Source organism: Takifugu flavidus, chromosome 9, assembly GCF_003711565.1.
Source record: "Takifugu flavidus isolate HTHZ2018 chromosome 9, ASM371156v2, whole genome shotgun sequence".
Lineage (NCBI taxonomy): Eukaryota > Metazoa > Chordata > Actinopteri > Tetraodontiformes > Tetraodontidae > Takifugu > Takifugu flavidus.
The window spans coordinates 11,371,350-11,433,228 of NC_079528.1; the positions used below are offsets into that span (position 1 = coordinate 11,371,350).

The following is a 61,879-nucleotide window of genomic DNA, read 5'->3' on the forward strand; positions in this document are numbered from 1 at the left end:
CATAAGTGACAGTGACTTGAGCAGCAGAGGCAGCGGTAAAGACGTGTCAGTGACAGCTCAGGTGACCTCCCAGTTCTCAAAAAGAGGCAAAGTTGAGGGATCTGATCAAACGTGCTCACAGAGTGAATATAAAATAGCCCAATATGGCGTCATCAATGTCAGGATTTGCTCATTTGCACCTTCCTGATGTGTGCCTGCGCAGGTTGAACAGAGCCGGCTGGTTCTTGGTGGGTCAGGTGTAACACAGTCATGCTGGTTTTAGTCAGGGACTAAAACTGGGAGATTGAACTGGTTTATCAGAAGCTCTGCGGCTCTGATCCGTCCTTGACCAGGACACACAAAGCGTCCTTCTACCTTCTTTCAGACGGACAACAGGACGTACTCGCTGCTGAGTTTCCTTTCTATGACAGCTCATTTATTGTGTTTCCTTTTTCTCAAAGCGCCGGCTCTTTCTAATCGAATCTCCGGTTAGGAGGACGCCTCTGTCCTCCAGCCATGACAGCACCACGCCGACGGAACACAACAGGAGAAGAGTGTTCTTCTCTGCAACTCTTCAGCAGCTGTCAGCACGCCCAGCTGCCAGCCTGCCGGCCGCGTTTACGCACCCTGGTCACTGTAAAAGTGCATTATTGTGCACACCCCAGCCCATGCTAGTGCAACAACCAGCTCTTCCTCTTGGGCCGCGGCAGCTGCTGTCACCGTGTTCCCTCCACGCTCTGCTCGGTTACATAAAGGGCGGATCGAGGTGCAACTGTTTCCTACTTCCTCTTGGCAGTGCTTCCAGCCCGTGGGATTGAGAGCAGGGGTGATTAATTATCATCCACTGTATCCTTAAAGCCACATTATCGCAGTTTCCTGCTTGCATGTTTGTTTACGAGGGTTGAGGACAGGTCCCAGAGTGGTGCGAAGGCCCCCGCTAGGAGGAGCATCGCCGCGGTGTGTGCAAAGGGAGGTTGGCACTGAAAGCGTCCTGTTGTCGGTGCAAAGACACCTGTGTGCATTTGCCCTGCATTTGCCCCTCTTGTGTCTGACTGCAGGGTCAGGGTGAGATGGTGTATCAGCCCCCACCGCCACACAGGCGCAGCTCGTTCCGAAGCATAACGCTTAAACTTTGAGGGATTTAAGGAACATGACCTCGGATTCAGCGGGAACGCCGGTGACCCGACTTGCCTCCATCAGTAGACTGCTGAGTGAATTAGGGAAATCCCATTATTAGATGAACTGGTCCTTTAAAAACCTCTTCAGGACACAGTTCTAATAAATTCCCTGATCAGCAGATCAGCCGCACAAACAGCACTTGGTTTTAGTTTATTCATGTGATTGTGGTTGTCCTCTCTGGTTTTGCGATTAAAGTTTTATTATCTGTTTCCAAAGCACGGGACGTGCACGTGGAGAGCATCTGCGCTGACCCACAAGGGCGGTTGCAGAGAAGACAAAGAACGTGGGAGGACGTGTCCCGAGTTGACTTGATTAACACAGGCCAGTGAGCGAAAGCACGAGCTGGCGCGACCGAAGCAGACGGCCCGTGTGCGCCCCCCGACATGTGCAAAGCGTGCACGTGCACACCGCCCATACCACGAAGTGGTACAGGGTAGCTGCACCCATACTTGGATAGTCAACAATGGTCACACAACTCCTTCAAATTCCCAGTTTAGTCGGACCTCTGTAGCATCACTGGTGAACACACACACACACACACACACACACACACACACACTAAACTGTCCCCAGGGTGAAAGTGGGACAGTAGACAGAGCGGCTCTGCTGGACTCCATCACCCTGAGGTTGCTCCTTGTGTCCTAAGGTCCCTGCTGTGAGATGCACGTGATCAGAAGAAGCTCCGTCTATGATCTTTCATGCAGACACACTGTTCCAGGGGCTCGAATCGATTTATTTTCGCCTTCCTCTTGCGAGCGCCGCAGTCATGCACAGGTGGGTCAGTGGCAGGAAGAGGTGTGTGGGCTGTTCTCCAGTTCTGTTCTGTCCCTCAAACATCCTGGAGACTAAGAACAAAAACGTGACTTTTTGATTAAATACTCGGGGTTTCATGCCTGAACGTTATTAACTTGTGTTACACGAGGATAAAAAAAATAAAATAAAATCTAATTACAAATGATCTGGCGGATTATTGTACCATGGGATGAAATACGAGCGCATCAACCTTTTTCATTTTCTCACGTGCACTGAGTGTTTTGGCCGGCTCAGATTCTCACGAGTCACCTCGCATTGTGGCAGGAGGGATCTTGGCTGTGTTCAGGCCCACAACTCAAAGGAGTAGTTGAATTTTAGCACATGAATACACTGTAGAGTGAAAGACGCGTGTGATTATCTAAGATTTCACACCAGAAATGAGGAATAGACATTATTTCCTTTTGTCTGAGCTCTTTTCTTAAACTTTCTGCACTTTGTGGCCATTTTAGCACCCTGATGCGGACAGAGCAATGCAGAAGTGTTTCCACTGAGAAGTGAGAGTATGACAGAGTAAATAGTCACACAAAGAAAATAGGATTAGAGCACATAAACACACAGGCGCACACACACACACATTTCTATCTGACTTTCACAGATGTAGTTGCCCTAACTCTACCCATCCCAACTATCTAAACCAAATTCTAACCCCAATCTTAAAAGTCACGTCTAAACCGTCAAACAACCCTTTAAAGTTGTGGGGGCCAGCAAAATGGCCCCACTTGCAAATGCGGCTCCACTTAGCCAGTGGAATGAGCTTTTTGGTACTCGGTATGTGGTAAATGTAAGAACGAACACACACACAAACACACACACACACACACACACACACACACACACACACACACACTAATGATTGCTCGTCTCTCTTGAGCTCAGATGCTAATCATCCACCCAAACAGTGGTGGCACGCAAGCATCTGTCTGGGCATTTAGCCAGTCCACAAAAGGCAGACACAGTGTACCAGACACAGAAAAGTTTGGCTTTTTTTCCTACTCAGCATGTCTACTGGGCATGAGTTTACAGACCAAGTGCATGTGATCTGCCAAAATGGGAAACGACATCAGGCAGTGTCTGTTTGGAGTCTGAAGCTGTGCAATACTGCGAGAGGAACAAAACAACGTTAGCACATTGCTCATCTCTGCGCTTCAGCTTAATTGAAGACACACCTAAAGCAACACAAAAGAGAAGCAGAATAGCCTGGAGAGCACAGTTTACAAGAAGAATGCCTTTAAGCCGTCTAGACTCCAGTTTACGGGTCCCATTTGAGAGCTCAGGTGTGTTTTGTCTGTCAGGCTTGTTAGCACACCCTTTGGAATGGAGCCAGACTGTAATTCTAACGGCTACCTGCAGGGGGCTCACCAGGACAATATTCCTCACTCACTGACAAGCAGGAGAGGATCCCCCAAGCATCCATAAATACACTCTCAGGATTATTTCACAGATAGACTTAAACACCCAGCCATTAAACCGTAGTTAAAACCACTGTTCCAAAAGGAAGCATTTCGCTAATGACGCCTCAAGGTTACAAGGGCCTTCAGGCTGTTTCACTGCTGAGGGTGGAACCATTAACCCGCTGTTGCGAGCAGCAGCCTCTAGAGGGCTCACCAGTACTACCTGTGGTGCGCACGCTGCAACGTTGCATCAACCAGGGTTTACAGCTTTCCCAACATCTGGGGCATTAAAGAAATTAAATCAATCCCAAGCGTTCACATGTGTTTGGTGCCAAATGCGGGAAGTGACTATGAATGGTGCAGGTGTGGAACTGAAAGGCGAAGTGCCGCTGGCACCGAGGCACTTCCTGCGTTCTGTTTTTTACCCTCATGTACAAAGGACTGTTTTTGATGACATCAGCGTTTCAGTTGGACATTTTAATCATGTGTTTCTCTCTGAGGAACTCTTGTGGTTTAGCTGACCTTGAGATATTATTTTAGTGGCATAAACATTAATGAACATAAGTGGGACATTAGAGAATATGATGGAAACAAGTCACATCCTTTAGAATAACTTGTTTTGCACCAATCACATGACTCTCTCTGTATTTACACACGCACTACAATCATTTTACAGCTTTTACATTATATTTCTGGACGTAAACTCACCCAGTATTGCTTCATTTGACTCTATTGTTCCTCATTCCCATTTCTCATAATTGGGGAAGTTCAGCGAAGCTCTCAGAGGTGTGGTGGAAATGTTGGGAATTCCCAAGGTCTTGTTTTCTGCGTTGTAGCCTTCTTGGAACGGGCTCATATGAAAAAGACACTTTATTTTCCAGGTGAGCGATATTTTGGCTTATATAAGGAGTCATTATGAAAATGTCTCCCAAACAGAGGTGTTTGCTATGCTGTCACCACAGGAAGCAGTGCCACCCAGAGGCTGGGCCCTCAGGGCGGGGGTCATTTCCACACTGTTCTTGATTGTGAACCAGAGATAGAGGAAGTTTGTGGTCACACAGAAGTTACCTCTGCATCTTTGCGCTGTACATCACACCAGCGGGGTGTGATGGGAAAATGGCCTCACCGCAGTATCACGTGGTGCACTTCTCTATTTTGTCAGAGGTATATAAAGCGGAGGGGCTATTCTTGTATTCACAGCGGGCCTACGCTGCATCAGAGCAAGAGCACGTTAGCACCCGTGTGTCAGGGCTTGTGAAACGGGCAGGAATAGTGCGCATGAGGCCGGGTCGAACCAAATTTGTTAACAGGGATTAGAGAACTGCAGTGGCTGAGAAGTAGAATACAAGATAGCATCCCTGAAACACTTTCACAAAGCTTGAAACAAATTTACAATTTAAAAACACTTTTATTTACTAAATTTTTACTTTTTTTTTTTTTTACTAAACAAAACAAATTTACATTTCAAAGCAAATTGACAAAAAGGGGTACACTGTTACCAACTATCGAACAGACGGGACATATTCAATAGTATTGGATGGCCAAGGTACCCTTGAGCAAGTCACTGAACCCCATAATGCTCACATAGGGTCCTGCATTGAACTAGCCACCCCTACCTTCACCCATATGGGTACCCTCCCCATGACCCTGAACGTGATAGTGGTCAAGGAGACGAGGAAACCTTTTCTTCTTTTGTGGTCGCCACATTTGCCCAGCGTGTCAGGGTGTGTGTTCCAATTCAAGTTTAGCTCTGTTTTGTTCGTTGCCAACGAGATTATCTGGAACAGAAAGTTCTGAAAAGTCTGACCCCTGAACAGGCAACAGAGGCCAGAAAAAAACTACCTTTCAACAGGATGAAAACTCGAGCAGGACCAGGCTCATGTGGGGGGGCCCTCCGACACCCGCGGCTGGGCAAAGGAGGAAGAGAAGGAGAGATAGGTCGGGGGAGGGTTAAACGTGGGAAAGGAGAGATGCTAACATCCTAAAGTATGTGAACACAACATTAAAATCTGATGTGGAACAAGACAAAGTCATCTTTGAGGTCTGTCGAGGGGCCAGAGTTGCCTGTCTGACATTATCTGGAAATGTGAAGGTTCAACCTCCTGGGGTGCACACAACCCCTCTCCTCTGGAGCAAGTGTCATCATGACAACCTGCACCCACCTATGAGAAACAGAGTCATCCAGGTCTTTAAGAAGGAGAAATGGAGCCTCGTGTTGCTTGTAGGAGTAAACAGAATCCCCCTGCTGTTTAATATCAGAGATCAGCTCGCAGGCATACAGCTGATGATCTTTTGTTATGCCGGAAAACCCAGACTGAACTGTCATCAGCTCAGGATTACCGCGGCCTGTGCCGGGGTGTTGGGCCATTCTGCTGTGATCATGTGTACCTTACATCAGTTTGTAGCTCTGTTGTTAGGGAAAGAGCGTAAAAGACGTGGGAACGGTTTCAAACACCGCAGCAGTCAGCAGAAACACTGATAAAGTTACATAAATAAAGAGGAATCTGCAATTCCTGATTCACCAGATTGTTTAAAACATATCCACTGGTCATGCCCAGTTAAGTGCACACAGTTTAAAAGTCAATGACCGTGTTGTCTTTATCCTGAATGCATCATTTGGCGAGGTTTTATCCTTCGTGGGCCACTCCGAGGACGTGTGTACAAGCAAACTGGGAACGCTGACGGGAACGTCCGTAAACAACCTGTGCCGTCACCTACAGCTGCAGCTCACCCCCCCACCGCTGGGTCCCTCGAAGCAGCAGTCACTTGTTATTTCACCTGTCGGAGGGTATTATGTAACATCGAGGTTACACCATCTCACACTGGGGCAAATAGTGGACGGTCTGTGCGTCTGCAGAGTTATACAACAATTCGTTGTTCATTATTGAAGGTGTTATAAACACAATTATCATTTAAAACACTCCCAATAGGTGATTAATTACTGCAACACAGATACGCCTGAGAACTGGTATGTTATAAAGAGTCGTTAGTAGCGTCGTAAATACGAGCAGCATAGGCACACCTGCGTAATGTGGATCAGCTTCTATCGAACTGGGTGACTTATTTGATGCTGTTGTGAGCGGAGCCTGATAGCGAACGACACCGGAGCGTGGTCGTTTGTCCTAATGACGCAGAGCCACAGAACCGGTTAGGCATTAACTCATTTCTCACATTTGATTTCCTTGAAAGGACCTTCTTAAATGTTGCTCTCCTGGTTTTAATGGGTGGTTCTGGGTCTGTGCTGCTGCTGGCATCCACTAAATGAATTTGCTTCAGGTATTTATGAGTATTTTTTGGAAGTGCTAACCGGGTTTCCCATTTATAAGTGAAACCCTCCAAAGCTCTGAGAGGGAGCAAGAAAAGAAGTCCTATTTTTTCTTAGTTGCTCATATTCCAGGATATAAAGCTAAACACAAATAACCAGCAGTGTAGTATTATTAGTATTGGATAGGGAAATAAACGATTAAACCCACAGCTACTGTACCATCCTTGCCACGTCTTAATTAGCCTGTTTACTGCAGGCTTTATTATTTGTTTTCTGAGCATAATTTATCAGTATCTGTGCTCACGTGCTGGAGCAGAGTGACATGTTGCGTAATCAAGTACTCAAGGGTACTTTGATCATTGGTGTAACTGTAAAGCAAAAAAACCCACCCCAGCTGGCACACCGGCCCTACAGGAGGGTCTGTTACTGGCAGATCGCTCCATGCATCAGTGCGCGTGAACCTCTCGGCACGTTGCGCCTCAGTGCCTCCCTGTTCTGTCCCCGAGTATCCAGGAAATATCAGTTCAAATGTGTGCAACAATGTGTTTCTTTAAAGAGCCCCACCTCATCATACAAATTGAATAGTTGGACCCATATGTTACATAATCCAGCATGTCGGAGACCCCTCCTCGTCTTCCATTAATCTTTGAACTGCACCCCTGGTTGCCCTCTCGTCTTTCATCCCCTTCAGCTAAGCCCTTGTTTTGCAATTGTCCCTCTACAGGGGGTGTTGGAAGGAGGCCCTGAGCTGTAGCCTGCCATAAAGTGTGAATGAGTGAGCAGCTTGTACCAGACACATGCAGGGTTGTTAGCTGTCTGGATCCCAGGACTTAATCCACGAGCTGGTAGGAGTTAATAAGGCTTTGGAGGTGGGAGGCTGTCTATTTAGGCTGAACTTCAGTGTCCCTGTAACATTCCTGTGCAGTTCAACACGTGTGGGTATACAGACGTACCACGTGATGCCAACAACTTCTCAAATGTTCCTTCCACGGCCTCATTATCGAGCAGCATTTATTAGTCGCGCAAATCCGTGGTGAGTCTTACATTAGCTTCACGAGTTAGCACAATTACACCTGTATAGCTAGAGACCGTGGGTCAGCATCGACACAACAAACGGGGATTATTGCTGACTTTCAGAGGCTGATGATGCCTTCAGGAATGTACTTAGTGAAACTAGACAAACGATTTGCCGACAGGCATGACGCCATCCCATTCTATAAACCACATACAGATAGCACCTACACATGGAGAGGACCGTAAATGTCAGCCACAGTCATCGACTCTTTTGTGATTTGGATGATTGGAGAGGTAAAAATGGAAGTCAATGGGCAGACCAAGCTTTGTGAGTTATTAGCTGTCTTTTAATCACACACAAAACAAAACAAGAATAAGACAAATGCCTCGGACAGATGTGAAGCTGCAATAAATCACCTGAAATAGTGGTTGGGCTGCAGTAGTGCAGCTCTTTAGTGTTTGGACCAATCGTTTCATCTGGATCACTGCATCAGATCAGAGCAGAGCCAGTGACTCTCTCGCTCTCCCGTCCAGTCACGTCCCCGGAAAACGAAGCAGACAATGAATCGGGGACGACAGTCGAGTCAAGCTCTAACAATAAATTTTAGCACGCTGGCACACTCGGGCACATTCACGCTCCAGCCAGCCCTTACTAGGACATCTTCCAGCCCGTGTGTGTTTGCAATGTTGAGTTTACTATGTGACCTGTCCAGATTAATGTTCCGAATTGTGATCCTGAACGTCCCCTGCGATGCCAGTGCAGGGACACGTGGATGGCGGGACACATGGGAGCCTAATGCTGGCACTGATGCGCTCAGCCTGATTCATGGAGACGAATAAAGTGGATTTACTTAAACGAGGTCGTTACATAGCAGAAGCACTCCCGCTTACCATACTTTTTGGACTATAAGTCGCACTTTTTTTCATAGTTTGTCAGGGGGTGCAACTTGTACTCCGGAGCGACTTAAATAAATACATTATTAAAGAAATGTTCGTTATTTTCACACTGACAACCACAAGAGGGCGCTCTAGGCAGGTGTACTTAGGAACGAGTTCCTTTAGCGACGCAGAAGAAGAAGCGGTGCTTCGTCTATGGAGTTAGACTTGATTGTTTGGTAAACTTGCTCGGATGTTCTTTATGCTATAGTTATCTGAATAACTGTTAATATGTTACGTTAACAAAGCAGACACGTACTCAGTTCGTTGTGGGTCATGTAGCTGAATTGGTTACATTAGCATACCGTAACCCTATTGCTAATCCATGCTAATTGCCTTTCAAGATGAAATGTATGTTCTTGGTCTCGGATTTTATCAAATAAATTTTCCCCCAAAGTGCGACTTATAGTCCAGTGTGACTTATATGTCTATTTTTCTTCTTTATTATGCATTTTTTGGCTAGTGCGACTTAAACTCCAGAGCGACATATAGTCCAGAAAATAGATATTAATTAATTTTATCGAAAGTCACAGTCCTCCCTCACTCGTTATCCTGCCCAGTTTAATTTACTAGTGGAGAAGACTTTTTTTTGCTCTAATGTTTCAACAGCTCTGTCCTACAGTTATCATGTATTTCAACTTGCTGGATGTTTTTCCCCATAAATTTGCTTTATGACAGACCACACAATCGGTAATTAGGTTAGCTCGCAGCAACACACCATGTAAGTTCTTTAGTGCTGGTTTCTTTTCCACATTTGCACTTATGAACTTTGATTTCCAGCTCCAAAATGTGGGGAAAGAACGTTATGTATTCTGTGTAATTTGACTCCCAACTACATAATACAAGTGTTTGTTTGGCCTTTAATACGATTTTAGTCAAGCGAATAATCTAGTTTTCATCAGAAAAATGTAATTAGTTGACTTTTTTCTTAAATTTTAAGCTACTGGGCGGTCGTACCTGTGTCGGCCGTAGCTTCATTGTCTCTTTGTATCGTTGTATTTGTTCGTATTTGACACAGTACCGCCAACACTCGCTGGTGCATAATTTATCTGGCCTGTTAAACATTTATTTTACTCAACCCCCACCACCACCTTCACCTCCACCCTCGTCCCGCCCGTCTATGGACGCACGAAGGGGTTTATACCCAGCACGGGTTAGGGGATCTCGGGTCAACCGCAGCAGTCCTGCGTCTCTGGCTTCAGGCGTGAGATGGAGCTCCTTGCAGAGACGTTCCGTTCCTCCTCTGCCGTGCGTGTGAAGTGGCTGTGTGGGTGTTTTTGCAGTCCTGCGCCTGGTTCGCTGCCAGTGACCGTACTTTGAACCAGCAGCAGCTGGGGCCTGAGTACAGCCAAAGATAGATGGCAAGCCAGGGCAGAGAAGCCCCCTCCCCCTCCACTCAGCAACCCGCCTCCTGCTCTATTTGTTTTTCTCTTCCTCTCTGCCTTCCTCTCTTCCATTTCCTACGTCACTGGGCAGAATCTGTCAGAAGAAAGGACCACGCCTTCCTCCTTCCTGCAGAGTTTCGCTTCATCCTCCTCACAGACTTGTGATGGTGCCAAACTATGTTCCCTGAAGTTATTTTCAGATGACATGCTGGAATCTTAAGTATAACTCTCCCCTTTACTGCGTTGCCCATTTTCTTCTCTTCTTTTGTAAAGACTGCAGTTTTTTGTTCCTTTGCTTTAAATTTAGCTTTGCCTTCCAGCCCTAAATACGAGCTGACCCCTGAGGACAGATTTCCTCTTTCCCTGCTTCCTGAAATGTGCAGGACTAGACAGCAGTTCAAGCCTTGCTGAGTCAGGCTCAGGGAAGGTTGGCATCACCGTTCTCCTGCATATATTTACTGAAGGCTGCGCAAATCTCATGATGCCTAAAGAAGGGAGGTGAATGATGGGCTTGCACAAGGGCTGTCACATGATTAATCACAGGGTCACTGGGGATTAATCCATATTCACTGGAGGGATGGTGATATATACACTTATGCATGTACACAAACTTCCCACCGACAGGTTCATATTTTGCTTGTTGTGGTCCATCTTGTTCCAGCTGGTTCTGTAGGACTTTGAAGCCTTAGTTGCAACGGATTTTATTGGATTTAAATGTTCAATCAGGCTGAATCTGTTCATATTGAGGCCCTAGTATGCTCACGTATGTGTTGACCTCGGCCTTTATTTCATATTATTAATTTCTCCCAGGTCGGTCCGTTGTACCAGCTGGGATGACTTCATCGGGGGATTCTGTGTGAACAGCATCAACAAAAGCAGCACTTTGAACTGAGCTCTTGAATATGTGTGAGGAACAAGTGGCAGATTTACAAGGCTTCCTTGTACAAACGCTTGGTGGGGGGGGGCAATAATTGAGCCCATGTGTGTAATATTCTTCTAACCCAACACTGCACGCTCATGAAAAAGCTGTTAGAGTTGAGGAAAGAAAAGAGCACTATTTTAGGCCTCCATTGACGACTTTGCTAACCGGATTGGATTCGCTCCAGCTCTCGGTGTGGTGAGCGAGCTCCTGTCACGGTACCTGCCAAGATGCATAGCAGGAAGTGAGGCCTTAGACTGGGTCCATCCATTATCTTGTTAAACGCAGATAAAAGAATGTGTCATCCAGAGTTGAAACACTGAGGTGACGGTGCAGAAGGGAAGCACGAACTGGACCTTAGTCTGACTGAAACAGCACCGTGACAGCTAGATTCCACAGCCAGGTGCGACCAGCGTGTGCATGGAGCTGTGAATGGTGCCATTTCTCCCATTTTCAGACATGAATTTAAAGCCTGTTAGCATTGACCCACATTTTCAGTAACGGTTTGTCTCTGAACATCCTTAGCGACCTGTGTCCGAGCCGCTGACCTGGTGTCACTTCCACCGTCTCGTCACCATTAATCCTTCCTAACTGCCCTTTTGTCCAACTAGGAGTCCAAAAGCTTTTCCGTACAGAGAATCAGCAGAGCTACAAGCGTCTCTCCCTCAGTGGGACGATGGAAAACAGAGACTGAAAATAGAAGCGATGTGAGATGTTGCTGACTCAGGGAATGAGGAAAAGTTGAGGCCAGGAAAAGGCCAATTAATGGAAAATAGAAATGATGGGGCCCCTCACCCATTTGGTAAAGTTATGACCACACCTTCTCCTCCCTAAAGGAAAACAAACATTGCCAGGAATATAGATGAGGATCTTTGTTACGAAGGGGCAGAAACCCTCATGACTGCATGCCGCGCTGGTAAAGATGACAAAAGTTGCAACCGAACAAGAGCCTTTTTGAGTCAACTTCAGGAATAATTTATTCGGAGTCCGACCCCAAAGATGAATTCCTTCAAAGGGCAGAGCGGTAAAAGTGAACCGCACGGTTGGCCGTGTGTTTTGATTGTCTGATGTGCCTCGAACCCCTCGACCCCTGGGGGAGATGAAATGGGTCATTCTGGTTGTGCAGGGCGGAGCGGGAGAGGCGATGAATGGAACTCTTGTAGGCATCACTAGCTTCATTGAAAACTCAGCAACGTTGATGTTAACACCAAATATAGAAGCAGGCTCAGACGTAATGCACCGGCTTTAGAAGGTGACGTGACAGCGGGGTGGAGTGACACCTTCAACAGCCAGTCACATTCTCGCCATTAGATCAGTGTGTGCTCTTACACAACATGCCGAGTGTGAAGAAATGCACATGTAAAAATTATGATCTCATCACAATGATGTACGATCAGCAGTTTTTACAGTCAGTTCTTAAAAGGGAATTTTTGAACCAAAAACAAAGAATCACAAAAATGACAAACTGATAAACAACCAGGAAAGTCTCACTTCCGCCTCTCACATCATTGTTTATAGCAGTGAACCATCTCCAACGGCCAGTTAACCTACATGGTGGTTAACTGTTGCCATGGCACCAATTGTGATGGCAAAAACAAATGGCACAAGTCTGTATTCTGACGAGTGTTTATATTTTAAGACCTCCAAATATTTCTGGACGAATGCCCTGGATATTTCAAGAAAAGTTCTTCATTCCCAGGTTCCCCTTTGAGCATTTTACAGGCCAATCAGCAGCTTTAACGGTGCGGGGGGAGGGGGGCCGCACAGCACTTTAGGTGGAGAGTCTGTCTGGGTCTGGCTCTCTTCCTGATGATGACTCAGTCCAAAGTGTGTGTTTGGGGGGCTTCCCCAGCTTACCGCCATAATACTGCCCCCCCCCCCCCCCCCCTTTACAATCATGTGACTTGCGATTCTTCAAACATTCCACCATCAGCTTTTATGCTCTTATTTTTCCCCTGACTTTCCCTCCGCCTCCTTCCCTCAGAGCGGGCAGGCAGAGGGGGTCCGTCCTTATATGGCCTGGTTGCATGTCTGGTGACAATGGGCCCGCCGCCAATACGCACCGCCCGCGCTCCTTCTCTCCCAGGGAGCCGCGGCGGCGTTTTGCAACGATCCTGCTGATAGGGAAGGGTAAACAGGAAGCAGATTAAAAAAGCTGCCGAGCCCCCCCGAGGCTGCCTTCCCTGTCTGTTTTCACAATCGTTTTGAAGTTTTGGAGATGTTTGGTCTAGAAAAGAAATCCATGGGAGAGGGTCTGTTGAACTAAACGCAGCCTGTGAGATTCAATAGCACAGCAGTATCACTAGTATCCAAGGTTGATAGTTTTATCATCCTGTCGGTTGTAGAAACGCCCCAGATTGCTGGAATGTTGACTTTCTGTGATTAAAGGAACTGTAATGGCATAAAAGCCACCTCAGCCGAGTGTCTTCAGAGTGGTGGCTGTATCCTGAAGAACGCCGACTGGTGCTGGAACACCTTTGCAGCGCTTCCATTTCTACAAGCAGCACTTTCATTTGTATGTTAGTCAACGGGGGCCCAGGCCCTTAAAGAAGATAAAGGGCCGCAACGGTTGCAGTGTTGGCTACAGATTTGACGAGATGTTTTTGGAACTTGGAGGTGCACATTAACTCAGATTACTCAAGTAACCAGTGATTTTTATGTTGGTGGAAAAACAGCTCCTGTACCTACATTAAGTAGCTGCTCAATGATTAACAAATGGACTTGGACTTTGTATGGTTAATATCTGACATAACCATTAGGTTTTATTTTGGGAGTGGGGGGAAGGAAACTGTGTTAGTGGCATTCTTCTGAAATCACAGTTGAACTCAGCTGAACTCACTACATAGATGTGGGCAGAGTGCCAGGTTCTAAAAACTGCATTCTCTGTAAGAGCAGTCGCTCTAACGGCACAAACAATGGCAATTGACAGACCTCACAGAGGGGCTCAGACTTTTCCCGTTTTTCTTGCTAGCCAATCATTGACTCGGGGTGTCCCAGACTCCCAGTTCTGGCTGGAACAGACTGACACGGTGACTCAGAAACTGAGTTGGCTGATAAGCTGTTTTTTTCACACTCACTGTCTCTCTCAAGCAGCTTTGCAAAGATGGAGAATATGGTAGAATAACAGCTTTAATTTCACACTCTGTGTCTCCGACCCACAGCAGGACATGATGGAACACATGATGATGAGACCGAGGATGACGGTGGGCAGCTGAGAGATCTGTGACAGCGGCTGGCTAACCTCGATAATACACAAGATGTGCTTGTGTTTGCAGGAATATTGCTGCGTATCCGTCCTCCTCTGTCCGACAAAACACACACTTCTTTAGTGTGCAGAACATCACGGCTCCAACGGGTAGCCGAAAACGAATCCACGCACGATTGTGAGATATTATCACCTTATAGCGAATGGAACCATCCACAAAAGAAGACATTGTTTGTTACCAGAGGAGCATTTCGTGACTCTACTACTCTACTGTGAATATTAGGGTTATGTGGGTCCTACCTGTCCCGTGCTGCACGGTGCTAGATTGCATGCTGTGGCAGACTCCGAGCCGAACTGAGCCACAGCTGGGGCTACACAGGCATCGATTTGAAAGGAAAGGTTTCAGCTCCGGCGTCGTTTCGGAGCACAGGCCCGACGCCAACGCATCCCGTGCATTATCGGGGTCAGGCTGAGAGCTGCTGGAGCAGTGTGAGCTAATGGATGAGGCTCACATTGATTACTGACATGGGAGAACAAGCTGGAGAGGAATGGAGCATGAGCCAGGCTTTCCCATAGCCGATGAACTGATTGAACAGAGACGTGCGGAGCATTCCAAAGTCAGTGAGTCGGGGAGCAACACAGCCAAGCCTCAACACCTCTACGCTATAATGCAGTTTCAATTTGATTGAGCGGGAGCTTTAGAGAGAGGTAAGGAAGGACCGGGAGGTTAAGCAGCTTAGAGAACTGGTGCATTCAGGAACATAATAGAAAGGAAGTAAAACTGCAAATCAAAGAGGGTGGGTCAGTGAGCTGAAGAGGGAGCTGTTGGAGGGAGATATGTGTGCTGAGAATGTTCTTTCTACGGAACAGATATGATAACAACATGCTCCACTACACCAAAGCTACTCTACTCCCTTTTAAGGTTGTGATTCTCTTTTTTGTCACATAGTAACAACGCTGCCACCATACATCTGCATGTAAACAGACACCACCGTGGGCACTGTTGCCATGGTACATAGAGGCGGACAGCAGCCTGTGACTCAGACAGAAAGTGACTTCCTTGACAACGGACTGTATTCTGACAGCACGGATGCCAAGAGGTGTGATTCTTTTTATTAGTCTCTGTATCAAAGCCTGAATGCGCAGGCGAACCCAGCTAGAAGTGACTCTGTTGCTAACAGAAGCACAACATTTTCACAGGTCTGAGCTACAGACAGTAGTTCACAATCAAGCAGGAGTAGATGTAAGAACATCAGTGAAGTCTGCCAAATATCAGCCGTCAGCGTACACAGGAAACAGTGCCAGATGGTGCTGACAACATGTGACCAGCTGGAGTCGTGACCAGACCAGCATTCAGAACACTTAAAATAAAATGAGAGGTGGCCAGGAAACAGGCTTTTAAGCACACAGGCCGGCCTGTCAGGATGGGTTACAGCCACTATAACGCGGCATCCACCCATCTCCAACAAATCCTGCTCAGCATCACCTCTCTGTGTCCAACTCTCTGTCAGGAGTGTGTTGTATTAATCATGAAGCAATCTACTATGTTCTGTTGCTCTGTATTACTAATGCCTATTTCCGTATTTATATATATATGTATATACTGTATAGTTACAATACGTGGGGAAATGACCTGCTTGGAGGAGGTCTGTGCTCTTTGAGCGCTGTTTTCTAGTTCTCGTTAATGTAGGGCAAAGGACTGCTTGCTTACGTAACCTGGGGGAAACATCACTTCTTTAAAGAAAAACCACAATAGTAACAAACATTTACTGTGTGTTCGGGCTGTTGCGCAGCACTGAAACGGATGATTACTCGACTACATTTGCATAGCTTTGAGAGTAACTGATGGAAAAAGGAGTCAATAGGAACTAATGAGGAGATTAAAAGGCTTCCACTCTCGATTGTTATGCAGGCCTGCTGGTTCTTGGCACCCCGCTGTGCTCCAAATAACCACTGTATCTCCAGTAATTTCGAGGCTGAACCCTCAAGCCCTGCGCTGCTACTCTGTGTGTTTACATTCCCATCCGCTTGCAGCCAGACAGTGCGCACGCAGACAAAGACGAGCTCAAGGCCGAGCGTTCCGAAAGTGTGCCTCTTGCATAACAAAGGCCTTGCCAAGCCGAGCAGTCACGCACGCACGTTCCCATCTTCACAGAGTTGTTCTGTTTTGACCAGAGCGGAATCGGTTTCATCGTTCATGCCGCACATATGCAGGCTTTCTGCTGATGCGTTGACCCACCGAACGCAGCGTGGTCGTCCATAAGGGGCGAGAAGTGAAAACAGGTGAGGTGATTGTATGTTTGCTGGATAATCCTTATCTGGGTAAACTCGAAACCAGTACACGATAGCAAAAAGGTCACATTATCAACGGATGGATGGACCTTTGGTCTGCCAAGGATATAAAATGTAGATTTGGAAAGAAAGGCATGCGGAATACAACCTCTTCAGTCCATCACATACCGGCAACTAAGGGCAACTCTGAGTCTCCAGTCAATGGAATTGACCCCCTGTGTGTACCTATAAATCAACTCTTAGATGCCCACACAGATGCTCTGAAGCCTTATGAAGGAACAAAATGGAGGCGCTGTTGTGAACAGACTCATTCAGACACCACTGCCGTGGCAAGTCGGTCACAGCATTCTTTCTTTGACTAGCTAGGTTGTATAATAGTGCGAGTCAGTGCTTGGACCTACTTGCTCAAATGTATGCCACTACCACTTTACCAATCAGACCCACACCCTGGCTCTCCCTGTGCATGAATGTGCACTCTTCCTCGCTTCTATTCAGCGGCACATCCCAGGAAAGCTCTTGAAGTGGCTGAGTGGTTCGCTCCTTTCTGTACTGGCAGGGCGAGGACCAGTGAGACGTAGCCTGCTTGTTTATACGATGTGGTGAGGGGAAAAAAGCCATCAGCCGGGGATGGAGACATCTGCTGCGCCGGTGTTTGGATTCCCCTGTCCACATTGTCTCTTGCCTGGCGTGGACTGGTGACGCTTCTTTTCCTTTCATTTCATAATACCACTCATCAAGCGTGTTTGTGTGGTGAGGGGAAAAAAGCCATCAGCCGGGGATGATAACTCGGCTCGTGTTAATCGCCATGGTAACTGAGAGGAATACCCAAAACTCTGACTAAGATATTCCTCTCTGGAGACTGCATATCTCTTTTTTCACTTATGTATGATATAACAAGAGCAGCAGGAAATGGGTCACACCCTGTTCGGCTGTGGAAATGAGACGGTCCTGATGTATGTCACCGGGAGCAGCTCACACAGCGTCTTTTAATAGAAAAAAAGCCACCCTGAGTGGATTCGCAGTCGGTGCCTGGTGGGTATTATCCAGAGTGTGTCGGTAAAGCCGGTTCCACAGTAATTCCACTTAGGCTCATTAAAACGAGCAGGTAGTTCTTGTCCATTACTGTAATGAACATATGATGAATAAAAGCCGATGGACTCGGCGCCCAGGACCGACAGATCGTTATGCAACGAGATATGTAAAAGCACCGGAGGTATTTAATCCGTTGTTACCTCCCCTGAGCCAGCGGAGACCAACAAAAGCGATGCAGCAGTGCAGAATTCAAGCAGGCAGTGGAGCTCGTAGGGCCTCGGAGGTTTGGGAGGCTGTTAAAGAACCTCTTCCCTGTCAAGACTGACGGAACCTCCGTGTAGCTCCAGGTCACCAGATGTTCCATCAGCCTGGTGTGCACGTGTCACACGAACTCCTTGCAGCCAGCGCTATCGAGCAACGCTGTTTTGGGAAGGCTTTGTTTTGAGGAACACGACACCAGAGATAACACGCTGCCCTGCTGCTGCGTCCATATGAAAAGATCAGCCGAGCGGCAGAGACGGGGGGGGGGGGGGGGGGGGGGGGGGCTTTCCAGATGATAAAAGTGCTTATTTGGGTTTAAGGGGGGAAAGGTAACGGGAAAACCTCTTACTCACACTGTCAAAATGAGTGTTTCAGTACGAGGAACTCCACACACTACTGAAGTCAGGAATTACAGTGAGTCATGGATTACACAGTCACCCTCTTCCAATTAAACATTAACGAGGGAGCTGTTTAATCTGTACAGTATGATACTTCACAGACACGCCCCATTCACAAGCTAGTGGGTGGATTCTGTATGCTATTCATCAGTTATAAAATACTGTGTAACAGTTAGCTGTTAGTAGGCAAATACAAATGACAAATACAAGATGTGTAGATGGTGGTTTCACTGAAACGCTGTAATCAGGCCTGTCCAGCAGATCTGTAGAGGACTACTGGAAAACTGTTTCATCCAAGTTATAGTGATTTGATATATTTGTGTATGACAGGTTACTGCTGGAGTTCAAGTTTGACCATTTGTTGACACTGGACTTGACCAAGGAGTTCAGAGAAAACTCATCAATGCTGCCTAAAAATGAGTCTTGTTTCCTACTGCTTCTCTAATCTCCTCCTCTCTCCTCTGTCCTCCCTTCTGTCCCACCTCTCTCGTCTGTCTCTCCCCATGGCTGAACCCAAGTAGATGATTGAGCCAAAAGATCTGGGTTCTGCTCAGTGTTTCTCTCCGTTAAACGTAAGTTTGTCTTTGCTCTGTGAAGCGAATCAGAAATGTTCAGGTTCACTCTTTCCTGCCAGTCTCATGGTTCCGGTTAAAGCACCGAATGTCCTGCAGCGTAGGTGCACTCCATAAAGTTTGATGGCATGCCGTTACTTTTACTGTTCATGGAAAGGACTTTTGGTGCAAGCGCACACCTAAATACGCAGAAACGGTGGTGATCATTGTTCTCAGAATCCCATGGGACGTCTCTTTATCATCACCAAAGTGGAAGCTTTAAGAAGCTGGAGATAAAATTCCACCTGACCAAAAGGAGTAATCAACTCTTTGTTATAAAGTACAAAGTTTTCATAACTTGCATTAAAACCTGCTCTGCCTCTAGTTTTACCATCTGACACTGGGGTAATTGAGCCATAATAATATGTGTTTATTGGCTAAACACAATCTTTATACCCCAGATAAGACTGTTGTCTAAGAGCCAAGCAGGTCTGAGCAGCTGCTGGTGATGCAAGCTGCTCCATCAAGAGCAAGAGACTCAAGAGTGAGGGCTAAAGCCCCGCCGCCACCAGCCTCTGACAGGCACCCAGCTATGGGAAACTAATCGAAAGACCCGGCTAATCCTCAGAGCTGGAACACAAGCGTATATATAACGGAATCAGGTTGTTACCAAGAATTCTGCACATTTTTAGCCCGTATTGAATCTTAAATAAGCACAATAAGTGATTAAAACCAATTATCTGCAGTGGATTTCAGCTATTTTCAATCCCTGGCCTGATGTTTTCTCCTCTCTGTTGCATTCAGCTTTACTGTGGGAACATCGTATTGTCAATAATGAGACCGAAACACAAGCAACGAATTGTGTCCCCGGCATTCTTATTTAATCAACTGAATGTTTTGGAGGGGGGGGGGGGTCGTTTTGTGTTGTTTTGTTTTAAATCATCAGTTTCTTTATTTTGACAAAGCTGTATTTCACGCATCATCAGTCGCTGACTCATCCTCCTGCGTACGCGACGGGACGCGTTGGCGGGCGCTTGAAGCGGTGGTGATGCGGCCACTCCGGCTGAACAAGGGCCTCCACTGTTGTCATGTGAAGGCCAGCTACCCACGGCGTGCCATTCTCCACAAGGAACGCATTCTCCACGATTATGCTCCACAAACACGCTCGGATCCCGTTGTCCCGTCACTCAAGCAAACGCTGGATTCAGATAATCATTTCTTTTACTGAAACATTACCGTGCCGATTTCTCACATGCGCATTTTCATTTCTGGCTTTATAGCATCCTGGGAAAGTCCCACGGTCATTTACAAGAACTCAAATGGCCGATAAGCACGTTGGGGAGGTTTACACAGAGTCTCCCTAAGAGGTAAATGCTGCTCGGATCAGCTTTCAGGATTTGGTTCAGATTATGTTAAGAAGCCCAGAATATTGGGAATGAACTATGTGGCAGCATGTAATTGCTGGACAGAGTTGAAGTTCGGAGTGTGTCTGGATCAGTGAAAGTCATCCAGAACTGTAATAACACATTATTATGTATAAAGTGCTGATACACTTTCCTGCAGACACGTGTGACGCTGCTCTCCTGCATCAGTGAAGACACCCACAGATTTACTGCTGTAAACTTTATGAACTCCTGCAAGAATGTTCATTCATTCTTGACACCTGACCTAAAAAAAACAAACTAGGTGAGCTGGAGATTAACGTGTGTGGATGAATGCAGGTCAGGTGATCAGACAAGAATGTCACGTGTCACGCTCTTATCTCAGAGGCTGGACGTCTGAGTGTAAACTTTGGATCCCGTCTCGATTTTAAAAGTTCTCTGAAGTTAATCCCAGCCCAGTGTCCTCTCAGGCTTCCAGAAAACAGCTGTAAAACATTAGCGCTCCTGCTGGGTTGCCAAATAGAAATCAACAGGAAATGTACTGTCAAGAGTGAAGAAAGGGAAATAACTCATGCTAGTAGAATGCTACTAGCATGCTAGCAGGTGGGGGGATGAGAGTTAACCCATCAACATCCCAGCCAACCCAATCTATTCCAAACCCAAATGGGGTTCTATATTGCAGCTAATCTGTCCCACAGCCATTGATGTACAGTGTGAAACGTGCTGGTGATCCTTCCTGCACACCGTCCAGGACCATGAGCCCATTGTGTGGGGGAGAGAGTGTTGGCTTGTCAGCGAGCCAGACGAGCTTTCCCTCAGGAAACTCCTTGAAAATAGATGTGGATGTGAGCAAACCCACACGTTCGGCCGAGGTGGCACCATTAGAAACCAGAAGGATTTCTGTTTTTGCTCATCTGCGAGAAAGCTGTTATTTATAGACAGCTCAGGCAGGAAATAACAAGTCAGGAACGTGAAACGCCGTAATCGTGCCGCTTCATGTTCGCTTTGACACAAGCTGTTCTAGTTAAAAATAATAAGCCCGGCGCTGATTTTCCGCCAAGCACGTGTTTTAAAACTCAATCAGTTAGACACACACAAACACAAAGAAAAAAAAAAGTTCCTGTTTGTTGGAGCGTCTACATTTCGCTGGCCTCGTCTGGATCTGGCACGAGCTTTGGTCTCCGGGGACAGTCACCAGCTATTGTCCCCTCGCTGAGTTATTTTTGCAGCACAGGCGACCATTTTCCTGCTTTTAGTGTGAAAAAAATAGCATTCCCGCGTCATCCCCACAGAGCAGGATGGAACCTGTTTTGTCTGGACTCCAGCTGGCGCTCAGCCAGAGTTTCTCTCCGTGTCGCTGATACTTGGAGTAAGGAAAGATTCACGGGCTGACTGAGGCGAGTGACCTGGAAGGATCTGTGTTCGCGGCCCTTTTTGAGAACTTCTGCAGACGAACAGGGCCGTGACACCCAACACCCCAAACATACCTCTATATTTTAAGGGTTAGACTTTATCTGATTCGTTCTTCAGAGATCCACTTTCCATCAATGTTGTGGACTTACACATCAAGATCTGATCACTGGGAGTATTTAGATCGGATAATCAGATCTGATGCGGCAGAGAAGCGATAGTCCAGAAAGCTGGTTTATCTATCTCTTTATAGAGTGCAGAGTGACGTAAGACTCAAACTTCCTGTTATTCCCACAGCAGAAACCTGCAGAATGTGCTGCTCTACCGCTGTCCTTCGGTTCTACTCCAGGTTTGTAGTCCTTTGTCTTCCAGGGAGACGCTGGTGACGAGAGACAAGGCGCTGAATCAAATTAATCAGATTGTAGAAGGATAAATGTAAAAAGGCACCAGTGCCTTGGGGAGGAATCTAGTGATGGATCTCATTACAGTCTGTTTACAAGGTGTTTATTGGACTTTTTCTGGTTGTGTAAGTGGGCCAGCTTGTCTCAGCTCGCCCAACACGGGTCAGCTGTGTTCGCTTCTGTGCAACTGGCAGATCTGTTGCTTTGATGCACTCGGATCACGATTTAAACGTAAAAAACGAAGTGACTATAATGAGAGAAGCTGTACGAACTGGAATAACGTGTCCCCTCGGTGTTGGAACACTGTGTTGTGCAGTTCAGAGAATCCAATCAAACAAAGCAAAGTTCTGAACAGTAAAGCAAACATGCTGCTCTGCGCTGTAGGCCGCGCAGGCACAGCGGCTCAGACCCAACACATCCCAGCTGCTGACCGGTTCATGGAAACGACCGATTTGATTGACCGCCCCCTCAAACAGCTTCTGTTTGCTGACCATGACTCGAGTGTACGTGTGTTCTGCATTATTGACTTGACTGTAGAACATCCCTGGGACTGGAGGGGAAAAAATAGGCCCGGCTTCTTCTTTGTCTGCCTGACAGTGGGACACAAAAGGAGGTCTTAAGTAGTTCTATGATGGGAGGGAACGAACCAAGTGAACTGAAAGAAGAAGTAAAGAGAGGAAAAAGTGTTGGGTTAAATCAGCAAACAGGATACTGGGGTGTGTCTGCAGTTTTGTATCGAATATGGGAGCTCACGCAGCTCCTGTGGAACAATTCCTCACGATAGAAAAATTAAAAGAGGATGAACGTTTCATGGTGCTGGTGTTCTTTTGGGATGAATATTGGACCCTAAGAAGGAGACAGAATTATAAATGCTGGTTCAGGAGTGAATCCGACTCTTGAAGAGTGTCATAGTAAATTCAATTATAATGCTGTGATTCTGCACCTGTGAGTACGAAGGCATGGTTGTGCACGTGCCCAATATATGATGATGCAATAATTATGAGGGGCATAAATAGTCACACCTTGTCTCCGGGGCCGTGTTTATCGAATATGTTCGATCATCGCCACCTTTTGCCACACTCCTCAATCAGAACCAGTCCCTGAATTCTGCTGAAAAGCACTCAGGCAGATTCTTCTTGTTATTGTTGAAAAGCTGCGTGCACATGCAGTGGCATGTGCGCTTTCTTCGCCCATTTGTTTCTGTCGCATTCTCCAAACCGCAGCTATTTCTTAATCAGATGAACCAGGCTCCACTCCATGCTGCACATTCATTATTTGATCTCAGTGCTGTAGCACCGCAGAGAAACCCGGTGAACCTTGACCTGTGTCACTGAGGGTGTTACCTGCTAATCTGCTATTTACTCTGTATAAAAGTGTTTATGGAATTGTAGCGCTGCTAGCTACCTGGATGTTGTTTATGCTATCTGGTTGCTAAACTGCTGATGTGTTCCTTCTCACCCCGTCCTCCCCCCCGGCTGACGGTCGAATGGGCCAGTGGAACGGCCGCACCCACAAACTGGACTACGGGAGCATGATCGAGGCTACGTTCTCACATTCTTCACTGTGTCATTTTTCTTTGGGAACAGTTTGTCGCACACCTGAGGATCAAGCTGTCGTAGGGGCAGCTCTAGAAACATGAGCCGCGGGTTGAACGGTTGTTCTGCTGACGACCAAACGCTCCCGAGAGCACAAACGCTCGTACGTTCTTACGTAACAGGTGTCACATCTGCACCTCGGGCTGCGAGGGACCCGATACCACACCCCAGGGGACGCATATAGAATGAATTAGGAGGTAATGACAAACGTGCTCACTCGGCACATCACTGTCACTCAGAGGATGCCATCGATGGGTCAAAGAGTGTGTGTGCATGTGTGTGAGTTCTCATCTACAGGACACACACTGACCCGCTCTACGTGCTGTGTGTTTGCCCTCAACTGCTCCTCTGTCCTCCACCGAGCACACAACCTAAACATAGCACGCATGACCGACGTCTCCTACAGTTACGCCACATCAGCCAGAACCTCAGCGCACGTCTGCGACGCGCTCGTGTTGACGGATAAAGCAGCGTCCCCTGAATGCATCACCTAATGTTTGCAAGGATACTGTCAGCACGATTTTAGAATCTTTTCTTTTCTTTTATCTCTTATCTTTTTTTTTGCTTTTAATCGACACACAAGTGAATTGGCATCGATTTGCTGGCAATACTGAAAGCAAGTCAAACCTTGAGGAAAAGGTCACATGACCACTGAGCAGCGAAGCTTTATACCTTCAAATTCTCTCCTAACAACGCTGAAAACAATCCCAGCACATCAGTGTCTCCAGCAATCAGGGAAAGTAGTCGTGCTCATGATAGAGTTAATCTCGTGTTTGTAGATGACAGCGGGTGATTATTTTGTCAGCATATAGCTCAGACCGAGGCCTGACCTTTCCACTTATGTAACGCGCTATAAGCATCGAAGGATCTGTGGCGGCGCTCTCTGGAGGGCTCAGCCCGTGTCAGCGTATGGAGCCGTTGGAGGAGTGCATTTTTCACAATCCACACTAAAAGTCAGGGGTGAAGGGTCACCCCTTCGTTGCCATAGGAACGGAGCCACATGCGGCGCATTCACGCATGACGCTCTGACAAAAACGACATTATATAAGCTGTGAGCACGGGAGGCGATGCGCACCCAGCTGAGGCGTCGTCGTGTTTCTGTCTGCTGGAATTGAACCTGTTTTCCCTCTTCCCACGGATGCCACCAGCGTTGCTGCTGGATTTATGCTGAATCCAAGCCGTCCCTGATGGACAGGTGGCCCGAGCTGTTTCTGGACGGAACAGTCTGTGCTGAAAGTGACACGCTGCAGTGCGGCGCCCAGCGAGCAGGTGTGCTGAGAGGATCTTATCCTGGTCATCTCTGGCAGGTCTTGGCTCCATCATGCTGCAGCACTTATGCAGATCGCCGTCTAGCTGTGGGATTAAGACCTGTCCGTCCCTCTTTCTGTCAGTCCGTCACGGCATTCCATCATGTGTGAAGAGTATCTGATGATGAACATGTTCCTGTAATCAGACACCTGTGAGCCTCACAGATCACCAAAGCTACGCCACAACGTTCTTGATATGGCTTTTTCCCTTCATCGTGTAAACCAATGAACGTTTTTTAAAAGAAAAGGGTCCCATTATCTAAGTTTTATTTCACAATGTCCATGTTATTAGATGTAATTAAGGTTCTATTACTGATATATTCGGCTTTGAGACAAGTTCTCCTGCTTATTCTAGGAAAATGATGCGTTCTGCACCTTTCCCGACACAACAACCTGGATTCACCACATCTTTCAGCTCTGAATTGTCACTTCTACCTGGTTTCTTTCCATACTTACACATGATGGACAGTGTGCAACCATCTAGAACGTCCAAAGAGCATGTTGCATTTGAATGAGCAGAGAAAAAAAGAAAGAAACAAGGTTTTGTACAAGATCTGCTTTTCCATTGTGCACATAAAGATTTGAGCCGCTTGTACAATCTCTTTGCGCCATAATAGCGCTACACAGCTGGGGACGGGGTTAAATGGCCGTAAAGTGACCCTCATAAAGTTCACAACCCCAGAGCGCTACAGGAAGGCAATAAAGCATCAGAGAACATGCTGCTCTAAAGGTGCACGCAGGAAGACGCCGCCGCATGTGGCAGCGCGGCATCAAAGCTGCATTCAGGCGATTTTATTAGAGCAGATTATCTGATGTTAACAGCCTGTCTTAACTGAGTAGCAAATAAGTGTTGCATATCTGCTGCTGCTTAATCAGGCCAATTACCCCTCACACACACACACACACACACACAAAAGACTTTTCTTCAGCCAGATAAGCTGGGAGACTAGAAAAATAAAGAAACTCCAGCTTTTTTGGAAATGTTCCCTCAGGGATTTCCAGGAAATGACCGCGGAAAAAGGATGCGCTCCAACAGCAACGGAACACTGACAAAGAAGACGCTTGTTGGCGCGCCCGGGTTCACGGAAGACGAGGTTGTTTCGCCCGCGCAGTTTTCTTCGCAGCATCAAAGGAAAATGTGCAGAAAATCTCTGAAAACGCTCCGTCAACTGTTCATCCCAGACAGCAGAGAGAGTCACAAGACAGGAAGGAGACGTGAAACAGGACATTTTGCCCAGTCACAGCTCACAGGAGGACTGTGTCCCTGCTGGACGCTCAGAAGGGATGAGGAGACGAAGAGATGCTGAAGATGTTGGGCCCTGAAGGGCACGGTGTGGCTGCTGTGGTAGGTATATTCACAGATGCACATCTGCCTGCTGCTGCTATTGAAAGGTCAAAGGTTGCCATTCCCTCCTCTTGATCCTCTTGATCCAGAACACTGGCAGAGCTCAGATCTTGAACTTTGGCTCATTCTGTGCCCAGTTATAATAGAGCAGCACCTGGGGAGGCGTCCCTGCCCTGCTCATCAAGGCGCCACGCTGGATTTACTGGAAACGATGCTCCAGTTGTCGGGAGGGAGCAGCGCCGTGGAAACGCTGTGTGCAGAAACCAGAACTGGAACAGAGGACGCAGGATGTTTATTGCACAAAGAGCACAGTCGCAAATAGAATGTAAAAAAAGACGGGAAGGGTGAGTTACATAATAAAACACACCAAAACAACTTGGAAACCACATTGGTGGCGAAGCGCGATGCGGCCCCCGTCGCCAAGGAAACCCCCACAATCGCTGCAAACTGCTCCGTCGTCGTCGCCCGCATCCACCGTCGAACGTGTTTGTCTTCTGTCGCCTGTGTTTTACACAAACAGCCGTTCTGCTTTGTCTTTTCTGGTCAGGAGGATGAACTTGTGACTGGTTTGGAAAGAACGGCATTGGAGATATGTAACATGCAGCTTTCTTATTATGCACATTATGCAACCACCCCCCCCCACACACACACACACACACACACACAAAAGACTTTTCTTCAGCCAGATAAGCTGGGAGACTAGAAAAATAAAGAAACTCCAGCTTTTTTGGAAATGTTCCCTCAGGGATTTCCAGGAAATGACCGCGGAAAAAGGATGCGCTCCAACAGCAACGGAACACTGACAAAGAAGACGCTTGTTGGCGCACCCGGGTTCACGGAAGACGAGGTTGTTTCGCCCGCGCAGTTTTCTTCGCAGCATCAAAGGAAAATGTGCAGAAAATCTCTGAAAACGCTCCGTCAACTGTTCATCCCAGACAGCAGAGAGAGTCACAAGACAGGAGGGAGACGTGAAAAAGGACATTTTGCCCAGTCACAGCTCACAGGAGGACTGTGTCCCTGCTGGACGCTCAGAAGGATGAGGAGACGAAGAGATGCTGAAGATGTTGGGCCCTGAAGGGCCCGGTGTGGCTGCTGTGGTAGGTATATTCACAGATGCACATCTGCCTGCTGCTGCTATTGAAAGGTCAAAGGTTGCCATTCCCTCCTCTTGATCCTCTTGATCCAGAACACTGGCAGAGCTCAGATCTTGAACTTTGGCTCATTCTGTGCCCAGTTATAATAGAGCAGCACCTGGGGAGGCGTCCCTGCCCTGCTCATCAAGGCGCCACGCTGGATTTACTGGAAACGATGCTCCAGTTGTCGGGAGGGAGCAGCGCCGTGGAAACGCTGTGTGCAGAAACCAGAACTGGAACAGAGGACGCAGGATGTTTATTGCACAAAGAGCACAGTCGCAAATAGAATGTAAAAAAAGACGGGAAGGGTGAGTTACATAATAAAACACACCAAAACAACTTGGAAACCACATTGGTGGCGAAGCGCGATGCGGCCCCCGTCGCCAAGGAAACCCCCACAATCGCTGCAAACTGCTCCGTCGTCGTCGCCCGCATCCACCGTCGAACGTGTTTGTCTTCTGTCGCCTGTGTTTTACACAAACAGCCGTTCTGCTTTGTCTTTTCTGGTCAGGAGGATGAACTTGTGACTGGTTTGGAAAGAACGGCATTGGAGATATGTAACATGCAGCTTTCTTATTATGCACATTATGCAACCACCCCCCCCCACACACACACACACACACACACACACACACACACACACACACCCCTTTGACCCCGGACGTGTCACATGCTGCAGGGCTTTACATTGTGTGCAGGACTGTTGCCGTGATCCCAGCTCACTGTAAATCCGAGCGCAGCGGCTCTTGACCTTTTGTCTCGATTGCTGAGATGTCCCGGCGTTCCTGAGCCCACGTAGGACACAAAAGCAGCCGGAACCCGCCAGGAGCAAAACAGAAGCCTGAAGATTAATGGTTTTTATCTTCTTCTATCAGATGACCAGAGGACCTGTTAGGAAATAAAGCCTCGTTTTACAAATGGAGTAATAAATCAAAGGAAGTCGGGCTCATTAGCCGAGCTGATAAATCACTCGCGCTAGTTTCTGAAAATGTGACAAAGTGCCGACCCGTGATCATCCAATTGGGCCGGGTCGGGAGCAGAGCTGCTGATTTCTCATCTATCAGTTGTGACAGCGAAGTCCAGCTCTCGTACATTCTCTGGTTTTCCTGTCATCGCTCCAGCTCATCCACCCTCTGGTCTCCTCCCAGCCGACAACATCGAATGTGAAGCATCTGATATCAACCCTTTTGGTCAATCATTAGTTGGCTGCCCATAAAGCCGAGGCCGACCCAGGAGGTCGGTGGAGCAACGCTCGGCACGGCTGGACTTTGGACCGAGAGGCTGCGAAGAAACTGAAAGAAGATTCTGATTCAGACGGCTGTCAATAAACAGACGGCGCCCACGCTGGGAACCGACCCGAACAGGCTGTAACCAGCGCCTGCAGGGTCACGACCGTGTGAATAAACCTGCGTGATTGGACACACGAGCGACGTGTCTTAGTTACGTAAACTATTGTTTTGGGGTTTTTCATGATCAGGAACTTTTTACGTTATGCAACCTGCTGTCGGTTCAGCCTGGTGTTCCTGGGAGGAGCACAGAGCCAGGCAGGAGACGTGCGCGGCATGGAGCGCAGGCTTTCCGAGGGACACACAAGCTGCGCGGGTCCTCGTGAAAAACAGTCGGAAAGCGGTCGGCTCCTGCATGCAAACCCAACCGCAGAGCAGCGCTGGCTCACTTTTCCCAGCACAGCCCATGAATCTCCATCCAAACCAGATGCTCGCCTTGCATAACGCTTGCAACCCAACAGAACCTCCGCGTTTGGAAACCCCGGTTGGAGCATTCGGTAACGTTACGGCCACTTCAAATCCGATGATCCTGCCATGTTTAACGAGAGTTGATGAAAGGCGAAATGGCGTCGCTCTCACTCTGACCTCCCGAGCTGATCCGTGAAGGAACCTGTCCGGGACTCTAAAAATGGGGTTCTGGGAATTCTGGGATTGGTTGGCGGAGCTGGGACGGCAATAAAACACGTGTGGCGTTTCGGTTACAATGGCAGCAGTTGGAACGAGGTTTTAATAAATGACCGTCGAGGCAAGATGACCAGGAGCAGAACAGTGTTTCTTGTTTGGGTTTCAAATTCAAACCAGGCCTGATAGTTTACAGCGGTCCGCTTCAATGTGACCCCACCCGCACGCACCGGGGCATTTGACTGATCCAAGAACTCTGTTCCCAAAAAAGAAAATCCAGGAAACCTTCCCCAAGTTCAGACCAGGTTGTGTTGAGACCGTGGGGTTCCATAACTAAGGACAGCTGCTTTCTTTGAGCCTTTAGCAGCACCGATACTGTTAGCTTGAGTAATGTTGCGTTTGGGGACCCGTAAAACAGCCGGCTGTGGGAAATCCGGTTTCAGAGCCGGCGTGCAGATCGGCACCACTGCAGGAGGGAAGAGGAGTCGTGGCGGATGATGCTGTGGTTCCTCCAGCGCCACTTGATCCGTGGCTGTGATTCTGGGCTCCGGGTTGAGTGTCTCTGGTGTCACGGCCGATGGATGAGAGCAGCAGAGGAACCACAGCATATCTCATTACACAGGCTGCTCCCACTGGCCAAGACGGCCGAAGGGAAAACGCAATCGGGACAAACTGTTTTTCTTTTCCTCTCGCACAGTCGGCCTTCGCTCTCTTGGCAACCAGCTAGGAGCGCTTGACTAGCAGTTGCTGTTGTTGACCCCAAGGATGAACGTTGACTGCGGTTTAAAGAGAATTCCTTCAATGCTTTTACTCTGAAAGTCCTGACTTTCCCTTCTGAGACAAAACCTCCAATTGTCCTCCCATTTTATCAGCGTTCTCCTGACCCGAGTTCTAATAAATCTCCGCTTTAAATGCGCAATTTCAGCTTCACAAAAACAAAAACACTCTGATTAACCCTAATCTGGGCAGCAAACCAGCCCTTTGATTTAACAGTCATGAAAGAAGCGATTTAGCTCTATGAGGGCGTCACGCCCGAAGCTCCGTCCTGGATCAAACACAAGCGTCTAACGCACGAAACACAGGCAGGCAGCATCGTTTCATGTAAACAAAAGGTTTATTGCAAAATGTGCATTTGTATCCAAACGTTTCCAGGACACTTGACAGCAACAAAACCTTTAGCATTACAAAAGAAATGAGCAGAAATCACACGTTTAGCATTAGCTTCTCCCTGTGAAATTTTTTACACATGGTCCTGTTTGTATAGCTTCCGTTGCTGTGTGAAGTAAAAAAAAAAAAAAAAAAAAAGGACTGAAAATAGGCAAAGTCTTTGGTAGCTGGACAACAACAACGGCATCAGAGGAGCTCCTCTCTACAGACAGGCACTGTTGTCATGCCATCGTTTCGTTTTGCTGGGTTTTCTTTTTTCCTTCAAGTCGGAAAAGGGAGCAACAAATGGACCAAATCATGGACGCTGCTGCAAAATTCAGGAGTGCACTTGCTTCCAGGAAATGTGCTGGCACCATCCCCGCGACATTTATGTACATCCTACGAGGAGAGTTGGGCAAACGGGGGCAGCGGAGGTGCCTGCCAACCCCCCCCCACTCACAACTCTTAAGTTTCTTAAGACTGCTGTACAAACCTTTAACTACACAACCGATTTCTGATCAGAATCACAAATATAAACAGGAGATATAGCAGGATTAGCATCCCCCATAAGCAGCAAGCCCCATCAGACAGTACAAGATTACATTTTGGATTATTGCGGTCGACCGCAGCGGCCCGCTAGCTCTAGGGCCCAGTCCTGTGTGGACCCCCACGGCTCTGACCTCGCCTCCCAGGATTATTCTCGTAATGGTTACAGATACACCAAAATAAGAGCAACACGATGTCGGCATAGGAAAAGTCCTAGTGTGGTTTGAAAGTCCTTGGAACTTGGATCAAGACTCTGGACGGTTGTTCACCCGATGGGGTTCAACTCTGAGACATGGAGGACTGGCCCAGACGGGTGTCCGCACCTTCCCAACCAGTGCCTGCGGGGCCAGTCCGAGTTACGCCTCCGTGCGGTCCGACTCAGGAGCGGAGGGGGTTTCGGGTCACCCCACCAGCCTGACAGCAGACGCTCCTGGGTGCCTGGGTCGGCCGTCTAGCTATTCTCTCGCGACCTTGTCTACGAGGAGACTACGACAGAGAGTTGGACGGCATCGCGGCACGGGCCTGACGCCGCACCGGTCAGAGCGTCTCAAGATCTAGTTTGTGCTTATCAGAGTCAACTGTTCTTTTGGGTCCCATCAATCATTTACAGACCCCAAGCTGGACCCTCCGTGGACTCGAAGGGTTCGCAGCAACGGCCGTGTTCCGCTGTATTCAAATGGAGGTCCATTGTGGTTGAGAGGCAGTGGCTCTGCCCGCCCCAAGGCAGAGCCACTTACACAGCAGAGCCAGTGCTGATGCAGGTCTGCTGCTGCTGCTGCTGCTGCTGTTCTGTGCTCCCCTGGCTGCTCTGATTGTCCAGCAGCACATCGGTTGGGATGCGGGACTGGAACTTCTCCAGCTGTTCAGGACTGGCCAGGTTCTTCAGAAGGTAGTTCTCCCTCTCCAGCTGGTTGTTCTTCTCCGCCAGCTCTTTGATCTGCTCTTTGAGGATCTCCACCTCCTCGCGCACGGCGTACATCAAGTGGTTCTTGACGAGATCCTGTCGCCAGAGAGAACATAAGTTTAAAACCGGGCCTGATCCGACTGGCTGGGCAGCCGATGCATGAGCTGAGAGAACAGGAACGTGTTTGCTAGCGTGTTAGCTCTCAGACACATCTGGTCCATTATGGACACAGACCTATTTTGCATTTTTGCAGCAACTGACACATTTATTCTCCGACCTCCTGCACTCCTCATTCTGACCCACATGAAGAAAGCCAGCTGAACATATGGGTCTTAGAGAACATGTGCAAAAAGGTAAATGCAGTGATCAATGGAGATAAGTGCAAGAAAAATAACTAAAACTACTGTCAGCTGTTATCTTATGGTGTATTTTACATGGGGAGCTCTTTGGTGTGTGGTTTGAATGTGTTTGTTGTTATTTTTATTGTTATTTTGCTTACCATTGCCTGTTCAATCTTGTTGTCAATGGCCACCACGCTAGCACCAGAGGCGCTGCAGAAACAGGAAGGAAAGGTCATAAATCAAACAGTTCCACGCACAAATGCTGCCAACTTAATCCCTGCGACTAGCTAATCAAATGGCGCTTCCTGCATGGTGAAAGCAAAAGCTCTCAAAACAGAAAGGAAAACTGCTGCATGGTCATCATCATCATCATCATCATCATCATCATCATGACGCCCTGACACAAGGCCAGAGGGCCGAATAAACACCTGCAGCACATACAAAACAACCACGTCCATTCTGAACCTGTATGTGTATGCGTGTGTGTGTATGCGTGTGTGTATGTGTATGTGTGTGTGTGTGTGTGTGTGTGTGTGTGTGTGTGTGTGTGTGTGTGTGTGGACAATGGAGCAGCCCGCACGCACACCCAAACGTTCCGAAAACTCGATCCACAACGGATGTTTACCTGTTGTCAAGTTTGACCGAAACCACGTCCCCTCCGAGGAGAGACGAGAAGAAAGAGATGGAGAAGTTATGCAACTGGTAGACGGCCACTTCCATGGGTGTTTTGGCGAACATCTCTGTGCTCATGTCGAACGTCAAGCTCGCTTGGATTAAAGTTCTCGCCACGTTTGCGACGGGTTGTTAACAGTTGAGGGTAAATCCGAATCGGTTCGGTCTCTCTGCGTCGATGCACTCGCTCCGGGAGCCGAGGTGCTGTGTCAGGGTCTGAAGACGGTCGGTGTCTGGAGCGACTGTCGGTCTGTTGCTATTTCTGCCACCAGCGCCTATTTAAATCAAGTGCTTCTGACGTCACATGACGCGTGCACGCACCCAACCAATGGGAAGCCGACCCATATTTTATGGTGCCTTCTTGGACAGTGGGAAATTACTGCGTTTGAACTGAACCCTGGACGCTTCTTCACGTGCCCTACATACGTAGATTTATGACAATTTACTACTTAAGTAGAAAGTTTTTACGTAAATGGACAGAGCACAGCAACTCATAAAAACAACATGCAGTACACGCTGTGCACGTACGGTTGTGCAAATGGCGTACTTGAACATTAGGTCAAGGTTAGAATTGGACTTGAATTTAAATGAATGGTGCATTAAAGGTATGGTATGGAGCTGATTTGATTTAAAGACGTGTATTAAACCGTCCAGTTATGTTACGCGGGGTTCCCTCTGGATGCACAAGATTTACAAACCAAAAGCACAATAATATTCACTGTCTAAACCACAACTTTACGAGGTACGTGAATGCAGCACAAGCTTCTGATCTTCTCCTTTGTTTGCTGTTTTGCACTTTGGGCTACAGACCAAAATATGCAGCCTGTCCGTTCAAAACAACGTAGGCCAGAATATTATATCTTTTAAAAAATGAAGTGAAATGAAAACAATACTAAAAGATAGTAAAATAACGTATATTTGATTTGTAATTGAGCATCAGATGACTACTGGGATTTTAGGCATTTTTGGTTCTCTAAAAATAGGATTTCAAGTTCCATGAGAAGATTATTTAATCACCCGTAGCATGTTTCAGCGAACACAGTGTTATGACCCTGGCATGTTTACTTAGGGAAAACTGCATATCGGAATGTTCTGTACATAGGTGCAGAGGCATAGGTACTTTTCCATCCCGTCTCCTGGTAAATTTCCCCTCATTCTGGCTCTGATCTCCAGCTCCCTCTAGCGGGTTAAATGTGCAAGACACTGCAATTATAATGGCCTTTACCGGCATGTTGACCGTGGAAAATTCTGTGCACGTTTTCTACTCCATTCTATCTATCTATCTATCTATCTATCTATCTATCTATCTATCTATCTATCTATATCTATCTATCTATCTATCTATCTATCTATCTATCTATCTATCTATCTATCTATCTAAACTACTTGATGAAGACTAAAGAGAACAATATGTGCTGCAGTGTTGTTTTCCCCCAGTTGTTTAGTTATTGGGCAATACAACTTGTTTGTACACGGATGTCCTGGGTTGATAAGACAACAATAAAGTCTGACAGTAAAGTCTTCGACTCCCCATCAAGCGTTCGTCAGATTAGCTCCTGACGGCTCATCGGGCCTCCGGAGCGACGGCCCAGCCTCTGTCGCCTCCTCGCCCGTGCGCAGGAGACAAACGATGTGTATTTTGGGCAACACTCTGGTTATGTAACCAATAATGAGATGGGAAAGATGACTTTTTTGGGCTTTGCGAGGCTGAGTAGAAAACCCACGATGGGCATTAATGCCTGTCGTTTCGGATTTCATGCTGCGACAGCGCAGCTGCCAGGCTTAATACCAGGTCCTGTTCTGGCAGCATGGGCCCGCTGAATTATCCCGGCCCGCTCCGCTGGGTCCATTTAGAAGGGGGAGCGTCACAGAGATTCCTCTTGGCTTCAGCTGAGATGTGCAGGATTAAAAACAGAAAAATCCACACCGTGGGGGGGTCTTTTCCACCCTGCCTAAGTCAAATATAACTAATGAGTCCAACCCGGTGCTATGAGGACGGTACTGAAGGAAGCCCCGGACCTTCCTGCAGTACCGCCCACTTCCACTCGCACATAGTTTGAAAACGCCGCCTGCGAGCTCCATTCAAACGCGTTTCTGTGGAACGTTTCTGAGGATTTGTAACGATGTGTTTGGATAAAACCCACTGAGTCACCCCAAGGCCCAGCGATGCTCCGCATGTTCCATCAGATGACCCGCGTGCAGGAGCCAGCCGCCTTACGTAACGGCGTGATTCACCAGCACGGCCGGCTGGAGGCCCACGGTGAGAAAACCATTCGCCATTTTCCTAAACGGTTGCCTGTTTCCTGCCACCCCCCCACCCCCCCACCCACGCAGTGCAAACTGCCTCCCATGCTTGAGTGAGAGGACATGCAAATCTGCCACCAGAGGCAACGCCAAGCAACCCAGAGACTAGCGCGTCCTGCCCCCCCCCTCCCCTCCCTGCTGCGCCACCGGTGAGTCTCCTCAGCCATGAACACAGGCGAGCCGCGTGGTCGCTCCAATAAATCCATCAGGATTTAAATCTTCTGCCTGGTTTATGACTGGGGGGGGTGTCATCATCAGCAGGGGGACAGAGACCTCTCTCTGTCCACCGTCCACACATCAGCCGGGGAAAATGGCAGCGGGAATTCACAACAACAGGGTGGTTGCTGTTCTGGGATGGAGGAAAAGTCTAAAATCAGTCACCCCCCCCCCCCCCCAAATACCGCCGATCTGGCCTCTTGAACAGGCTCGGGGAGTAAGGGGGCGAGTAGTTCACGGCTCTCTCGGGGTAGCTGAAGTGGTGGTAGGGGCAGCCGAACCTGTGGGGCGGCTCACCCAGGAGAAAACACCGTCCTGGGAGGAGCAGGAATGGTCCCGGCTGGGAGGACGTCGGCGGGACGCCTCTGAGACTGTCCCATCTCCGCTTCTAGATGAAGACGCTTGGAGGACCGGGGGCCCCTGTGACTGGTTCACGCCTGTTACGTTTCGTCTTCAACAAAGAGCCGATTCAGCTCTGCTGGCGGAGCTGGACGGAGGACCACGCTCAGACTGGTACTGGCCTGGCGCGTCTCCATGGAGACAGCCGCTCCAGAGTCACAATGGAAATGATGGCTCCCTGAAACGGTGCCAACTGCTTAGCAGCGGCATCTGTTTCAGACCGGTTCTCAGGGAGTACCTGGAGGGAACGGTCGACACGCTCGTCCCTGCTGCTCTACCATTTAGTGCTAATCTGTGCTGGAACCGTCGGCCAACTCCAGCTTTTCCCTACGGAGCTCGACATAAACGTCGCTGGTTAGGAAACTGAGCTCGACTCTCTTGTACATAAGAGGTCGGCGCAGAAGACAAAGGGAAGCCATCACGATGCTTTTAAGTCTTGATGATGTATTTAAGTTAAAACAGACAAATCTATGAAAGGTGGCCTAGCTATGTATCATGTGCGCATCAGTTAAATGTCAATCTATAAATGTTAACCTTATGTGTCATTATGTGGTGTGGCGTCGTTTGTGATCCTGAAGCAATTTTAAACCGATTTTAAAGTGCGAGCTAATTGCGCTCTGATGTTCTAGTAGCGTCTCTTGTCTTTGACACATTAGAGCTAGCGCACTCTTTGCGGCTGGCTAAGGTGTAGCGGCAATTCCAGTCCCAAACCTCGTATCAGGGTCACGTTTACAGGCTCTATTTGGATCTCGGGTGTTGCAGGTGATGCGTGTGGCCCTTTATCACAAGATGTTGAAGGATATTTGGCTAATTAGCGCAAAATCCCATGGACGACATTAAATGACGGGTTATAACAACGGATCATCTTCCCAGTTCTGTTCATTTTATGTCCTCCATTACAGTTACAACGTTCTTCAAATCAGCCAGTAAAACCAGCAAAGAGGTCATACAAACACGTAATAAAACCGCGGCGTGTTAAGTTTATGACACAAGTTTAGACGTGAGCTACATTATGAAGCCAGGAATCTTTAAAGTCTGATATTAAACAGATTAAAAGCATTATTTGATTAATGTGTGCGTGTTTTTTCTGTATCTTCATCTATTTGTTCTCCGTCGCCGTCTGTTGCAAATTAACAGGAGCTTCTTGTTTATGTTTCGCTCCACAAGTGGTGCCGCATAATTACATGCCCACAGAAAACTGCCTCCTCCTCCAACATGGCAGAAATGCTCACATTTTTTTGATGTCTGCGTGTAATCTCTGACCGACACGAAGAGAAACGCAAACAGCTTTTGCTGCTTCACAGTTTGAGGAAATTTACAATTTAACGCATCGGCAAATTGTTATTAGTGTGTGAAACTGTTTTGTGTTTCGCTAGAAAGAAGGTTTAAATGAGGATTTCCATGGTGGTTAATTTCTTGCCCCACATCGGCAGTAGCAGCTGGTATAAATTATGAATAATTATGGTTTCACCTCCTTTGTCAATTAAAAAAAAAAAGCTTTTCCAAAGGTGCTTGAATTAAAGCGCTTCGCTTCAAATACTAGCCTGGACCTGAATGGATCAAAGTAGAAAAAGTAAAAGAAACACTCTGTTAGCATTAGCATTAGCATCTGCTGGGACACTGCAGCGAAGGCTGGGATCCAGCTTCAGGCCAAAGTCTGCAGATTTCACTTGCGCAGCTAAATTTACAGTGAAAAATGCCAAAACGGTGCCGGGAGCAGAGAGTGCGTTATAGAAACAGCCCGACATGATGACCCCCCCCCCCCCAATAACCCAACAGAAAAAGGAAAGGCCGTGTTTTCCAGGACTGTTGCACTGAAAGCGTAAAAACACACCAACGATCAGGAATGCCAGGGATCAGGCTCCTCCGGTGCGACTCCAGTCAAGCAGGCTTACTAATGGCTGCATGGATGCTCTGCAAAAGGTCAAAGGTCACGGATCCAATTGGCCGTGCAGCGTTAAATAGCAGTGAACTTTGTCATTAGACGTGTCGGAGCCCTTTGACTGGTTACGGGTCGCCTAGTTAGACCTGCGTGTGGAAGCCGGCGGGTCGCTCATTAGCTGTTCTGTCTGGATCATGCCCCTCCCTCCTTCCCTCCCCATGGAAAAAAACAATTTAGCTTTCTGCATTTTAATGGGTCTTCAAGACGAACGTAAAAACAGTGCCCAAGCACAGTCAAAGATCCTCAAATGTGACTTTGGAAGCCTCCAGTTCCCGCACAGGTGACCCAGTTCAGCGGCGGGTCTGTGCTTGCATAGCTCAGCTGTTGCCGTTGCTGCGGTTGCTTGTGTTTACAGTATCTTCAGTCCGATCTGCATTGCTTTCACTGGCGGAACGCTGACATTATCCCATGAGTACATACTGCACTGAAATCCATCAAGACTGTCAGGATGCCAGCAACTGGAAATGTACCGTGAAGCTGGTGTGCAGCGTACCGTGTGGCAGCAGCGCACGCTTACGTGCACCAAAGGCCAAGGGGTCGTGGAGAAGAGACGCTGTAGAGAAGGTGTTTCTATAAATGTGGGAATGGACGAACTGGCCGGTGTGTTTGACGATGAAATCCTTCTGCCTCACACTCTCCCAGGACTCAAATCTCCCTTCATCTATTTCCATCTGTGTCTCACTGAGTTCACAGCTGTGTGACCTGAGTCAACAACAACTGGGACACCCCCTCCCCTCCACACACACACACACACACCACACACACACACACACACACACACACAGACGAGTCTCTGTCTGTCTCTCACACAAGCACAGACGTCTGCTCTTGCGCATGTTTTCTTGTTTGCCCTTGCTTACGTGCCCCCCTCCCTTCTCTCCCCCATGCTCTTGGACGGCCACGCGCTCACAAACAAACCCCCACGCACACGCACGGCCTTGTCAGCACGGTGCAGATTTAACTGGATGACTGGTGTCCCGCTGACTGCCGCTGTTGGCGTCGTCCAAACACTGAGATGTTCCCACAGACTCCAGCAGGTTCCTCCGCTGAGCACTGAAGCTAATCCTCTGTCACCTGCGCGATGACAGCGGGACACTGACTACGTTCCCATGGTGTCATTGGCGGTCAGCGCTAGCGCGTCAAAGACGGATCCAAGTGTTTACGGGAAGCATTTTCTTCAGACGGAGACTTTACAGCACGTGATGATGTTATAATAAACAGTTACCGCGACAGACGTTGAATATTTTAAACCTAAATTTAATGGGAGTAATGTCAGATCAGAAGGCTAACATGCTAACATGCTACACAGGTTCTGGCATCAATGTGCAGTCACTATTCAACCCAACTGCTGCTAAACAAGCTCAGCTTGTTAAGTGTCCAAGAAAGTTCAAAACTTTGATATTGTATGTGTATTTTTCTTTATGTCAGACCATGACCCAGGAATTCATGCTAACTCCCAGCAACAGGAATGCCCATTCAGCTCTCTCACCAGAAATAAGAAAGTGTGCTAACAGTCCAATAATCTATGGATTTTTGGCTGTAATGCCTGACGCACACCTCCCCGACAGCACAGGGAGGAAAAGTACTGTCCTGCAGCCAAAATCCATATTCCATGTCTTTAAACCTCGACTAGCTTGTTTGGTTAGCTGCAGGAGGGTGGCCAGAAGCGGACTAATGAACTTTTTCATTGATTAAAGTGGAACCTTCTTCCGAGGAACGTGTCAGCCTTATTAATGTTAGAATGAAAATACATTAGTTTTACTGGGAAAGGGTAAGTGCACAGCTATGGGGTGGGTTGGTGTAAATATCTGAGGTGTATAGCTAACTCACAGCAACTCTTTAACCTCCTCAGACCGCTATAAGTTAAAGTGCAGCAGGGGACCAGCAGGTCTGAGCCGTGGCCGTGGTTCCTCAGCCTGCAGTGGCGGAGGGGATCCCCTACCGTCAGAGGACAGGCGAAGACGGGACCAGATGTGCGGGCCTCTGTTCACCGAGTCTTAAACTGAAAAACCGTGCATTTTAATAGACAACTGCTTTAAGAAGTCTCGCAAAAAAAAGAACAATTAGAGAAACCGCATTCTCCTAAAGCAGAGGAACTCCATACATGCAGATGTCGGCCACCCACGTGAGGAAAACACAGACGGTTCATCGTCATCGTCACTGCTAGACGGGCCTGTTAACGAGAGTGTTGCTGTGTTAATTATTCAGTGCCTCAAAAAGGAAAAAAGGCGAAGTAAGAAGGTATCGGTGAGAGGAGCCGGCCTCCGAAACGCTCGCTGTCGGGTTTACCAGTTACACAACAGTATCCAACTCTTGTTTTTGCTTTTGTCAGGTCAGCAATAATTAGGGAGGAACACAAATGCACTTTTTTCAGGATGTGACTCAGCCGCAGGAAAGATCAACATCAAACGCTCGCCTGAGATCCAGATAAACACGCTGATATCTAGCAGAGCCTCGCTCAGGGATTGTTGAGGAATGCACAGGAACCCCAGCCTATCCTGCCTTCAGAAGGGGATTGTGCGGAATCGAGAAGCCCCGATGAGACTCCAACGCTGCCAAAATCCGTTTGGAAGGTGTTGTGAGGTTACGGGTCACCTCAAGTACCAAATCCAGGCGAGCAAAAAGGGTAACAAGGTGAAGGAGCGGCAATTGTTGCCACCAGCGACAACGAATAATTGTTCATAAATGACGGCAGAGATATTTGAACCAGCCTGAGATCAGACGCCTGGAATCAGCATCGTTGGGGTCACGGATTCCCCAAACAGATCAGATCTTAATAAAACACACACGTCTCGGGGTATCGCACAGGCGGCGCCGAGCAGCAAATGTTCCCGTGACAAAACAAACGAGCCGATCTGTTCTAATGGGACCCAACTCGAAAACCTCCTCAGCTCATTAGGCGGGCCGCCGAGTAACGAATGCAAATGTCGCCATTTAGCAGCCGCGTCGCGCCGCGTTCCCCGATAAATCACACCGAGGATGTCGCCAATTTGCCAAAGCAAAAACTCTTTAGCGCAATCGCGGCGCGGCTGCGACGTGGGAACGCGTTTCAGCGGGAGCCCGACATTCGCCCACGCAAACAAATTAGCCGGCGCGGCGACGCGAACGTCACCCTGCGCACAAGTCACGCTCGTCTCCTTATTCTGGTGCCACAGCTCCTCGGAGGAGCAGGTAAACACGATCTCCACAGACGGCACACAAAAGCTCAGGTGAACAATAGCTCTGCCTCTGGCATGTACCCAAGAGGTCCAAAGTTCACGCTAACGAACAAGAACGACCTGCTACTAGCGCTCCCGCGTCACAGCAATTACGTGTGTGCGGCCGAGCACGTCTGCCAGGTTCACGTGCACGGGTGAAGAGATGCACGCAGGTATCAATTTAAGGCCGGCGGTGCGTGCAAACAGCCAGCAGGGCGGCGGCGTCTGGACCTGCTGCGGCGCTACAGGGGAGCAAGTGAACAAAACAAAAAGTCGGAGAAATCAGAGAAACGAGTCCTGGGTCGGGTTTGGATGACGTAAGACTTCTAATCAGATCTGGCCCGAGGGGAGCGCTGCGTCAGGCCTCTGTTGTTCGACGGATGTTATCTCGCAGGTGACACGTAAATGACTGAGTTCAGGTGCTCGCTATCAGGATCCCCCCAGCCGGGGCTAACTGGGGCCCCGCGGTGCACAAAACACCCCTTCTTTTGGAAGCTCGCGCCATAAGTGCACGTGAAATAGGTGCATTTTTCCTTCTCTCTGGATGCTGGTTGTGGATTCACAGTTTAAACAAGCTGCAAGTTTAGTGATAAGAGAGGAGGGAGGGAGGGAGGGTCGGGGAGATCTGCCAGCTTTGGTGAATCCAGGGAGCAGGTATGTGTGAGTCAGTGACAGCTGCAGCCCTTTCTCAATACGAGCCGCAGCTATTATTTAATCCATCACCGCCCCCGGTCGGAGCCGGTGAAAGTAAACAGCAATCATGGGAATCTCCTGAGCTCCTGGTCTGAGGGTGGACCTTTATCCTCTGTATTAGGCGTCGGATGGTAAATGAAAGTGATATCAGCCGTTTATGAGAAGCGATCACATCAGCTGGAGAAGTGAAAGAGAATTTGCCGTTTCCGCGCCCCTCCCACGCAGCACCTGACCTGCTTCACCCCCAATGAAGGGAAATGAGCGATTAAATCCTCAGGTTCTCCAGCTCTCGTGCTCGCCCAGCGTCTCCCTGCTGATCTGAGCACCTCTGACTGATGTAGGAGGAAACACGGCCGCTTTTTCAACAAAAGCTGACGAAAACACAAACTTCAGGAACTTCAAATTAGGGATTTTTGTTTTCTGCACTAGCTGACGCTCCTCGCCTGCCATCTGCTGCACACTCATTTGTTCTGCCGTCTGTGTCTCCTGGCTCTCAGTTCCAGTCGCTCCCCAGTGTCTCGGCCCAGCAGCATTTCCCCGGGACGTCTCGTGTCTCTCAGACGTCTCGTACGCTTGTCTGTTTGGAACCCATGTCTGGAAGCTTAACTGTGAACTTTAGGCCTCTGAAACCATATCTGCAGCCTGTTTTTACAGCTAAAAATAGATACTTCCACATTCACTTCACATTCTTATTAGAGTTATGGAGGGAAATAGGGGGAATTTCCTGGTTTTCCGGGGTGAAAACACAAACATTCACCCTATTATTGGCATCGTTATGCCATGTTTATAACTCCACCTATTGTAAAAAGGATGTTTGGAGTAGTAAATGCACAGAGATTATTTTATTATTACATACAAAATGTTGGGCAATGGAACCGTGAGAATAAACCTGCTGAATTCTGGTGCACGCACATCCTCAAAGGCCTGCAACAAAAACATCCCACGGTGTCGAATTCACCGCTTTACCAAACTCCAGCAGTTACTCGCCCCGCCTGAAGACTGCGCCGCCAAACGCCACAACAGGAAAACGCCAAAAAAAATGACGGAAGAGAGAGAAAGAGTGCAGGAGAAAGGGAGGAGAAGGTTTTCACAGCTGTTGTTAGGCAGCGTTTCCTCTGATAGCTGGTCTTGGCTGCACTCCCAGTTCTTTCCACTCAGTGACAGAAATCATGGCCGCCTTGTAACGCGAATAGGACATTTGCGGTGCGTTCGTGTCAAATCAAAGACGCGGAAAGTAAATCTGACAGAGACAAAAAATGCTACATTACGAAGAAGAATTAGCCAATCTTCTATTTAAGTCTTTAAGGGACCAAAACTCATCCTCCATTTATGAAGGACAGAAACGATCATATCAACTACTGATTAATGTCTGTATAATAAGATGTTTTATACAAACTCAGACTTATGAACAAAGTTTAAATCCCATAGGTCTCCATGTCATGTATTTAAAGAATAATAACAGTGCTTATAATGAGTATTATTATAGTTTGGAACAATACAAGTTACCAACCACACAAAATAAGTGACGCAACCATGGCGTCACCTCCACACACACAAGGAACGTCAGCAGAACGTTTCAGGGTCAGATTAGAAGGAGTTCGCTGCTCTTGTTTGACCATTAAACTGAATCTGATTCCTTCTGTTTTGACAAATGAAACATGCAAATACAAGTCGGCAGAAAACAAGAGCCGAAAGTGGGGGGGGGTCGGAGCCCGGATCCAGAGAATTAACAACAGTTAGAATGTGAGGAAGTATCACGCTTGTGTTTTATATACAGTACTCGCTGGCTGTCATAAAATAACAGCAAGGGTGTAAACTTCCTACTGATATAAACCACAATAGTTCTCTCTCCCTCCAGACAGGCTGGGAAGTGGGCTCGCAGACAAACGAAGCCCGAGGAAAACCGCCAAATTTGCCCGGGCCGGCCAAGGAACAGATCGCATAACAACACGAGCTGATAAATAAGCCGCGGCTCCAAAACAGAGGATGGCCGGTGTTTTCGCCAGCATTTCCACATGTTGTGTCTGTCTGCGGGTTGTGTAACCGCCGGTGAGAACAGGCGTCTGTCTTCGGGGCTTCGCACCATTACGGCACGTCTGCAGGTTATTTGTGGTTGGAGCGTCGACCACGACAGACCTTCATCAGCTAGACGGGATGTCAGGAACACATGGGTGCTGCTAGATAGCACGACAAATATAGAGCGGGATCCTGGGGCTTTGCACAAGCTGGACTTATCTTGTTGGTGATGTGCTGTATAACTTAGTAACGTTGTTTTTTACTGCTACCTTCTGCTTCACAAGTATTGCAGAACCTAGCTGAACCTTAAGGTTGCACGACACCTAATGCTAATGAGAGATTACACTAAACAAACCAGAGGGCGATGTTTTATGTAAACACTGAGACCAGAATAGGAACTTTTGGAGGACTCACAGCTAAAAATTTGCTGCACGGGAATACGCTGCTGATTGATTTTTGGACGGAAAGTGTCAAGATTGTCTTCAATCATGACTCATCATCCTTGTTTTAAGTCAAAGGTCAAGATCAAGGCAGAGTTTGAGGAAAAGGGCGTGGTGCCAGGGAGATTCCTTTAATGACTTGCATTTCAAACGTATTTCAGCAAGTCTACATAGCTTGAAGCGGTAATGATAGCAAATTTAGCCTAGCATTAGACCTGTAGCCACCTCAGTAAATACAGTAGGAATAAAAAAAACTAGTTTCCAGCGAACTCAGTGAACCTGAAAAGCCCTGACAAGTCCTGACCCGGAGTGTTACCTCAGCTTTTTCCCTCCTCACTGGCCCTATTGTGAGACACCTGTACTCCTCATCATCACTACGTCTTTGTGTACATTAGAGACCCCAGAACGAGCGGCCTCAGAAATTGGAGGGCAGCCTGCATGGGTGTGTGCACAGGGAGAGACAGGATGGGGTTCGTCACTGAAGGAAGGACTGAGAACGTCCCTGCCAGAGTCCTGCACTTTCCTGAACTTTACCCAGCAGTTTGAAGCTCTTGGTCTTCTTCGTGATAACGACCATGTGGAGGGTTCTGGAAACAGCGTGACGTACGCATAAAGAGTGAACACAACATTTTCGTCACAACCCGCTCAGAAAACCCACAATGGGAGCAGGATTTTGGCGGTGGTTGCTGTGCAGCCACTCCTGCAGAGCACCGATGGATTAGCGAGGTACACTTGGATCAGCGGGTTAATGCAGGGTACAGACAGACGGACACGATGAGGCGCTGACTCATTCCATGACAAAAGGCCAAAACAGGAAATAGATCGTGACTGGCTGATCCAGGTGAAAACACGGTCATTGGAGACGCCTTGTTTGTCTTTTAACCACAATCACAGGATCAGCCTGGGACAGGACACCTCTGGCTTTGCTCCCTTTTGAGTGAACTTTGCCTCCTTCTCCTTCACTCCGCTGGCTAAACCCAGAAAACTACGTTCCAGACGCAGCGCAGCTTGGCTCACAGCCGCACATTCATTTTTCTCTCTTCCTTCTTTCAGGTTCTTCTCTGCCAGAGAGCAGGGTGGAAATAAGAGCTTGGCAGGAGTCGAGTCCTGCTTTCTGCCAGTGGAACCAAATTGCTCCCGGCGCAGCAAATCCCTCCTTTCTTCTGAAGTTTTAGCAGAAGAATGAACTCTTGTTTAAGGTCTGCGCTTCATTCTCACACACTCGCCACTTAAGAAAAACATGTAAATTTGGACCAGTAACGGTGACCTGGGTTTGATTATGGTTCATGAGGACTTGCCAAACGTCTGGTCTCTTTCTTTTTTTTTTTATTTGGGCCTTGTATAACACAAACTAAGTCACAGAGGCGTTTTGTTTTTTTTTCTTTCATCCTGCATCACGCAAGAAACACATTGAGAAAAAAAAAGGGCATTGCTTAATGATACACCGATGCTGAAATTACCTCACGAAGGTGGAACCAGGTTGCACCACATGTTCTTAAATCATTTTGACAGTGGGAAGATTCCTGTTTGTTTGCAAAGGTCAGGTTCCACATCACGCTCTTAGACAGGAGGGATAGGTTGGGCTGAGGTGACGCGAATCACTTCTGAGGGTTTTAATTGTGGTTAACATGAAGACGCCGTCCTGCCGCTGCAACGTGAGCGCCGGACGTCCTTTGGTGCAACATTTGCTTTACAAAACCGATTGATGTTAAATTTTCACTCATTTCGACACACAGACTGACCCAAACTGTGTTCCCCTGAGCAAACAGGTGACAAATGTTAGGTAGAATAACACTTCTTTGATGGCACCTCCACACTGAAAAAAACAACCCATAAATTCTTTGCAGGAGAAACACACGAGGAAAGAATAACACAAACGAGAGAGTGTTGCTAGCTTAGCAGGACAGGCCGCAGGCTGAAATGTGGCTAAAGCTACGAGCTCAGGAACACTGTCGATTAAGATGCCCCCTTGACGCTGTGCGTTTCTTTATTTATTTTGACCTGAGAAAAGATGAGCTGAGAGGATCCTCATCCTCATTCTCATTCTCATCCTCATCCTCATCCTCATCCTCATCCTCATCCTCATCCTCATCCTCGTCCATCAGCATTTAAACGTGCTTGTCTTGGTTTGGGTTCGCGTGTGTGGATGGTGTGAAAAGGTACCTGACCTGTGTAATTGCACCCCACTGGGGAATTGAGGCTAATGACAGGCCCACCCCAAGCACCCAACATCTGGCTGCTGGTGAAAAAAACAATGTCTCAGTCAGACGTTTCCGCGCGAGCTTAGTTGAGGCTTATTTTTAATAGACCCATTACATGACTTCTTAGATCTTTCTTTGTAAATCCACACACTCATAAGGAGAGTGTGGAGGTGTCCTACAGAATGGCCTCAGGGTGGAACTCCGTCTCTTCTTGCGGTGCGACACAAATCACCGGGCCAGGTTAGCACCCAAAATAAGTCTTAAGCAATCGGAAAAATTACCTTTAAACTATTCATCTACAGATCTTATTGAATGAGTCAACACACCGGCTGCTTTCAAACGCAACATAATGATAGATTTCTAGTTTATTTCTCTTAGGTAATTACTATTCTTTTCAGTCAAAGCATAAAAATATCTCTGCAGAAACGCCAATGTGGGAACCTTCGTCTTTAGTTTCCCAGCAGACTCTGCTGAGGCTCTGCTTTTGTGGTGGTACCTACAGATTTGTAATCTCCTCCCCGGTACATACTGTACCTTCACCGCTGTCACTCAGGACAAAAGAGCTTAGCTGGATTCTGCCATGGTGACGTGTCTAATGCTGGGTCACCTTTGAGAATCGCACCAGGTGCCTTCGTGATGCAGCACATGTGGGATTTTGTGTCTGGCAGAAGAACACGTCAATCACTTTGGTTCACCCTCGTTGCTGCCATAGAACAAGTGTATGGATGCAGGCGGCAAATGACACATCTGCTGTTAGGGTCTGGTGTTGGTGAATTAAGCTCCATCCTGTTAAAATATCTCAATAAGATGAAGCATAACCAGTTTCAAGTTTCAAGTTAAAAACTGAAACTGAAACTCCGAAAGAGATACTGTGACAGCCATCCGATGGGCATGCTGTGTTTATCATGTTGCCTGGCAACAGAACAGAGAAGCACAGAAGGATTACATCAGCCTTCAGTGAAAGGAGTGTCTGTGACTGTCAGAGCAAATACACACAGATCCCCCCTCTATACAAATGGATTTCAGGTGTGTGTTAATGTCTGTGTGTGTGTGTGTGTGTGTGTGGGTGTGTGATCAGATCACTCTTTCAGAAGATCACCTGTGGCGTTCCTGTAAAAACAAGTGTTGCTGTAAATAATAGTTCCAAGGAACATGTTGGTGGGCATGAGTCCAAACCAGGAAATGAGAACTATAATTGGACTTTAGTCATCGCTATTCTTTAAAGGAACCTCTCAATTATTTTCTATTCTCAAGGAACCTTAGAGGGAACTCAGAATAACGTCTATAAAATACATGGCCTGTTGTGACTTTTACCTCTAACAAATGACTTCCTCACTCTATAGGAAAATAGCTGATTCCCAGATGTCCTCAGCCGATCTTTGTCCCGGAGCTTTACTGTCAACAACACATTATTTTTAGCTAAACCTGTCTAGGTTTTGTCCTTGCCCCTCTGTCTGTTTGTCTAGATCTCTAACTTATGTTCCTCAGGTGTTAAATTCGTAACCTTTGATCGACTGGCCGGAGATCCGGTGTTCCACCTCAACATCCTTCCCACTGACCTCTTTCCCCATAGCCCCTGTTTCTTGTTGACACTGGCCTACCAGTAAGTCCTGGAATGCTGTAACTCTCTTGAACCCAAACAGGGAGCCGCGGCTCACCTTCACTAGTCTTACAGAGGTTCTGTGGTCTTGCAGGGGTGTGAAATCTGAATTGCAACTATTGCGGCAGCGACTTTCAGTCTGAGGAAGTTGCATGTAAAGAGTCAAAGGTGATGGTGCTGTGACAGAGCTGCCTGGTTCTCTAGAGGCCCAAGATGCTGGCAGAAAAAAAAGGCTCGACTGTCGTCTCTGCCCTGTAAATAAGCCGCAGAATGACCTGGGTGAGGGTCACTTCCTGTTAGAAAGGAAAGGAGCCAACTAAGGTGGTTTAGTCATCCTGGTGGACATCTACCCTCCTGGACATCTAGTTGAGAGATATTGCAACTGGAAAGAACCCCTTTGGTGGGTGCTGATTCCTTAAATCCTAACCCTCTGGGCATGTTTGGAATACCCACCTCGGTCATTCTGGGATGGATGGATGGATGGATGGATGGATGGATGGATGGATGGATGGATGGATGGATGGATGGATGGATGGATGGATGGATATGCCCTTTGAGCTATGTAGTCTGGCCCTATCTGTCTAGAACTCCCATGTTTTCCATGAGTCTATACAACAACAAGCCTTCATTGTTTTCAGTTCTGGATCCAGCCCACCACCTCTCCATTGCTGCACATTCCTCAGTTTCTCCAGTCTCATGCCAGCCAGCACAAGAGCCTGAACCCATGTAAGGAGTCATGTTCATGGACACACCTTGATTACAAAACCACTCTGTTGCAGCAGAGGCTCTGCCATCAGTGATGCATATCATCTGTCATAGTTAGCAATTATCTCCTTTCACAGATCTCTCCTCAGTGAACCGCTCTCCCGACGGCACTTAGTGTTACACTTGTGACCTGCAAGCAAGCTAGCTCAACAAGCCAGTTTAGGGAGATATGCAAAATAATGATGACATTATGCAATGTTCAACTGTTCAAATATGGAACCAGTTTGCCAGAGGAATCCGTACTTCTGCCGTACTTTTGAACATGAATGTGAGAAATTGCTGTTGAATCCGATGTTTTAGTGATGTGTCGTAAATCTGTTACTGCTGTGCGTGCGTCAACGGGGGCGATCCTCATCTCGAATTTCTTGCTAACCATTCCAGAGCAGACACGGAGCTTTGACGCTTCTGAAAGGTGTAAAAATCAGCTCCGCCTTGTCTGCCTGTCACATCTGTCATACAGAACATTCAGAACTAACGTAGCTGAGCTGTGTTTTGACTGAGCTGCAGCCCCGTGAAAGTGCTTGTATCAACACGACAGTCTGCTCCACCCTTTGTCTGAAGGTGTCGAGCGTCTGCCTCGGACCGTCTGATCGCCTGGGGCTGAAGGTGTGAGGCTGTTTTATTTATTCAGTGCATATTATTTCAGTTTGAAAAATCACAGGGTCTGTCCACCTGAGTCACGCTAGCCCCGCCTCCTGCGCCACACGAGAGTCAGGCGAAGCTCCCTGCACATTCCAGCGACTCTTGAAACATTTACATAACACGTTAGTTGGCCACTGTGTCACACAGTCAATCCAGGGGGGAAAAAAAAGTCCTGGCATACTTTCACAGGTCACGCTGGAGATTTGATGTCTTAAAAAGCTGCAAATGTGAAGTGAACATGGCCCCGCCGGGTTGACCACCCAGGGGGAGCATAAACCCCCGGCCAGGCTTTCATCAGAATCCAGGCACTCCCAAAGTAAGCTACTTAGAAACAGTTTGAATTTCTGTAAACCTCCACCTCGCTTCTAAAGGATTAAACCAGTGTGTACATGCGTGAATGAATGAGCGTGTTTGTGTTTCTGCCCTCATAAGTGTGGAAAAAACAGACCAGATCCGTGAACGCCACATGATCCAAGTCCCTCCCGAGACAAAACAGGTTCGGGGGACAGAGTGTTCTATTTGTCAGATAAACAGTGGAGCTGGACCAGGGTCCACACTGGCCACTGACACGGCAGAGCACACTGTCAAATATTTAAAAAAGAGAGATTTGATTCTATCCGTAATTTAATGACCCACACTATCGATCCAAATCAACATGTCTGAGGGTTTGACCTTGACAATAATAGTCACTAATAAAAGCATTACGTTTTATCACATATACACAACATGACCCATTGTGAAAATTTACAACTTGTGACTGGATAAAAGTATTTAATTTTCCAGCAGCTGCGTCACCTTTTGACAATGCTCAGCATGTCCAGGCCGAGGCAGCGTCCTGTCTGAGAGGAGTAAATGGTGCGACTTCGTTTGAGGACCGTTTGTACTCAGACGGTATTGATCCACGACGAGGGAGATAAGGGCCGATTTTAACAGCTGTAGCACATAGCGCAGTTAAGGCGGGTTAAAGTTTAACTTCTGTGGCACGGTTAACCTGCACGCTGCAGCAGCCGGGCTCCTGGAGGAGGTGCAAGGAGTAGCGATAATCCAAGGGAACATTCCAGATAACATCCCAGTACAATGATACAACATGGAGTGTTATTGCTGCGTTTATTAAACGTTTATATAATAATGGGCAGCGTAGTCTAATAAAACTAGCCAAGCATTGAATGCAAGGCTTTGAGCATGTTGTGAAAGAAGGAACGACATTAAAATCCAACAAAACCTCAGAACATTAACAATCCAGACAGACAGACAGACAGAAGCCCTTTTGCATTGTGCTAATATTAGCAGATACCCTTAAGTCACCTTTGCCTCAGGTGATACCCAGTCAGGTCGTATATGATTACAGCTTAAGCAGACGTTGAACACTGTCTGCTGGCTCACCTCCGGGACTTTAACTATGATCAAAACAGAACAACGTAAAGATTTTCATTTACACTGAGGTCATCTGACAGGTGGCTGCTTAACAAACCATCCAATTACCAGCGACCGTGTGGAAGAACATTCTCCCTGGCAGAGCCGGCACGACGTCGGCCGTCAAAGGTTATTTTCTCAGTTTTGACAGCAACAGGAAAAAAGTGTCAGGCTAATTTTAACCAGGTTTGAGCAACTGCAGCGCTGCATGACAATTCTCTTGGAACAAAGTGAAATGAAAGACTTTTTTGTTCCTTTGAGCTTTGATTGTTGTTTGAAGTTTGGGGATTTAGCGCCACAGGTATTCCTTATTTCTTATTTTCATTATAAATGTTTACAAAGGTGTTGCTGGTAAACAGTGCTAGAATAGTATGTAATATAAGGCTACGGGCAAGCCGTTTATGTTGTACGTAGAAACTGTGCAGCAGGAGGTTCGAGATATTCAACATTTCAGAGTTCATTTATGATGTAATGCCCTTTTTCAGAATACACCAACACTGATGACACACACAAACCACCTTGTCTGTCCAGCTTTAATGAGCTTGCCAAAGTGTTATGACACTCTTCTTGGAAGTTTAAGTGAACCTGGCTGTAACTACTTTAATCAGCCTTTTTAAAAGATGGCAAAACCTGCTGATCCAAAACTCCTCATTAGTCTACATCAACAATCTGGTTCATTTGAATCAATGACAATTTCTCCAGTCGGACAGCTAAAGAGTAACTTTAGAGCACGCCTCTGGGCTAATGAAAGACTCTTTTATGTTCAGTTGTCACTGATAGGAGGACACCAACATACCTGTGGAAGAAGAGCAGAATTGACAGCATGGTCTGGTCAATGTTGCTGTTGCAGATGCCCTCGTTGAGGAGGAAGCAGGGGTCCCTCACCACCGATTCCAGGGAGTCCTGCCTCATGATGTTGTTCAGCTTGTCCGTGTTCAGGTTCTGGTACATCAGCTGGTTGCGCAGCTGACGGAAGTGGTTGACGCTGGGGCTGGAGGGGCTTGCTGGAAGACCTTCTGTAGTGCCCAGGCCTTGGGTTGGGCTGGTGGACATGGCGTCAACACAGCCGTTGGCCAAGTCCAAGCAGCAGTTGCAACAGTCCAGGCCGATGGGCGAGAGGCAGTCATCGTCTGACATCTCGTCTGACAGGTGGAGGACGAGGAAAGACGTCCAGACGCTGAAGGAGGGGTGCTGAATGTGATGGATGTGTGAGAATGAATGGAAAAGTGAATGACAAGGCAGGTATCAGGGTTTGTTTCTTAGCTGAGGGAGTCCTGTCGTCACGCAGGATGGTGGGATGCCAGTGTAAATTCCTCCCTGAGAAGTGCAGTCACACCAGGCCGCTCGGCCCGCTCCTGTCCCTGAGTTTCTCTGCCTCTGCCGCCTGTAGCCTTTTGTTCAGGGCCGACGCTGGTGCAGCAGCGCGTCGCTAATGTGGCAGCAGAGTGAACGCCCCACACACACACTGACACCGTTTCAGCAGGAGTGCGACTGAAAGCAAAACCCAGAAGCTGCTTTTGGTGCACTTTTTTTTCCCTTTGCTTGGTGTGTCTAGAGGTGGTGGGAGGGGGCTACAAAGCTGAGAGGGAAACAGGCAGGGTGTGGAAACTCCCCTGATTGGCCAAAAGCATAGCCGGTGCGCACAGTGGCCCCTCCCCTTTCATTTTCAGCGTAGCCACACACATGTCAAGTGGAAGGGAAATGGAGGGAGGGAAGCCTGAGAGCATGCTCGAAACATGTGCAGTTGTACCAGACCCGCCCTGCTGCCGCTACGCTGACAGCACAGGGAGCGTCTGGTTGAGGGAGGCTGCGGGGACAACACAACTGATGACTTGTTCACTAATCTTTCACAGGAAGAAATAATTCAACTTGTGTGCCACTGAAACAGGATTGCATCTACCTTGTATTTAAATATTATCAATAATTTCCTTACCACTTCCCTGCTATTGATAGCATTTATAAGGCCTTTCTTTGGAACCATGCTTCACAATATATGTGTATTAAATGTGAAGGTAACCAACCTCACACTCTCCAAAACTTCAGCAAGGAAGACTTAATCATAGTGCAAACTGCACTTGCAGCTGTATTTTTTCCAATCTTTGTATTGAGGCCCCCCTAGTGGGCAACTGCGGCACTGACGCACCCATGTCTCTGTTCACCGTGCTGATCAGGGCCACACCTGGGGCCAATTACACATCAACATGTTTTTCTACAGTGAGATTACTTGAAGAAACATGGTTAGAACACACAGCCTTTGCATGAACCATAAACTAATAAGCTTTTTCCAGCGAGGACACTGTGCTAACCACCATCGTTCCAGCCTGCTGACTTTTAAAGCGGCTGAAGATTGTGCAATGTTCAAGTCTCATGCATATGGGTTGGTTAACAAAGATAAAGATCCAACTACAAGTTCATGAGCTACACTACAGAGACCAAAAGTCCAGATGAGCTTAAATAAAGACAGTTAAATGGAGGGTGGTTGATTATTTACCTTAAATAATTTTTGTACTTTCAGGATCTCCAAACTTGGGGGCCTATCTTGGAAAATTCACTGTCATGTGAGAAGTGGCCTGTTAGGTTCCTGTCAGGTTTAGGTTAATGGTTTGTGTTTTGCTGCGCTGGAAATCAAGATAAGTAGGTTGATTTAAAGCCTGCAATGACACTGTGCGCGAGAGAGGAATGTTTTCGCTAAGCTTGCAAATAAACGCCACCTTATCAGCCCTCCCTGTGGTCTTTTACAATTTTGTCAATTTCCATATCTGTTCCCAAACAGCTTTGGATTAGGTAAGAGAATTCCGTGTTCTTGTCCTGCAGTGTTTCACAAGCCTCAGCACATACCGGGACGGTGTTATTCTGTCCATGCAGATGGTGGCAGGACGAATGCACCAATGACCTCCTGACCTTATTGACTAGCAAGTGTACTGCCTGCTGTCTACAGATGGCTGGCAAACAGGAACAGCACAACAGCATAATTATGAACAGCATCTCACAGATGCATTTACCTGTAATGTGTAGAAAATGGTGTACCGCTGAGTAGCAGCAGGGATCGAGACAGCAGAGAAAATGACTACCTGTGGCTTTATGGAGTGTGTAATATCGTTTGGCTGCCTGATGACGCGTGCAGCATGGTGGAGTCAGTCGAGGGCTGCCCTCTAGCGGGGAGATTTAAGCATTGTCTCTTATTGAAAACAAAACAAACCCATTGAAGAACCTCAGATGGGAGATTAACGCTGACATGAAACAATGACGCGAATAAAGACTGATAACAGGTTGCAACTTCCTCTTATTGGGGACAAAATAGGGCCAGATTATTCCATCTGGCCATACATTTTAGATTTTTTGGGGAGGAAAAAGGCTTTAAGATGCAGGTTCTAAAACAGAAGTTATAATGGGTTGTACTAAACATCAAGTGTGTGACCCACTTGGGGCACCTGGGAATAAGATTTCACAACTAAAAATATTATGGTATGTGTCCCACAGGTAGGACCTTTCACCCATTATAGTCATTATCATCCAAAGGGAGGATGGGAGGATTGTACAGAGGAATTTGCTTCTGAAACACCAAACTGTGAGCGCAGCACTTCAGCCTCGCCTCTGGTTATCACCACACGTCTCAGAGACCTGCGGATGAGAGGCCGGAGCCGGCAGGGATGCATAAAATCAGGGATCGCTGATGAGACTTAGGAGATTGTTAACGTTTGTCCTCTGAGGCACTAAAACACTCTGCAGCTCATTCTGCTTTTCTTTCTAGCGTGTGAAAGCCTTGGTGCTGATTTGGTTTCTTTGGCAGCTTGTTTTGCACAACCCCTTTTGTCCCCAGAAATGCAGCCTTGAGTCGAGCTGAACGACGTGAACAGAAGACATGAATTATTAATTTAGTGAGGGAGGGGGGAAAAGAGCTTTAAAGCTGTCAGAACTAGGTCAGAGAAACTGGGCTAGTGGAAAGCTTCAGCTATCAGTAACACGTTCCTAAAATCTGTCCAAATAAGGCCGATAAGATCTGTCACGAGAAGCGTTGCCCTCGTGCGCAAATTGTGAACAAATAAGTGATAAGTACAAGAAATGATGACCCAGTCTCACAAAATTTAGATTGCTCTAATTTAATTTCAAAACAATAAACAAAATATTTAGTTTACTATATAGATGTAACACTGACACTAATAGTGACACATGTTTGGGATAATGTTTATTTAGTTTAATGAACTTGATTAAATTCAAGGGTTTTTTTTTTGCTATTTTTGACTGTTAAAAATAATTTTCATTGGTGTGACCCAGATTGTGGATAGCTGTGTTTCCGTGGTTACAGGAAGCAACAGGGCAACATGGTTGTGTGTGTTGGCATTAAGAAAGTTCTGGTGAAGCCATTTCTGCTGAATGCAGGACTGGAACAAAGTCACTTTTGGTTCTTTCCCCACTTAACTGTACGACAAATGGAATTACTGAGGCCTGGCTGGTGGACGGGGCCCACTTCTGTCTGCCAAATACCAGTGATGGCATCAGACCCGATTCTTCCTATAATTATCATCCTAAATAGGTTTTCATATTCCAAATAGAGCAGTGTTTGATGGGAAACTTTCCTTTTCCTTGTGCATCAGTTGGTTCCGTCAGATTTGTCACACAGAACTTTTCCAAAGGCAAACGTTGACCTTCAATCACTCACCTCCCAAACATGTTCTCACTGTGCAGCATGTATAAGACTCACCCCCCCCCCCACACACACACCCACACACACACACACACACACAGGTTTGGACTCACAATGGGGACCTTTAAGAACTGCATTCCACAGCCTCTGACTCTGCTTCTAGCAATCCTGACCAGAACCCAAACCCAGACTTAACCTGAAATTTAAAGCCAAGTCAGAACCCTTAATAGAACGTTGAAGTTGTGAGGATGACAAGATGACCTCAGTTCTCAGAACGTTCTCCCTTTGTAGAAAAAGCTTACGCCCTGGTCCTCATTATGTAGTCTGCACAAGAACACACACACACACACACACACATAATTCTGCATAGAATACTCAAAATTACAAATTTACTTTTCAGTTGGTCAATAGCGTGATGTGTGTCAACCAGACTGATGACTGATGTCTAGTTTCAGTCTATTATCAGCTTAACCGACAAAAAAAGATAAAATCAGTTCGAATTATTTACATTTTCTGACGTCATAGTTTCTGACATCAGAGCACAAAATGACAGGTTTGCATTAAATCACTCAGTACTTTTGTATTTTAGAACCAAAGTGGGGACAGTTGTTACGTACAAAGGGTGGACAGCCGTCCTGCTGCGTGCACAGGTTGGGTCCTACTTCTCTAAAGGTTAAAAGACATCAGAAAGAGACTAAACTGGAAATGTACTAGTTCAGACTGACGCTTGGAAAATAGTGTAATTTTGATTATAGAATAGTTGATTTCATCATCCTAGAAGCAAAATTATGTTATGAGCTGTTTCAAGGACAATGTTGTTATTTAATATCCATCAAATTTGCTCTACAAACACCACAGGAGTCCAAGAAATATCACATCCCTGACTGATTAAAGGACAAATGTTATTAATGATGCAGTTATTTCTTAAAGATATTTATGCACTTGACTGTCATCTGTAATAATCAGGTTTCAGTCAGGTCATTTTTAAGGTGACACCCTGAAAGTTTGTTTTTGGACAAATGTAAAGGACAGAGTGGACTGAAAATTATCAGCCCATCTGAACTTTGACTTGTTTGCATCAGTATTATCTTATCAACGGCTGTTAACCTATTTTTCCTGTCTTTATAAAGCTGTGAAATAGTTTAATTCTTAAAAAGTATCTGTTTTACAAAATGAATCACTTATTTTATTAAACATTATCGAGGAAAAGAATCATTCTTTTACAATATTTATTATGTTTAATTGGACACATTATATATTGGCGAGATGCGTACTGCTATTGAAAAATAGACTTTAAGTAGTATTTCTTTAGTAAATAAATGTATTTTATTTGAGTAGAGGGATTGATCATACACCGTGATACATGCTGTAGGTGTATATATTACTATATAAATGATACACAGAGGTTTAGGTAACATCGATGAAATGCAACCTGTTGCCACTAGAGGGCAGAAACACCACACAGACGCGCCAGCGAGCTCCCACGTTAATATTTTTACTTCAATTGCTTGTGCTGATTTGATATGCAGCTTTTTCTGTGAGTGTAAACAGTTAAAACAGTTTAGGGTCACAGGAAAGAACATCATTTTCAACCATTTCTTCAGTTTGATGAGTCTTTGCCACCGACTGCATTTTTAATACGTTTTTAAAAATATTTAATTATATTTTCTTCAGTTACAATTAGGATTTTCCTCTCATTCAGAACCCAATGCCAACCGCAGTGCAATATTTCCTCACTTCTACGCTCTCGCTTGTTCATTTGATCCTCCGCCTCAGGCTGCCATTGGCTAATGCATCAAGGCCAAAAAGCCTCAAATCCTCCCATTGGGTAGGGGAGATATGGCACATAATCCTAACACTCTCTTACCCTCTGAGGATTATTTTCATTTTTTTCTGTCCAGTCATCTTTAAGAACTTTGTCCCCACTGGTTAGGAAAGTAAAGTCCCAATTCTTTGAGCCCATTTCTCATGACAAGAGGCGACTCGATGGTTGCGGAGGAGATTCAGGTTAGGAGTTGAGCCCAGGAAGTAATTACCGTTGTCGAGTAACAGAAGCAAAACCTGTCAGGGTTCAGTCTAATGAACTGAATTCTTTTCCACACACTTAGTCCAGCTGACTTTACTTATGAGCTTTCCTGTATTTTTTCTTTAACATATCTCAGAGGGCTTCCTGGTTGAGGAAACCTTTATTGACACAGTGTGAGTGTTTGCTCTTTACATTGTTTTGGCTTTCCTTCTATCAGAATGTCAAAGCTTTTAAACATAAAGACTTAAAGTGTTGTTTGAGTTGAAGCATTTGACATCTACAAATATTTATCCTGTCTTCTTAATGCCAGGCAGGACACCCCATAAGAACCCTTCAGACCTGAGTTCGCACAGCTCTGAGTGTGACTGAAAATGACATTAGAGGTGTTGATTCATGTGACATTGCTTTAACCTGCTTCAAACCACATATAGACGTAATAACCTGCAGCCTGCAGATTATGCACAGGCCCGTGTGCAGCGGGGCCACAGTGGAAAGAGCAATCAATTGAATATGGATTATCTTTAATGGAAGTAAAACGGATGAAGCAGCTGCAGCCAAAAGCATGCACAGAAAGATCTTTGTCATTCAGTAGTAACAATTGTTGGAGGGTTGTGATACGTCTGAGGTTGTCAGGACCAGCCAAAAGGTCCTCATTTCTGAAGACGTCCTCACCATGCTAGTGAAATACGCGTTCTGGTCCTCAATACATAACATATACAAGCACACGGACACACACTCACTCCTGTTTTGATGCTGACCCAGGCACGCTCACATCATATAAAGACAGTAAGAAAGACAATAACAGTAGTAAATGTTGGAACTGGGAGTCAGAGTGAATGTTATGAACAAACAGGGCAGATTTGAACGTGCGTGCTTGGCTGCTCAGCGTGCAGCGAATGAGAAGGAGCACTCTCGCTGATTGACCATCTGTCAGCAGTGAGGCCAGTGGTTTTAACCACGCACATCGGCACTGATTGATTCTCTCAGGCGTCCCCCCGCTGTCCTGATTGATCACACCTTATTATGCAGGTTCGGAGCAATACATGTGATTAAAGATAAATGTGTGTCCATTGCAGTGCGGCCACGTCTGCTGCGTTGTGACGGTTTAATTTGATACTGCTGAGGAATGAACGTTGGTCGGGTCGGCCTCTGAAGGCAGTCAGGGCCTTATATTTTATATATATTTGTCTTGTCAGAGAAGAAGACGCGGGTCTGCACTGACAGGTTGCAGATCCATGTCAATGTCCTCTTCAGGAACCGTATTATTAGATCCTTGACCTTTCACAGGTCCCGGTAGAGAAACACCAATTCCAGATGAAACACAAAGAGGACACTGCCGGGTCTCTTCTTCAGCTTTTCCCAGGCACAATCCACAGTTAGCCGAAGCAGCCACACCTATATATTATTGCAGTGAGTCTCCAGCACAAACCTCAAATCCAGACACAGCCTGAGTTCCTTATTGTTTATAGAAAGCAGGGAATTTACTGATGAGAAGAAAGCAAAGCAGGAGCCATGGTTAGGTCCCAGAAAAGCAAGGTTTGCAGTCACTGTGGGGACATTGAACAATTCTATGCCACTAACACTAGCAGCACATCCATGTACCCACAGTTCTGTGCATTTATTTAAGTTCTTATTTTCACATTGTCTACAAGAGCAGATCCCTGAAGCCTCTAGCTCAAACAGCAGCAGCAGCAGTAGCATCTGCCAGTCGGGACCAGCGCTCCCAGTTAATTAAATCCCACCAATGAGAGGTCTTGAACGCAACACAAACACCAAAGCAACAGCCTTTGTTCATCTGCAGCATCTTCAGTCGGTCTTCACAATGAAACTGTCATGTTTTTAAAATCTCTCCCATTTATATTCTTCCAGGTTTGGAACCTCTTTTATTTGATTAAACGGTTGCCCCAATGTCTCAGGGCCCGACCACCCTCTCGGGTTTAGCTGCGCCGTCGCTGTTTGACAGAAAAACCGTTTGACTTCTGTCTCTTTTCCATGTAAACATTCTGCCGTTTCTCCACTTTATATTTCTGTCACATTTGTAAATATCATCTACTCTTTTAGCATTCTGGACTTTTGCCTGCGTCTTTTTCTGGATTGGCTGTGATTGCTTTGGAAAAGAGCTGCTTTTCTGAACCCCGCACACCCGCCTTGTTGGTTATCTCATACATCCGACTGCCTCTAATTAAATCTCTGGTCACTTAGCTTCAGTCCTGTAATTTAGTAAGTGAATTTGGGGTGGATGTTTCTGTGCAGAGAGCTAGTTTTAACACAAGATAAATAATTCAAATTGTCAGTTTTCTCCGCTTCCTGTTTTTTTTTAGGGTGATATAGGGTAAAATATTGAATATTTAAAGGGTTAAACATCCTCTGGCATGTACTGCATGACCTTACAGAGAGTTTAACAGCATGAACACCTCCTCCCAACCTCTCTGTGTGTGGCGTGAATTCTACCCTAACTAACTTTAGCATCAAAACACGCCGGTGTACGTTTCAACAACTGCCACCTCAGGAGGGGCTGCAGAGGTCGTGTTAGTGCAGTTATGCTGCTCGGTGGCTGGCAGGTCAAAGGTCAAGGCAACTGTGATGGATTCCTAGGCCACGCCTGGGTGTTGCTTTGATCTACCGAAGGAGCCAATAAAATGTTGCTTCCTTGAAAAATGTATGAAGTCATGAAGGTGGGTGCAGAAGCACCGTGCGCGTCTAATGTGCAAGCTGTTAGATGCGAGCATGCGCGGGTGGGTTTTTATGGGTTTGTCCGAGTGCAAACAAGCGTTGTCGGGTCACCCAGCAGGACAGAGGAACTATTTAGAGGCTTGTGCCTTTGATGTCTGTCCAACATCACAGCGTGGTCTGTGTCTGCGGGCCAGCCAGGCTGTTTGCTAGCAAACATCCCCGTTCAGTTCCCTCACTTCCCTTTGTTTTCAATCTGCTTACGCAGAATTTCCACTTTTTCCACACATTCTGCCAACAACTCACGAAGCCTTAAGACCAGCACGCTGCGCCTCTCTTAGTCAACTGGAAGGGAAACAAGAGGTGAAGGTTGTTTTTGCTTCTTTGGTTTATTATTGTGGTTAATCTCTTGTCTTTGTAATGTGAGTTGGCGTTGACGTAGACAAATTTTTATAAAATCCCCTTTTTTTGATGTTTTACGTCATGGAAAAAAGTCGGAATGTGACGGAAAATGGCTTGGATTTAATTCTGCATATTTGCCTGAGCTACTGGAGTCCTGCCCCCAGCCTGGATGGATCTGTTTGATGCAGACACGCAAGCCTTGATGATTTTTCTCGTAGTTACTACTCCTACTTCCCAGAAAGCCTGAACATCTTGTGTGTGCTAATACTGCACATGGGACAGCACGTGGACACGATAAGGTCAAAAGACATTTGTTAAGGCCCAAAGAGGAAACAGAAACAGAGGAGGGATCTGACAGGAAGGATTAAACCATCATTTAGAGGTTTCCAGGCACTCCTTGGGCTTGCTTGTTTACCACTGCAGCGAAACAGCTTCATCACTGTAGAGATGTACTTCCATCTTCCCTCTTCTCTTTACAGCTCCCTTTGATCCTTTCCTGTCTTCCAGCCATGCCCCGGACCAGCTGATACCGCAGCCAGACAGGACCGCCACAGTTTGGGGGAATTGATTGGGAGCCAGTGTGAGACATCCTCCTCTGGAAGGCATCATTAACCACTCGGGGTTCTGCAGAGCCGGAGCTGCCAGGCAGCTGCACGCTCTCAGTTTTTTACCTGAAGCCCCAGAAACCAAACCGCTAACAAGCAGGGCTCCGACATAAACATCCCCGGCAGCACGCATGTCACCCTTCCCCGTGTCCCCGGGTTTATTGATATCCTGTAAATCAGAGCGGACACGCAGAGCATTTTTCCCACCCGGGCGTCTGTTCTGATGCGCAGCATCCACAGCGCTGCTGTTCTCACAGTGACACGTGCATGAAATGAGATTTTTGCCAAAAAACAGAGGCTGTGCATCATTTCAAACAAGCCTGTGGTTTTTTTGTAGGGGAGATTGGGGGCTGTGAGAGAACGGGGGGGGGGGGGGGGGGATCAAAGAGACACATGCAGATAGATCTGCAGCACAATACTGCAAAGCATGCTTTTCTCTCAAGATTAGGCTGCAGGAACTGGCAGGTATTATGGTCTGTGTCACGTGGAGCTCAGTATGACTCTTCCTTTACTTCTTTTTTCCCGATGATTTCTTTCAACTCGTTTGTTTTCACTGTTTGGCCTTCGAGTTCAGCTCTTAAGATGAATTTGTTGCACTCATTTCAAAGGACTGGCGTCGTCGACGGCGATAATGAAATATCTGTTTTTTTACCGTGCACAATAGCTACGGGCCTTCGTGTTTGACAAGAGCATTCTGCTCCTGTCAGCACATGATGTGCTCTTCTTCTGCTTCATTCTCAGGCATTAAAAGCGGACACAAACAAACCTCGAACCACCTACTGGCCATCTGTGGTTTTGCAGACCATCAGTTGCAGATCAGTTTAAAAAAACTGAACGCAACTTCCATTTGGCTCCGTATGCAGAATATCCTGAGCATGGCTCATGTGTATAAATCATGCTCATATCTTTGTGGACAGAAACCTGAAAAGGACCTCCCCTTATCTAGAAACCCACATTTTGGTTGGAGTCAGACGTGAAGGTGTCTACTCCTTCT

At 47.0% G+C, this 61,879-nt stretch overlaps 1 protein-coding gene and 1 long non-coding RNA gene across 2 annotated transcripts; both read right to left on the reverse strand.

Moving 5' to 3' along the window:
* Positions 1-24,965: 24,965 nt before the first annotated feature.
* Positions 24,966-26,692, reverse strand: LOC130531064 (uncharacterized). The gene is made up of 2 exons (XR_008952002.1): positions 26,428-26,692; positions 24,966-26,329 (listed from the first exon to the last, which is right to left on the reverse strand). It is a non-coding gene; the product is annotated as an uncharacterized LOC130531064 (long non-coding RNA).
* A 3,503-nt stretch (positions 26,693-30,195) lies between these two features.
* Positions 30,196-52,042, reverse strand: tsc22d3 (TSC22 domain family, member 3). The gene is made up of 3 exons (XM_057042788.1): positions 51,334-52,042; positions 32,196-32,247; positions 30,196-31,792 (listed from the first exon to the last, which is right to left on the reverse strand). Exons 1-3 carry the CDS (start codon positions 51,672-51,674, stop codon positions 31,526-31,528), a joined length of 660 nt encoding a protein of 219 aa, XP_056898768.1. The 5' UTR covers positions 51,675-52,042; the 3' UTR covers positions 30,196-31,525.
* Positions 52,043-61,879: the final 9,837 nt, after the last annotated feature.

Excerpts from the sequence above, each read along its gene's own strand:
- tsc22d3 (XM_057042788.1), bottom strand. The coding sequence starts at position 51,674 with ATGTCAGACGATGACTGCCTCTCGCCCATCGGCCTGGACTGTTGCAAC. Across the intron at positions 32,248-51,333 it reads ATTCTGCTCTTCTTCCACAG|CGCCTCTGGTGCTAGCGTGG; the intron begins GTATGTTGGTGT and ends CTGTTTCTGCAG. Across the intron at positions 31,793-32,195 it reads ACAAGATTGAACAGGCAATG|GATCTCGTCAAGAACCACTT; the intron begins GTAAGCAAAATA and ends CTCTGGCGACAG.